The sequence below is a fragment of the Cervus canadensis genome, chromosome 28 (assembly GCF_019320065.1).
Source record: "Cervus canadensis isolate Bull #8, Minnesota chromosome 28, ASM1932006v1, whole genome shotgun sequence".
NCBI classification, from domain to species: Eukaryota; Metazoa; Chordata; class Mammalia; order Artiodactyla; family Cervidae; genus Cervus; species Cervus canadensis.
The window spans coordinates 16,784,801-16,856,889 of record NC_057413.1 but is presented as its reverse complement, the minus strand read 5'-3'; the positions used below and the strand labels follow the sequence as shown (position 1 = coordinate 16,856,889).

The window sequence follows — 72,089 nt, the reverse complement described above, 5'->3', positions numbered from 1 at the left end:
GCACTCGTCACTGCTTCGGCATGCCAGGATCTTGGTGTACATGTCAAGTTTATGGGAATCCCTGCTCAGGCACTTGAACAGGATATAAAATGCAAAATGACGTATATCTTCATCGCTGGACACAAGGGATGGGAGTCCTTGCCAATATATGAGATCCTTGGCCAACTTCATCCTGACTGGAACAACAACCTGAATAACCAAAAGAAAATGACTTATTATGTGTTTTCTTAATATTTACTTATCTTTGTCCTTTGTAATTATCAAATTAAGATTTAGGGAACACATAGGAATATAAAACTCTCTAGGTATGGATTTTGGAGCCAGCCTATGAGAAAACATTCAGGAATCTAAAAAGTAGAAACATAACTCAAGTTGTTTTAACTTTCTCTTCTCTTCCTTCCCACTCTCATCCTTTGTTTGAGGAGATCAGAGAAAGAAGACAAAGGGAACTTCAATAGCAGATATCCTGGGATACTTTGAGGAAAATGATGAGCTTGGAAATTCTGTTCTGTTATTCTCTTGCTGTTGAAAATATTTCAACCACCTGTGCCCAGGAAGAGGCAAGCTTTTGGTGGAATTATGTGCAATGCAGGGAAGGCAGCACATGACAAAAATTAGAGTGAAAAAAAAATTGCAGTGAAATTCTGATTCCTTTACAGTTGAATCTATCGCTATGAATGAGCAGGCTCCTGCTTTATTTAGGAGCAGTCTAGCATATAAAAGTCATGAATCTTTTTCTTACAAAATGAGATATTTCAAAACTCCTTATGCATTACAGAGTCATCAACAAAGCAAGAAAGCCCTCTGCAGGATGCTCACCTGGCTGAATTGCCTCTCTAAGATTGTTTGAAGTTTGTGTAATTTTTTAAAATTCTCTCTGGCACTTGATAGGATAGTATCTGAGAGATATATCCCAAACCGCAGGTCATGGACTAGGGCATACAGAGGATCTCCCCAAAGGTACTGTAACATGAGTATCCACTTAGTAAGGTCTTCATTCTAAGCAAACAGAAGAAAAAGTCTCATTAAAATAATCATAATTCAGTAGTTTTGGTAACATGTGATCTTTGCTCAGAGCAGCTGACCTACAAGACTTTTGGTTATTCCTATGTATATGGAGAGATTTTTGAAGGTAGTAAAAGTTGCAAAATTATAAAATTAAGCTATTAGTTCACACTTCACTGGATTATTAAAAATCTGGGTTAATTTAGGAATTATTCTTCTGATGATTTCTAATTTATAACATGAATTTCTTTTTTCTTCTGAAATTCTACTACCCACTCACTGAGTTCTATTATGTTTGTCTATTTGCATGAGAGAAATCTAAGTATATTATGACAAGTCAGTATGTGCCTGCAGTACCTGACCCAGGAAAGAAGCGTTTTGCCTGTGCCCACATCATTGTCACCCAGCAGTGATCTTTCATATCAATGGATCAGATGAGTCATTCATATTGATTTTTGATTCATGGTTTGTTTTATGATATTAAAACAAAGAGACAATGAAGAACAGAAGACATTCCTAAACAGGCTTTCTTTCCTCAGTTGATCCCAACACCAGCCCCCATGCTGGTATCAGAAGAGTCTGTCTTGTTGACTTGTGTCCGGGCAGAAAATGGCACAGCGTTGTCTTTAGTAACAGCATCAGTGGGATTCACAATGGAGGGTTTTCCCCCCAGTTCACTACTAGTATTAGAATTGAGCATGAAAATCCTGGGGGCTGAAGATCTCTAGTTAATATGCTTGATTTCTTTACAGCCATGAACTGTTTTAGTGGAAAAGAACAGAGAACTGAGTAGGATTAAATATAGTAATGCACATAAAGTGCTTAGTAAAACGTATGGACATGTAGTAACTCTCAATAAACTTTAAATTCAAGCTTATTGAAAAATCCCTCCTCCTTCCCTTCTTTGACCTTTCCCTTTACTTGATCATCCTCATTATTAATGAGCTTAACAGAGGAAAAGAATGCTGATATCATTAAGAAAGTTGTAGAGAGAAAAGATAGTATGTTAAGGAGGGATGCATGTGAAGATCTTTTGAATAATGTTAGGATGAAGGAAAATGCAGGAAATCAGAAAAGAGAGATTATAATGGTGAAAATTTGAAGCTGCCATAAATGATTGAGGCTTGATACATAAACTGTGTTGTCCTCAAAACAGAGACAATATTTGCGGCCATGAGACGCAAAGCAACGTTATATAGGCCATTTTGGCAGAGACTTACAAATTAAAAATAAAAGGTGACAGAGGAGTCGTTGAGACTGATGAATGAGGAGGTGTTAGAGAAGTAGAGCAGATTCAGGAGAGCTTTGAAAGGCAGACGCGCTGGCTCGAGTGCTGCAGTATAGGACTCCCAAATAGGAGTCACTAGTAACAGGGAGTACTCAAAACTGGGGTGTGTTTCTTACACATTCATCAATTTTGCAATCTTATATTTTACACATGGAAGTTCCCATTCTTTTCCTGTTCTTGTACAGAATAACAGCTGCAATCCTGTGTTTAATGCATTCCTTGAACTAATCTTGTCTGCATGGACAATTTATTGATCTGTTATTTCCTTTGCTACTACAGATCTTTAGTCATCCCTTGATTTCGCTCATGCATCATCAAGTGCATAATATAATTTCTCTTCAACTGCTTACAGTTCCTCCACTGTTTTTTGCATGTACAGTTACCATTACCTCTAATATTCTGAAGCCTGGTAAGCTACATACTGTCTCATTCGATCTGGTGAAAAACCCAGGTGAAAGACTCACATTCACCAGTTGGGCTTTTTCTGTTTCTTCAGGAGCATGGATGGGATTGGTGTGGCAGTCATTGGTGGCATTGATATACTCCGGTATACTCTGGGAATACTTTGCATCCTGAAAGTGATCAGGCAATTAGTTAGGGTTGTTGGGCATTCAGTAGATGAACCCTATACTAGAACATTAACATGTTTGATAGACGTGTAATTTTTTAACTGTGGGGGGGGGGGCATCACAAAATTTGAAAGTCATTCTTTTCCTACTTTTTCTATATATTGTCTCTATAAAAATGATTTTACATCTAACTTTTCTAAGCTCAAATTTTCCCTTCTCTATTTTATCACTTTTTAAAATTTTTTTAGTATTTAAACCAAATATAGTACTTTTGTACCAATACTTGGTGCTTCCCAGGTGACAGTAGTGGTAAAGAACATTCCTGCCAATGCAGGAGATATAAGAAGACTCAGGTTTGATCCCTTGGTGAGGAGCATCCCTTGCAAGAGGGTACAGCAGCACACTCCTGGACTCTCGCCTGGCGAATCCTATGGACAGAGGAGCCTGTTGAGCTACAGTCAGTAGGGTTGCAAAGAGTTGGACACAAATGATGTGACTTAGAATGCATGCATGCACCTCTATTTAACCATTTAATCTCTTGTTTACTGTGGGTTAGAGCCAATATACTCCCCTATAAGGAGTAATACAGTAATGACTCTGACTTATCTTTGAACCCACTCACCAAAATGATTAGTGTTCATCCCAGGTGCAGAACACAATACTGTTTTTGGTGACAAAATGGTACGTCAGGAAAACACGGCATAAAGTTATAGGAAATACTAAGCAATGGACTGAGAATAATAAGAGTAGAAAAATGTTAACTAACACTTTGATAGAGAAAAACTAATCTTTTGCGGAAGTTATGAACATTTGAAGACTTTACTTGGAAGAGTTTGGAAAAAATGGAAAGTCAAAAATGGAGGATGAAACAAAAACTAGTGAGTACAAAAAACTATGTAAATTTAATAGAAACCTTTAGTACCGCCTTTTATTAGCTGTCTGCTCTACTGTGTGCTCCTTGAGTGACCTAAAAGAATTAACATACAACTTTCATATACCTGCATCAGAAAGAGAATAATTGTTTCCAATTGTAAACTCTGCTTCTATAGTAGCTCGAAAACTATTCACTACAAATCATAAAACAATAATTTGTAGCATTAAAAAAGCTACCAGTATTCGTTTTTGTGACCGGGATGCAGCTTTGTTTAACATGTTCCATCCACCCAGTTCACTGCAGAGCAGTTCTCATTTATTGGCTATTTACTCTGAGCCTGGAGAAGAAAGCCCAGAGAGACCCTGAAGGACGAGAAAATCAACATGCTTTGTTTTCCACAATCCCACCTAAAACTGCTTTCTGTCGGGTTATTATGGACTGAATGTGTGTTCTTCAAATTCATGTGTTAGAGCCCGAACTGCCAAAAAACTGTGTTTTGAAAAGGGTTCTGACTTTTTGGTACGCCATGGTCTATAGCCCACCAGAATCCCCTGTCCATGGTATTTCTCAGGCAAAAATACTGGAGTGGCTTGCCGTTCCCTTCTCCAGGGAATCTTACAGACCCTGGGATAGAACCCAGATCTCTCCCATTGAAGGCAGATTCTTTAACATCTGAGCCACCAGCAAAGCCCATTAAGGTTAAATGAGCTCTCAGGGTGGAAAACTCATCCAATAATTTAGGTGTCTCCATGAAGCAAAACACCAGAGAATTTTCTCTTCTGTCTCTGTGTCTGTGTGTCCTTTCCTCTGTCTCTCTTCCCCACCCCACACCCTGTGTGAGGACGCACGGAGAAGCCATCCTGGGAAGAAAGAGTTCTTACCAGAACCTCACCTTGCTGGTGCCTGATCGGGGACTTCTAGCCCCCAGAGCTGTGAGGAAACAAATTTCTGGTGTTTATTCCACTGAGTCTATTGTAATCTTTTATGTATTCTTAGCTGACAAATACAAAATCATTTATTTTGGAAATTTTAAAAAGAAAATGAAAAAGGAAATTGACACAGTTGTTGCACTTCTTTGGAAACTTTGAGATTTCACAAAACTAGTCCTTTCTTCAATTTCCATATCTTATGAGCTGACGGCGCCTTTAACCTAGAGAGTGTGTTATTTGAATTTAGGCTGATGTAGCCCTCTTGTTGAAAGGACAGTATGACCCAGTCACTTACACAAAGGTCCTTCTGGGAGCCTGGCGGTCAACAGTCCATGGGGTCACAAGAGTCGGACACGACTTAGCAACTAAACCACCACCACAGTACTTACAAACTCATTGAACATTATTGTGGAAAGGTTATGCATGTCGTGGGACAGCCTAGAGACACGGCTAAACGTTTTTCTAAGGAACTTCAGGGGGATGCCAAACACATCAGGACCGCAGGATGGGCATACGTTGCCTTGGCACAGGAGCAGATTTGACAGGACCAGCAACAGGAGCAGGCAGGACCCTGCTAAAATAAAAACATGAGCCATTCTGAGATGATCTAGTCACTTGAGGTTATTAAATCCATCCTGTGGAGGGAAGCCCTCTCTTTCCCTGTTGCTCTGAGCAGGAATTGGATCTGTAGTAGCTGTGGTGAGGAAGAAGGAGTTCCTTCTGTGTAAATTTAGGAGGATGATGATATTTGCACAGATACATATTTGGAGACGTAGGATACTCCTTGCATTTTCATATTGCTCCCAGAAGTACTTCTGTGGTCTGCAGACATTTGGAACTTAATTCTGAGCAGGAGTCTTTAGGCCATTATTTTAAGACACTTTAATGTCGGGACTCTGCAGACTCTGACCAGAGAGGCCCTCTAGGAGTTTATAATTTTTTCACTCTACATTGACTAATGATTGAATTTTAGACACAGAAATGACAAGAAGTATACAGTTGATCTGTGTGGTTTACATCATGCTGGGGTAAGAGTAAACACATGACTGACTGATCGCTACTATTGAGTACAGAGAGAATACTAAGAGAAAAAGGTACTGTACCTTGGATCTGCTAACTCACCTTCATAACCCCATGCATGTCTTTGATACTTTCCCCAAAGCTTTAAAACATCTTAAAATTTGTGTTTCACAGTAGCCCTGTGAGATAGCCTTCATCTTCACTGTGATCATTAAGTTATGTTAATGAAGATGCAATGCCTTGGAGAGGGCAAGTAATTTTCCCCAGGTCCCATTATTAGCAGATGGAGGTGACTGGGCACCAATGCAGTCATCTGCTCACTTCCTGATGTCACATCACATATGCCTGTGGGCTCTCGGTCTGCATGTGTGTAACCAGGACCACATCAGGAGCTGTGATGACTCTCTGCTTAAAGCGAAAAATATCTTGTCTTTTACTGCTGAACAAAAGTGACCCTAGATCATTGGTTTCATCCACTTGTTCTGCTCTGTCTATAAAACACTCACTGTTAAAGTCTTTGACAATTATCAGTGTTGGGGCTTGGTTCTCCTGGCTAGACTTTCTTCTACTGATATTTCTTCTACTTTTATTCATCTTTAGTCTTCTCACTACGTTTGTTTCTTTGAGACAATGGCAGGTAAATCTCCAGATGGTCATCCAAGAATCTTACCTCTCAGCACCCAGGCCCCCATCACTGACTCTGCGGACATGCCTGGCCTTTCCTGACTGTGACGTTTCAGGGAGAAAATCCATCTGTCCGATCGGGAGCACATCCTGACAACCATGGGGCTGAGTTTTCAAACTATCTCCAAACATCTCCTCTTTGATAGGAGAACTAGACCTTCAGGCTTCCATGATGTATTGTAATATTTCAGAAATTATTCCTTGCCCTACCTTTGGCCAACAGAAGCATGAAATCATAGACTCTTGCAAGCGTGATTTTAATATTACTTTTCCTGTCTGTCCTTTGTAAGTAAGCAGAATTTAAGACTAAAGTGAGCAAGAATTGAGTTTCGACATAAGAACTGATAACATAGGGATTTTATCCTACTGAATGAGATTCAACATGATTCTTTCTACAACTTAACAGAAGAGTGGTAATTAAGGATAAGATATCAGCATTTACTAGGTTTTCTCTGCTCTTAGTTTAAAGGGGCATGGTATCTAAGAATAAAAAGGTTATTTAAAATTAAGTGATGAAAATCAACGAAGTGATTCTTAAAAGGAAGACGTATAAGTTGGAAAAATTTGGGACTATGTCTTTCATCAACTAAAGACCTTATGTGACAGGCAAGGAGAATATAGCTTGTATAACATAGATGTACTTGTGTGCATGTATTTCTGTGCATGTATACATGTGTTATGAATCAATATATGCTTAATTACTACGTGGGACTTTGGACCTTATAAAATTCAATTTTATAAGTGGCAGTAAATATAGCAGAATATTCTAATTCCTAGTGTAATTGATATTTTGTTGGTAGATGACTAACTATATGATTTTTTATTCTGTTAAAGTGTTACTTGTGTGTTTGCTTTGGTAGCACATATGTTAGAAAATTGGAATAATACTGACAAGATTAGCATGGCCCCTGCCCAATGATGACACACAAATGTGTGAAGCCTTCCATATTTTTCTAACAACTTCGAGGGTTGCGATGGGAAGGAAGGTGGGAAGGAGGTTCAAGATCGAGGGGTATAGGTAAACCTATGACTGATTCATGTTGATGTTTGGCCGAAAGCAGTACAGTATTGTAAAGTAATTAGCCTTCAATTAAACATCAATAAATTTAATGATTAAAACTGTAGTTGGGGATCATATAACAGGTTCAGATATCCATTGTATGACTAAAGAGGATCTGACTGGAAACTGATGGTGTCAATTATCATTGGTTAGTGATTCACTAACTTTATAGTTGAATGAGAAAAGTAAACTAACAGACACTATTGTCTGTGACTCAGTGTCATAGCAAGCTATAGTCCTGGTCTGCGTTCACTTTAGGCGGTATAGCGCCCAAACTTTGAAACTGAGACTGTTCCCGGAGCGCACAGTCATGAGTCCTGTTCAGGGTTTCTGTTCCTGATGCTGGAGGCTTCTGTTCGCTGGTCCACTAGGTCCGAAACTTTCTCTCCTGAGCTTTCTCTGTTTCTATCATGTGCACAAGTCTTTCTATTTTGGTGTCTAATTTGATCCTCTTATTTTTTTGATCAGACTACCAAGTCTCTTTATGATTTACTTTTTAGACCCTTTTGAGCTTTGTTTTTTCTGATGCTCATTAGTGTATTTGCTTCCATGTCCACCTCTCTGAGTAGTTCTCAGTATCTACATATACCCTACCCTATTCGCTTACTGTCTGGATTTTGGCGTTCAGCATCAGCATATTTTTATTAACTTTATTTTCCTTATGGTGAAGTTTCTGATATATAGCTTAAGCTAGTTGGCTCCCATCTGGCTTGTTCGTGTTGTTTCCAAAAAATTGGAGAACTCTGATTTCTTTCTAGGCAATACTGTCCCTTCATTTGATACCATTGCTAATTTTCAGTGATTTCAGTTCTTGCTTCATAAGCTTTGTCTTTCTCAATCTACTGTAACTTGAGTGCTATGTGTCTCTATGTTGGTATTACTATTTTATTTTATTTTTTTTTATTTCAATTGGAGGCCAACTACTTTACAATATTGTGTTGGTTTTGCCATGCATTGACAGGAATCCGCCATGGGTGTACATGTGTTCCCCATCCTGAACCCCCTTCCTACCTCCTCCCTATCCCATCCTTCTGGGTCATCCCTGTGCACCATCCCAAGCACCATGGATCATGCATAGAACCCGGAATGGTGATTCGTGTCACATGTGATAATATACATACATGTTTCAATGTCTTTCTCCCAAGTCATCCCACCCCCGTCTCTGCCACAGAGTCCAAAACGCTTCTATACATCTGTGTGTCTTTTGCTGTCTCGCATACAGGGTTATCGATACCATCTTTCTAAAGTCCATATATATATATATATATATATATATATATATATATATATATATTAGTATACTATATTGGTGTTTTTCTTTCTGGTTTACTTTCTGGTTTCTTTCTTTCTGGTTTACTAGGCTCCAGTTTCATCCACCTTATTAGAACTAATTCAAATCTATTTTTTAATGGCTGAGTAATATTCCATTGTGTATATGACCACAGTTTTCTCATCTATTCATCTGCTAATGGGCATCTAGATTACTTCCATGTCCTGCCCTTTAAAAACAGTGCGGCAATGAACATTGGGTACATGTGTCTCTTTCATTTCTGGTGTCCTCATTGTGTATGCCCAGTAGTGGGATTGCTTGGTAATCTGGCAGTGCTCTTTCCAGTGTTTTAAGGAATCTCCACCCTGTTCTCCATAGTGGCTGTATTACTATTTTAAATAAATATCAAACTAGTATACCAGAGAATTAAAGGGAATAAAATTACAATAGTATTCGTAATAATACAGTCCCCCAAATTATACTCCAGTAATGCTCCCAGTTTTAAATGACTTTCTACCCATGTATTATTGAGGTCCCCTACTCACTCCTTACTAGGTGTTTCAATTTTGAAATAGAATGTAGAAAACAATGGAGTCGAAAATTCTGAAAATCACCTTGGATTTTAGATGCCTCAAGATTAAACATGTAATGATTAGTTTTTTGTAGTTAGTAGGGCTAGTCTGAGCACACATAGCTCAGTGTAGGGTGATTGCTATTGAGTGAAGGATGTATGCTGTGAACTGCAATCACCAAACAGGTGATCCGAAATAAAGAAAGCAATGCCAGAAACACACAGGCTTCTGTTTTGTAAGGAAAAACTTACAGTGTCTGTAATCTACAGTCTGATCTTCAGATTCTTCAATACATTTACTCTTCCTTCAATACATTTACATCAATTACTCTTCAATACATTTACTTTTGATGACTGACTTATTTGAGCTGCTTGTATTTTGGAAAGTGATCCTTTATCAGTTGTTTTATTTGCTATTATATTCTCCTATTCTTACCAAAAGTCACAGACTGGATGAATGGATAGAAAACCAAAACCCATATATATGCGGTCTAAAAGAGACCCACTTCAGTCCTAGAGACACATAGAGACTGAAAGTGAGTGGATGAAAAAAGATATTCCATGGAAATGGAAATCAGAAGAAAGCTGGATTGGCAATTCTCGTATCAGAAAAAATAGACCTTAAAGTAAAAACTATTATAAGAGATAAAGAAGAACACTACCAAATGATCAAGGGTCAGTCCAAGAAAAAGACAAAACAATTTTAAATATTTATGTAGCCAACATAGGAGCACCTCAATACATGAGGAAAACACTAACTGACACAAAAGGGGAAATTGGCAGTAACACAATAATAGTAGGCCATGTCAACACTGCACCTGTACCAATGGGCAGATCAACAAAACAGAAAATTAATAAGGAAACATAAGCCTACAAGGAAATATTAGAGCAAACAGACCTAATTGATATCTTCAGCACATTCCATCACATGTAGAAAACACTTCCTTGTCAAGTGCACATGGAACATTTTCCTCATTGTGGGTCACAAATCAAACCTCAGTAAATTTAAGGAAATTGAAATTGTATCAAGCATTTTCTGTGATCACAACACTCTGAGATTAGATATAGATTATAGGGGAAAAAACACCTTTAAAGAACAGAAACAGATGGAGATTCAACAACACATTTCTAAATAATAAACAGGTTACTAACGAAATAAGGGAAATCAAAATATTCCTAGAAACAAAGCACAATGAAAACATGATGATCTAAAACCGATAGGATGCAACAAAAGCAGTTCTAAGAGGGAAGGTTATAGTAATACAAATCCTACCTCAAGAAACACACTGAACAGACAACCTAACTTTACATATCTTCAGCTCTTTTTAAATTTCTCTTATCAATGTCTTAAAGGTTTTGTATAAAATCTTTCATCATCTTGCTTAAGTCTATTTCTGTGTTTTATCTTTTTGTGATGCAATAGTAAATGGGCGTTTTTACTCTATTCAACTGCTGGTTCATTGTTGATATATAGTTAGGAAACAGAGTTTTGTATATTTGAATATAGTAAACATAATGTATGCTACATCTTTAAAGAATAGACATTTTCCCACAAATAAGACATATAGATGGTCAAGAGGTATATGACAAGATGCTCAGCATTGCTAATAATCAAAGGAAATGCAGATCAAAAGCACAAGAGATATCACCTCGTACCTGTTTGAATGGCAGGTACCAAAAATGCAAGAAATTACAAATCTTGTCGAGGATATGGAGAAAAAGAAGTGCTTATGCACTGTTGGTAGGGATGCATACCGGTGCAACTCCCATGGAAAAATACTGTAGAGATTCCCCAAGAAATTTAAAAGAGAACTGTTATGTGATCCATTATCCCCCTTCTGGATATATAGTCAAAGGAAATGAAATCATTTTCTCAAACAGAGATCTGTATTCCCATGTTCATTGCAGCATCATTCACAGTAGCCTTGGTATAGGAACAACCTGAGTATCTTTCAACAGATGAATGGATTAAGACAATGTAATTTGACATATATAGGTAAATATTATTTAGCCATTAGAAAAAGAAAGAAATCCTTCCATATATGGCAACATGGATGAAACTGGAGGACATTACACTAGGTAAATTAAGTTAGACAAAGAAAAATAAAATCCGATCTCAATTATAAGGAATCTCAAAGAAAAAAAATCTCTGAGAGAGTGGACATCATCAAGTGGCATACCTACTCAACAAACATGAGTTTGAGTAAGCTCTGGTATTGGGGATGGACAGGGAAGCCTGGCGTGCCACAGTCCATGGGGTCACAAATAATCGGACATGACTGAAAAACTGACTCAACTGAAGAGAGTGGAACTAACCTGTGTTCTCCTCAAAAAGCAAAAGTTAAACCTGTGTGGTGATGGCAATGATCTTAATATAAAGGGAAACTTGTTTCTAATACATGCACAAATGGGGGTGGACAAGATGACGGAGGGGTAGGTGGAAGTGGGGTACACCTCTCTCTACCAATGTATCAAGAACGTCTAAAGACTCAGCAGTTCTCACAGAAGACCAGTGAATACTGGCAGGATGCCCTGAATACTGAGAAGGAATATCCGGATCCACACAGAACTCAGTAGGACAAAGGAAAGAAGGGATGAGGAAGAAGGGGAAAGAAGGAGGAGAGCACGTGGGAGCAGCCTGCAACTGGAGGTGAGGGAGCTGAAGCACAGGGGAGAGATCCCGCGTCCATGGCCGTCCACTGGAATGGGGGAGTCATTTGAAGCTGCTGGGGACTGAACGAACTAAGCTGTAACCATCTGAATGGAGTAAGAAACACATAGACAAGCCATGCTGCTGCCTTTCATACCTCGGACAGAGTTGTAAGTCCACTGGTGTCCACGGAAGCTGGATGCTGGAGCCATGGGGACTGCAGAATGAACCTGGGATGAGGACTCCTGTTGACCGTGGGGAGTCAGCTGGATGGGATGGGATGGAGGAAATCTGCTGCATCGAATGCTTCTTAAGGAAAGCCACGAGGCCATAAAAGTAGGGTTCAACTGCCTGTGGGGTAGAGCTATCTCTTTCTGCATGGTGGTACCTGTAGGTTGAGCAATAGAGAAAGACTTCGGTGAGGGTGGTCTTTGAGTGCCTGATGCACTAAGCAATGGAGAGTTTTGAATGTCTATATACACTACCCTACCCTATTCTCTGTCTAAATTGTGGGTTTTAGCATCGTAATATTTTTATGAACTTAAATTTCTTCTGGTAGAGTTCCTGGTTTACAAATTAAGCTAATTCCTCACATCTGTTCCATGTTTCACATTTCCTTTGACTCTGCCCTATATGCCTTTTCCTGGGCAGGTTTTTATCTGTATCTTTTAAAAAGCTGTAATCCGCTGGATATATACCAAGAGAAAATCATACTTTGTAAAGATACATGCACCTCAGTGTTCCTTGCTTCAACAGGACTTCCCTGGGGGCTCAGATGATAAAGAATTGACCTGTAGTGCGAGACAGAGAAGGCAATGGCACCCTACTTCAGTACTCTTGCCTGAAGAATCCCAGGGTCGGTGGAGCCTGGTGGGCTACTGTCTATGTGGTCACACAGAGTCGGACATGACTGAAGCAACTGAGCAGCAGCAATGCGAGAGACCTGGATTCGATCCCTGGGTTGGGAAGATCCCCTGGAGGAGGGGATGGCAACCCACTCCAATCTTCTTGCCTATTATTGTCCACGGGGACTACACCCATGGACAGATGTGTCTGGCAGGCTACAATCCATCGGGTCGCAAAGAGTCGGGGACGACTAAGTGATTAAGCATAGCAGTGTTCATTGCAGCACCGTTTACAATAGCCAGAACATAGAAGCAACCTAAATGTCCATCAACAGAGAAATGGGCAAAGAAGATGCAGTGCAGATATACAATATAATGTTACTCAGTCATAAGAAGGAACAAAATAATGCTATCAGAAGCAATATGGATGGACCTGGATATTGTCATACAAAGTGAGGTAAGTCAGAAAGAGAAAGACAAATGCATATGATATCACTGATATGTGGAATATTGCAAAAGGGTAGAAATGAACTTATTTACAAACAGGAAGAGAGTCACAATGTAGAAAAGTATCTTATGGTTCCAGGGGGAAGTAGGGAGGGATGAATTGTGACATTGGGATTGATGTGTACACACTTATATAAGATAGATAACTAATAAGGACCTGTTGCATAGAACAGGAAACGCTACTCAACTCTGTAATGAACTACTTGAGTTTAGTTCAGTTCAGTCACTCAGTCGTGTCCTACTCTTTGCGATCCCATGAACCGAGCATGCCAGGCCTCCCTGTCCATCACCAACTCCCAGGATCTACCCAAACTCATGTCCATTGACTCGGTTATGCCACCACACAATTTCATCCTCTGTCATCCCCTTCTTCTCGTGCCTTCAATCTTTCCCAACATTGCGGTCTTTTCAAATGGGTCAGCTCTTTGCATCAGGTAGCCAAGATATTGTAGCTTCAGCTTCAACATCAGTCCTTCCAATGAACACTCAGGACTGATCTCCTTTAGGATAGACTGGTTGCATCTCCTTGCAGTCCAAGGGACTCTCTAGAGTCTGCTCCACACCACAGTTCAAAAGCTTCAATTCTATCGTTCTCAGCTTTCTTTATAGTCCAACTTTCACATCCACACCGGACTACTGGAAAAAACATAACCTTGACTAGACGGAACTTTGTTGACAAAGTAATGTCTCTGCTTCTTAATATGCTGTCTAGGTTGGTCATAACTTTCCTTCCAACGAGGAAGTATCTTTTAATTTCATGGCTGCAGTGACCATCTGCAGTGATTTTGGAGCCCATAATAACAAAGTCAGCCACTGTCCAGTTTCCCCGTCTACTTGCCATGAAGCGATGGAACGGGACGCCAAGAACTTACTTTTCTGATGTTGAGCTTTAAGCCAAGATTTTCGCTCTCCTATTTCACTTTCATCAATAGGCTCTTTAGTTCTTCTTCACTTTCTGCCATAAGGGTGGTGTCATCTGCATATCTGAGGTTATTGATATTTCTCCCGGCTATCTTGATTCCAGCTTGTGCTTCATCCAGCCCAGCGTTTCTCATGGTGTACTATGTATATGAGTTAAATAAGAAGGGCAACAATATACAAACTTGACATACTCTTTTTCCTTTTTGGAACCTGTTTGTTGCTATATGAGAAAAGAATCTAAACAAAAGCGGATATACATATGTATATACAAGTTATTCACTGTTCAACAAAAACTGACATTTATAGCATTGTAAATGATTATACTTCAGTAAAAATTAAAAATGAATTAAAAATAAATTAAAGAACTGGAACAAAATATAACCACATCTATAACAGCTTTCAGTGAGCTCTTGGAGTCCTAGCTGATTATGGAACCCAAGAATGGGCCTGGGAGATCCCCAAACTTATAATTGCTATCTGAAGTGAATAAAGTCTTGAGGACTTTCCACTCTGAAATTTGTATCTGTCAAAGGCCTTTTTATTAATATGCATATATTATCATGTTGGTCAAATGGTACTTTGTCTAAGAACTCAGTAATTAACTCATATTTCAAATAGGAACATGTATAGGAGGGGGAGATTCCTCAATGACTGATAACCAAGGAAGACACTGGAGACACTCACATATCATTGTGAAGTCCATCAAGGAGTTTGCCATCTCAGACCCTCCACCTGGGGCTGCTGGTCCTTATTCAACTTCCTTAGTCCTTGGCTTCCTATCAGCACCACAGAGCATTCAGTATGCATGAGGCACTGGGTTACCTTAGACAAGTCAGTCTCCTCGTTGGGTGCCATGGTCTAAATGCTTGTGTTCTTCCAAAATTCATATGTTGAAAACCTAATCCCCAAAGTGATGATTATAGGAGGTGGGACCATTGGAAAATGGTGAGGCCATCAGGGCAGAGCCCACATGAATGGGTTAGGGCTCTTGTGAAAGAGGCCTGAAATACTTGCTCATCCCTTTTATTCAGAGATATATCCTGGAAGAGGCCCTCACTCACTCAACCATGCTGGCACCCCGATCTTGGACTTCTAGCCTCCAGAACGGTGACAAATAACATGGTTTATAAACCGCCCAGCCTCTGAAATTTTGGAACAGCCACCAGCATGCACTAAAACACTGGACATGATTAAATGGGGGAAAAAAAAAAAAGTCAATCTTGTTTTCCGTTCAAGGTCTTGAATGTGGAATAGGTAGCATAGATATTCAATTCCAAATAAAGTGTCACATGATAACATATTCCATAGAATTGCACATTTCTTTAAAATTGTAGTTCTTTGACATGCTCACCTTGGAACATATTTTCTTTGAGGTAATTAACATTTAAACCTATAGATTGTGGATTATATGCGATCAGTTGAGGGCCTAAGAGCAGAGAAAGACGTTTCTCAAAATAAACGCAATTCAGCCTGAAGATGGCACCATTACTGGGTACCCCAATCTCCAGCCTGTCAGCCTAAAAATGAAGCAACTGGACCCTAAGGCCTGTCACCGGGCTCTCATCAGAATCCTAACATAACTACTCTTTGACTTGGAAAACCTATCTTTGCTTCTCTATGGGTTGGTTTTTTCAACTGGAAAAGGAAAATTATAGTAGAAAATCCTTTACCTGTCCAAAGATTATGCAAATCTCTATATAAAACATGATTCCAAACTGAGTTTTTTTTCTTTTTTCCTAAAAGAATATTATCGATTGGTTGAACAGCTTCCCTGTTTGGATCTCTTATACTTCTCATTATATGCTCTATCTCACAATGTATTTCTCTAGCTTAGTTTTAAGAACAAATCATTGATAGAAATAATTACTTGCCTGTTATGGAATATTACTTTTTTCTTTGATCTTCCATTGAAAAGCAGGAGTTGTAGTTAGGCACACTAGTGAGAGAAACTGTTTCTAAATGTCAGTATGTCAACTAGAGAAGTTTGCTGTGTGTAGTTGCTCTGTCCTGTCCAACACTTTATGGCCCCATGAACTGACGACCCCTTGAACTGTGGCCCGCCAGGCTCCTCTGTCCATGGGGATTCTCTAAGTAAGAATACTGGAGTGGTTTGACATGCCCTCTTTCAGGGATCCTCCTGACCATGGATGGAGCCCAGGTCTCCTGTACTACAGGCGGACTCTTTACTGCCTGAGCTGCCAGCTCCTAATAAAATGAGTTTTGAAGTATACAGAAGATGAGTGATTTGTCTACTTTTGTTTCCTGCAACAGTGGGTTTTTTTTCCAGCTAACATATAAGTCCCGTCTCTGTTTACCTGAACGCTATCTAGAATGCAAGTTCTCTCTAAAAGAAAGACATTAACACAAAGGGAACTTTTATCTGGAATAGCAGTTAAGATTTTGTCCCGTCATCTGTTTATCCAAAATATCAGAGGCTGGCTATTTGTTTTTAATTATAGGAATAGCAGTTAAGATTTTGTCCAGTTGTCAGATTATCCAAAATGCCAGAGGCTGGCTATTTGTTTTTAATTATAAGATTTACCTCAGAAAGGACAAATGGCTGGCCAGTTTCTGCCATGTTTGATACTCAACTACAAGTAACTTCAGGAGAGTTGGCATACCCATGTAGCCCCATGGGAAGTGAATTAAAGGATTTGGGATTAGTGTTGTTCAGATAATTAACTATAAGTCAGAATGTGGTCAGGGAAATAAAAATGGTGAGAATGAAGTTAGGAAGCCATAAGGAAGAAGATGGTACTTTCATCTAGGAAAAGTAGGTAACAATTCATCAAGGAGGTGAATTTCCTTTGTACCTTTGAAGAGAGATAATGTGTCTGTGTACAATGTAAGAATATTTGATTTGTAGGCTGTATCTGTCATGTATCCTTAAAGTATTTTTATCTGTCATGATCAGAGGGTATAGCTAAGAAACTGAACTTCTCTAGCCAAGTTAAGAATCCTATGGTAAAAATTAGATTCAACTGGCAGGTTCAGAGGACTGTCTCTCAGTTAGGTTCATTTCAGTTGCTCAGTCGTGTCCGACTCTTTGCGACTCCATGAATCGCAGCATGCCAGGCCTCCCTGTCCATCACCATCTCCCGGAGTTTACTCAAACTCGTGCCCATCCAGTCGTTGATGCCATCAAGCCATCTCAGCTGTCGTACCCTTCTGCTCCTGCCCCAATCCCTCCCAGAATCAGGGTCTTTTTCCAATGAATCAACTCTTTGCATGAGGTGGCCAAAGTACTGGAGTTTCAGCCTCAGCATCAGTCCTTCCAATGAACACCCAGGCCTGATCTCCTTTAGGATGGACTGGTTGGATCTCCTTGCAGTCCAAGGGACTCTCAAGAGTCTTCTCCAACACCACAGTTCAAAAGCTTCAATTCTTTCGTGCTCAGCTTTCTTCACAGTCCAACTCTCACATCTATACATGACCACAGGAAAAACCATAGCCTTGACCTGATGGAACTTTCTTGGCAAAGTAATATCTCTGCTTTTTAATATGCTATCTAGGTTGGTCATAACTTTCCTTCCAAGGAGTAAGCATATTTTAATTTCATGGCTGCAGTCACCATCTGCAGTGTTTTTGGACCCTCTTTCCACTGTCTCCCCATCTATTTCCCTTGAGGTGATGGGACCAGATGCGATGATCTTAGTTTTCTAAATGTTAAGCTTTAAGCTAACTGTTTTACTCTCCTCTTTCACTTTCATCAAGAGATTCTTTAGTTCCTCTTCACTCTCTGCCATAAGGGTGGTGTCATCTGCATATCTGAGGTTATTGATATTTCTCCCAGCAATCTTGATTCCAGCTTGTGCTTCTTCCATCCCAGTGTTTCTCATGATGTATTCTGCATATAAGTTAAATAAGCAGGGTGACAATATACAGCCTTGACGTACTCCTTTTCCTATTTGGAACCAGTCTGTTGTTCCATGTCCAGTTCTAACTGTTGCTTCCTGGCCTGCATACAGGTTTCTCAAGAGGCAGGTCAGGTGGTCTGGTATTCCCATCTGTTTCAGAATTTTCCACAGTTCATTGTAATCCACACAGTCAATAAAGCAGAAATAGATGTTTTTCTGGAACTCTCTTGCTTTTTCGATGATCCAGCAGATGTTGGCAATTTGATCTTTTGTTCCTCTGCCTTTTCTAAAACCAGCTTGAACATCTGGAAGTTCACGGTTCACATATTGCTGAAGCTTGACTTGGAGAATTTTGAGCATTACTTTACTAGCGTGTGAGATGAGTGCAATTGTGAGGTAGTTTGAGCTTTCTTTCCGATTGCCTTTCTTAGGGATTGGAATGAAAACTGACCTTTTCCAGTCCTGTGGCCACTGCTGAGTTTTCTAAATTTGCTGCCATAATGAATGCAGCACTTTCACAGCATCATCTTTCAGGATTTGAAATAGCTCAAATGCAATTCCATCACATCCACTAGCTTTGTATGTAGTGATGCTTTCTAAGGCCCACTTGACTTCTGGCTCTAGGTGATTGATCACACCATTGTGGTTATCTGAGTCGTGAAGATCTTTTTTTGTACAGTTCTTCTGTGTATTCTTCCCACCTCTTCTTAATATCTTCTGCTTCTGTTAGGTCCATACCATTTCTGTCCTTCATCGAACCCATCTTTGCCTGAAATATTCCCTTGATATCTCTAATTTTATTGAAGAGATCTCTAGTCTTTCCCATTCTGTTGTTTTCCTCTTTTTCTTTGCATTGATCACTGAGGAAGGCTTTCTTATCTCTCCTGGCTATTCTTTGGAACTCTGCATTCAAATGGGAATATCTTTCTTTTTCTCCTTTGCTTTTCATTTCCCTTCTTTCACAGCTATTTGGAAGTCCTCCTCAGACAACCATTTTGCCTTTTTGCATTTCTTTTCCATGGGGATGGTCTTGATCCCTGTATTCCTATACAATGTCACAAATCTCCATCCATAGTTCATCAGGTTCTCTGTCTATCAGATCTAGTCCCTTAAATCTATTTCTCACTTCCACTGTATAATCAAAAGGGATTTGATTTAGGTCATATCTGAATGGTCTAGTGGTTTTCCCTACTTTCTTCAGTTTAAGTCTTAATTTGGCAGTAAGGGCTTCATGATCTGAGCCACAGTCAGCTCCTGGTCTTGCTTTTGCTGACAGTATAGAGCTTCTCCCTCTTTGGCTGGAAAGAATGTAATCAATCTGATTTCAGTGTTGACCATCTGGTCCATGTGTAGAGTCTTCTCTTGTGTTGTTGGAAGAGGGTGTTTGCTATGACCAGTGCGTTCTCTTGGCAAAACTTTATTAGTCTTTGCCATGCTTCATTCCATACTCCAAGGCCAAATTTGCCTGTTACTCCAGGTGTTTCTTGACTTCCTAGTTTTGCTTTCCAGTCCCCTAGAATGAAAAGGACATCTTTTTTGGGTGTTAGTTCTAAAAGGTCTTGTAGGTCTTCATAGAACCATTCAAGTTCAGCATTACTGGTTGGGACATAGGCTAGGATTACCATGATATTGAATGGTTTGCCTTGGAAATGAACAGAGGTCATTCTGGTGTTTTTGTGATTGCATCCAAGTACTGCATTTCAGACTCTTTTGTTGACCATGATGGCTACTCCATTTCTTCTAAAGGATTCCTGCCCACAGTAGTAGATATAATGGTCATCTGAGTTAAATTCACCCATTCCAGTCCATTTTAGTTCACTGATTCCTAGAATGTCGACATTCACTCTTGCCATCTCCTGTTTGACCACTTCCAATTTGCCTTGATTCATGGACATAACATTCCAGGTCCCTATGCGATATTGCTCTTTACAGCATCAGATCTTGCTTCTATCACCAGTCACATCCACAACTGGATTTTTTTGCTTTGGCTCCATCCCTTCGTTCTTTCTGGAGTTATTTCTCCACTGATCTCCAGTAGCATATTTGGCACCTACTGACCTGGGGAGTTCCTCTTTCAATATCCTATCATGTTGCCTTCTCATACTGTTCATGGGGTACTCAAGGCAAGAATACTGAAGTGGTTTGCCATTCTCTTCTACAGTGGACCTCATTCTGCCAGAACTTTCCACCATGACCCGATCATCTTGGATGGCCCCACACTACATGGCTTAGGTTCATTGAGTTAGAAAAGGCTGTTGTCCTGTGATCAGATTGTCTAGTTTTCTGTGATTATGGTTTTAGTGTGTCTGCCTTCTGATGCTCTCTTGCAACACCTACCATCTTATTTGGGTTTCTCTTAACTCGGACATGGGGTATCTCTTCACGGCTGCTCCAGCAAAGTGCAGCCTCTGCTCCTTACCTCGGACGAGGGATATCTTCTCACTGCCACCCCTCCTGACCTTGACACCTTGAACATGGAGTAGCTCCTCTCAGCCCTCCTGCGCCCCACAGCAGCTGCTCCTTGGAGGTGGGATTGCTCCTGTTTGCCACCGCCCCTGACCTCGGGCATGTGGTAGGTCTTCTCGGCTGCCATTCCTGACCTCTGGTGTAGGTTAGCTCCTCTCTGCCGATGCCCCTGACCTCAGACTTGGTGTAGCTCCTCTCGGCCGCTGCCACTGACCTCGGATGTCGGGAAGCTCCTCCCGGCCATCGCTCTCACGGTGTCACAGCCTGGCTGTCTAGGTCGCTACCCCTGACCTTGGATGAGGGGTAGCTCCTCACGGCCATGCTACTGCATGGACTGTCTCTAGTTCTGTCCTATTCACCTTTTAGTCAGTGACTCAATTATCACATTATCTTAGGACAGGAAACTGTGAGGGCTAGTGTATGTGGAATAAAAGACCAAATATCCAGTGCTTTCCATCTAATAGGGTAACAATTAAAACAAATGCATCCACAGTTCTGTGAAAGAAAGTGACTCAGTCATGTCAAACTTGTGACCCGATGGACTCTACAGTCCATGGAATTCTCCAGGCCAGAATACTGGAATGGGTAGCCTTTCCCTTCTCCAGGTAATCTCCCCAACCCGGGGATCAAACCCAGACCTCCCACATTGCAGGCAGATATTTTACCAGCTGAGCCACAAGGGAAGCCTCCACAGTTCTAGTTCTGTAATTTTGTCCAAATAATCAGGGTATGAGGGTTTAGGTGGGAAGAAAATCCCTCAATGGTATTAGTTCACTGTGTGCTGTGAGAGCAGCATCAAAAATCCATTGGAATTTAACTCTGCACAAATAAATGTGTTTAATTGCACCAACACCTAACAAAGACCTGCTGGATGCAAATAATGGACAGTAGTCAAGAGCACACATGTGGACTTTCTAAATTTAAACTTAAATTTTAATAGAAAAGGAGAAATGAGATAAATTTCAAAGCTAAGTGTTGCACCATAATTGGACATGTGTCAACAGGGAAAAGCACAGAATGCCATATGTCCAAATAATAAGGAGATTTGAGCTGTCTCAGAATCATGAAAGGCAGCTTTGTGGAAGTGGTTTTTACTTAGATCTGAAAATGTCGGGAAAGTCATGAGGTGAAAGAGCGAGGGTGTTCCAGGGAGAAGAAATGGCATTGATAAAGAGCTTTAGCCATAAGTGAGAATATAGAGTGAGAAGAACAGACATGCCAGGATTGAACCTTCAAGGAATTTATTTCAGTTGGTAAAACTTACGCTAACTGTACACTGAATACAAGGCAGAATATGATCACTTCTGTGAAAGAGATAAGAATCAAGTTTTGCAGAGCATAGGAGATAGTTCCATTTCCCGGTAATTCGGTAATGATTCCCTTAAAACTAGGAAACTTGGTTTCTATTGCTACTTTTGCATCAAGTTTTATAACTTTAGATAAGTGACTTAATCATTCTTTGATTTACTTATATATCATTAATATGGGAGAATTGTCTAGATAATCTCCAAGGGTTCTTCCATTTTTTAATATCCAGTGAATCCCACTGGTTATTATCTGGAATAAAAAAAAAACACTTTTACATACCAAGAGTAATGGCTGAAATATCTACAATATTATATAAAAAGCATTGAAATTCTTGTTTTTTTTCCTTTGTCCTGTCTTTTAAAATATAATTTCCATATAAAATGGCAAGATGTTTAAAGTATACATGACAATTTAAATAGGCATACACAATTAATGGATTCCCTCATTGATTTAATTAACATATCTGTTCATATCACCTCACATATTTACCTTTAAAGATCTTTTTGGTGAGAACTTTTAAGTTTTCCTCTCTTACATGTGTGCTAAGTGACTTCAGTCATGTCCAACTCTTTGTGACCCCATGGACTATAGCCTGCAAGGGTCCTCTGTCCTTGGGGATTCTACAGGAAAGAATACTAGAGTGGGTCGCCATGCCTTCCTCCAGGGGATCTTCCCGAACCAGGGATTCACCCTACGTCTCTTAGGCATCCTGCACTTGCAGGAGGGTTCTTTACCACTAACATCACCTGGGAAACCCCACAAATCTCAATAACACATTACAAACCATAGTCACCATGTTACACATTAGATTCTCAAATCTTATTCATCATCTCACAGCTTAAATTTTGTGCATTTTTACCAAATTCATTCTTAAATCATTGATTTCTCAGCACTTATTTTTACATGACCTGAGACATGTTCTTGTATTTATGATTCTGGAGTCAGAAAAAAGATGTACCCTTCCTGTTGTAAGCAGTTTAGCATTAGCTCTTTGAGGGACCATCTTTATCTAGCAGCTCCATAGCCACCCCTATCATTGTCAGAAATCAAGACAGTTTACACAGATAAGGAAAATAAAGAAAACTGGTTTCCCTGGTGGCACAGAAGATAGAGAATCTCCCTGCAATGTGGGAGCCCTGGGTTGCTCCCCTGGGTCAGGGAAGATCCATTCAGTAGGGAATGGTTACCCACTCCACTATTCTTGTCTGAAGAGTCCTTTGAACAGAGAAGCCCTGTAGGCTACAGTCCATGGGGATCACAAAATGTCAGACATGCCTGAGCGACTAACACACAATGGGCTTTAAGGCTTTGGAAGCTGTAGGAGCTAAGGAAAGCTTAAAAGGAAAAGCAAAACTCTTTGAGACATGCAAGAACAGGGGTGCATGAGCAATTTTAGGGCCACGGGGCAAAGAAGAGAATGGATATTGCAGTCTCTAAAGAGTCTTGTACATAGCTGCACCTAAAGCGAGGGCCTCAGACAGACCAGAGCTCTGGGCTTCAGTGGAGAGATCTGGCCACTTCCCAGCAAGAAAGCAGTCAGAGGAAAGAATCAATCCACGAATCTCTTTCTCCACTGACTCACCAATTTCTTTTGTCCACCACTGGCCAAACTCAAGTAGAAGTCAGAGGCCAGGAGAGCTAGAGGGATAAAGTCTGGTCTTCTCAGCCTCCAAAGGTTCACAACATAATAGAAAATGATCAACAGGGTGCGTGAGGGGCAAATAAGAATATCAAACACACTCACCATTTCTATGTAGTAGATATGTTTTCTTTATCTTATGAATCTAGTTGCAGTGATTTTTGCTAGACATTTAAAATGACTGGGTAGGATTAACTTTAATCAGTTTCTGATTTGTCCTAGACACAAGGATTTGTCACTGTATTTCTGGTATGATAATATTCTCACTGGGACCCTAACTGTGATGCTGGGAGGGACTGGCGGCAGGAGGAGAAGCGGATGACAGAGGATGAAATGACTGGAATGCGTCACCGGCTCAGTGGACATGATTTTGAGTAAACTCCAGGGGTTTGTGATGGACAGGGTGGCCTGGTGTGCATCGATTCATGGGATCACAAAGAGTTGGACACGACTGAGCAAATGAACTGAAGTGAACTGAACTGTCTGTACACTTGATTAAATTAAATGCTATGAAGAGATAGGTAATGTGACCAGACTTAGAAAGGGAAGAGAAACTATTAAGAGATGTTTTTTTACAGAGTTGGATTCATTTGGTTAATTTGTATGTATGAGAGTGAAAACTTTTAATTCCAAATTTGTGAGAAACGTTAGTCTAAAATTTCCTTTTTGTTCTGCTTTGTCTGATTTTGATATAGAGTAATACTGTCCCCATCTAATTAGTTGGGAATGGTTTCTTACTCTTTCATTTTCTTGAAGAGATTATGTCAAATTGATCTTAATTTTTTTTTTAATTTATTTATTTATTTATTTTTTCAGTGGGTTTTGTCATGCATTGACACGAACCAGCAATAGATTTACACGTATTCCCCATCCCTATCCCCCTCCCACCCCCCTCTCCACCCAGTTCCTCTGGGTCTTCCCAGTGTACCAGGCTCGAGCACTTGTCTCATGCATCCCACCTGGGCTGGTGACCTGTTTCACCATAGATAATATACATGCTGTTCTTTCGCAACATCCCACCCTCATCTTCTCCCACAGAGTTCAAAAGTCTGTTCTGTACTTCTGTGTCTCTTTTTCTGTTTTGCATATAGGGTTGTCGTTACCATCTTTCTAAATTCCATATATATGTGTTAGTATGCTGTAATGTTCTTTATCTTTCTGGCTTACTTCACTCTGTATAATGGGCTCCAGTTTCATCCATCTCATTAGAACTGGTTCAAATGAATTCTTTTTAACGGCTGAGTAATATTCCATGGTGTATATGTACCACAGCTTCCTTATCCATTCATCTGCTGATGGGCATCTAGGTTGCTTCCATGTCCTGGCTATTATAAACAGTGCTGCGATGAACATTGGGGTGCACGTGTCTCTTTCAGTTCTGGTTTCCTCAGTGTGTATGCCCAGAAGTGGGATTGCTGGGTCATATGGCAGTTCTATTTCCAGTTTTTTAAGAAATCTCCACACTGTTTTCCATAGTGGCTGTACTAGTTTGCATTCCCACCAACAGTGTAAGAGGGTTCCCTTTTCTCCACACCCTCTCCAGCATTTATTGCTTGTAGACTTTTGGATAGCAGCCATCCTGACTGGTGTGTAATGGTACCTCATTGTGGTTTTGATTTGCATTTCTCTGATAATGAGTGATGTTGAGCATCTTTTCATGTGTTTGTTAGCCATCTGTATGTCTTCTTTGGAGAAATGTCTGTTTAGTTCTTTGGCCCATTTTTTGATTGGGTCATTTATTTTCTGGAATTGAGCTTCAGGAGTTGCTTGTATATTTTGAGATTAATCCTTTGTCTGTTTCTTCATTTGCTATTATTTTCTCCCAATCTGAGGGCTGTCTTTTCACCTTGCTTATAGTTTCCTTTGTTGTGCAAAAGCTTTTAAGTTTCATTAGGTCCCATTTGTTTAGTTTTTGCTTTTATTTCCAATATTCTGGGAGGTGGGTCATAGAGGATCTTGCTGTGATTTATGTCGGAGAGTGTTTTGCCTATGTTCTCCTCTAGGAGTTTTATAGTTTCTGGTCTTACATTTAGATCTTTAATCCATTTTGAGTTTATTTTTGTGTATGGTGTTAGAAAGTGTTCTAGTTTCATTCTTTTACAAGTGGTTGACCAGCTTTCCCAGCACCACTTGTTAAAGAGGTTGTCTTTTTTCCATTGTATATCCTTGCCTCCTTTGTCAAAGATAAGGTGTCCATAGGTTTGTGGATTTATCTCTGGGCTTTCTATTCTGTTCCATTGATCTATATTTCTGTCTTTGTGCCAGTACCATACTGTCTTGATGACTGTGGCTTTGTAGTAGAGTCTGAAGTCAGGCAGGTTGATTCCTCCAGTTCCATTCTTCTTTCTCAAGATTACTTTGGCTATTCGAGGTTTTTTGTATTTCCATACAAATTGTGGAATTATTTGTTCTAGTTCTGTGAAAAATACCGTTGGTAGCTTGATAGGGATTGCATTGAATCTATAGATTGCTTTGGGTAGAATAGCCATTTTGACAATATTGATTCTTCCAATCCATGAACACGGTATGTTTCTCCATCTGTTTGTGTCCTCTTTGATTTCTTTCATCAGTGTTTTATAGTTTTCTATGTATAGGTCTTTTGTTTCTTTAGGTAGATATACTCCTAAGTATTTTATTCTTTTTGTTGCAATGGTGAATGGTATTGTTTCCTTAATTTCTCTTTCTGTTTTTTCATTGTTAGTATATAGGAATGCAAGGGATTTCTGTGTGTTAATTTTATATCCTGCAACTTTACTATATTCGTTGATTAGCTCTAGCAATTTTCTGGTGGTGTCTTTAGTGTTTTCTATGTAGAGGATCATGTCATCTGCAAACAGTGAGAGTTTCACCTCTTCTTTTCCTATCTGGATTCCTTTTACTTCTTTTTCTGCTCTGATTGCTGTGGCCAAAACTTCCAACACTATGTTGAATAGTAGTGGTGAGAGTGGGAACCCTTGTCTTGTTCCTGATTTCAGGGGAAATGCTTTCAATTTTTCACCATTGAGGGTGATACTTGCTGTGGGTTTGTCATATATAGCTTTTATTATGTTGAGGTATGTTCCTTCTATTCCTGCTTTCTGGAGAGTTTTAATCATGAATGGGTGTTGAATTTTGTCAAAGGCTTTCTTTGCATCTATTGAGATAATCATATGCTTTTATCTTTCAATTTGTTAATGTGGTGTATTACATTGATTGATTTGCAGATATTAAAGAATCCTTGCATTCCTGGGATAAAGCCCACTTGGTCATGGTGTATGATTTTTTTAATATGTTGTTGGATTCTGTTTGCTAGAATTTTGTTAAGGATTTTTGCATCTATGTTCATCAGTGATATTGGCCTGTAGTTTTCTTTTTTTGTGGCATCTTTGTCTGGTTTTGGAATTAGGGTGATGGTGGCCTCATAGAATGAGTTTGGAAGTTTACCTTCTCTGCAATTTTCTGGAAGAGTTTGAGTAAGATAGGTGTTAGCTCTTCTCTAAATTTTTGGTAGAATTCAGCTGTGAAGCCATCTGGTCCGGGGCTTTTGTTTGCTGGAAGATTTTTGATTACAGTTTCGATTTCCTTGCTTGTGATGGGTCTGTTAAGATCTTCTATTTCTTCCTGGTTCAGTTTTGGAAGGTTATACTTTTCTAAGAATTTGTCCATTTCATCCAAGTTGTCCTTTTTATTGGCATAGGGCTGCTGGTAGTAGTCTCTTATGATCCTTTGTATATCAGTGTTGTCTGTTGTGATCTCTCCATTTTCATTTCTAATTTTGTTAATTTGGTTCTTCTCTCTTTGCTTCTTAATGAGTTTTGCTAATGGTTTGTCAATTTCGTTTATTTTTTCAAAAAAACAGCTTTTAGCTTTGTTGATTTTTGCTATGGTCTCTTTAGTTTCTTTTGCATTTATTTCTGCCCTAATTTTTAAGATTTCTTTCCTTCTGCTAACCCTGGGGTTCTTCATTTCTTCCTTCTCTAATTGCTTTAGGTGTAGAGTTAGGTTATTTATGATCTTAATTTTTAAAATATTTGTTAGAATTCTCTGGTCAAACTACCTTGAATTGATGATTTCTTTTTCAAAAGTTTTACGTCACAGTTTCAAACTCAGTAAAGTGTATAGGAGTATTCATATGATGTATCTAATTTGGCTTCAATAGTTTGAGATTATGTTGTTTCATGTATACATATTTAGGATTATTATGTGTTCCTGCTCGATTGACTCTTTTTTCCTTATGTAATGTGTTTGTAGTCCTTTGTCCTTAGATATTTTCTTTGCTCTAAAGTCTACTTTATCTAATATTCACATATGTTTTTATCCTTTTAATTTCCAAATATCCATGCCATTATTAAATTATTCAGTATTTCCTGGTGGCTCAGACAGTAAGGAATCCACTTGCCTTGTGAAGACCTGGGCTCAATCCCTGGGTTGGGAAGATCCCCTGGAGGAGGACATGGGAATCTGTATTCTTGCCTGGAGAATTCCATGGACAGAGGAACATAGTGGGCTACAGTTCATGGGGTCACAATGAATCAGACACAGTCTAGCAACTAAACCACCACCTGGTATTTCTTCACATTTATTCCTTGGGAAGAACAGCCCCACTCAGGCTGCCTTCTGATGCTAGGTTGGAGGTCAGGAATGCTGGGCCTGGGTTGTCTTCTGTCATGTGCTGCTGTGTTTCTCTTCCATTCTTCAGGCCCTAAACTAGTTCACCTTCTTCTGGCCAACTATAATAGGTCTCCTTTAGTGGTCTCTTCTTATTTCCAGAATAAACAGAGGAGTGGGCACAAAGAGATCAAGGTCATCGTGTCTGAACCAGAAGCCCAAAGTGTGTTTTATAACCTAGGGAAGATAGTTCATGGAGGTAACTTGAGGAAGGAAGTAAAAAGGAGTCCATAATAGACTGAAGATGAAAGTCAGGGAGTCCCTTTCTTTAGAAGTCATCAGAAGCTGAGAAAGTATTTTTCTAGATTACATGTATATTCCGCTCTGAGTGAGTACACATTCTGTTTCAGCAAACTGTAAGTCTTCTGTATTTTTTCATTAATTTTCTTTACAAATGCACATATAAATAATGATCTCTCTACGACATTTTGTTTATTCTTCTAGGCCATTTCTGTTCAGTTCGTTTCAGTCACCCAGTTGTGTCCACTTTTTTCCGACCCCATGAACTGCAGCATGCCAAGCCTCCGTGTCTATCACAAACTCTCAGAAGGCACTGAAACCCAGGTCCATTGAGTCAGTGATGCCATCCAAGAGTCTCATCCTCGGTCTTCCCCTTCTCCTCCTGCTCTCAATCTTTCCCAGCATCAGGGTCTTTTCAATTCATCAGCTCTTCGCATCACGTGGACAAATATTGGAGTTTCAGTTTCAACATCAGTTCCTCCAATGAACACCCAGCACTGATCTCCTTTAGGAGCGATTGCTTGGATCTCCTTGCATTCCAAGGGACTCTCAAGAATCTGTTCCAATACTCCAGTTCAAAAGCATGAATTCTCGGTGCTCAACTTTCTTTATAGCCCACTCTCACATCCATACATGACCACTGGAAAAACCATAGCCTTGACTAGATGGACATTTTTGATAAAGTGATGTCTCTGCTTTTTAATATGCTGTCTAGGTTGGTCATAACTTTCCTTCCAAGGAGTAAGCGTCTTTTAATTTTTGGCTGCAGTCACCATCTGCAGTGATTTTGGAGACCAGAAAAATAAAGTCAGCCACTCTTTCCACTGTTTGCCCATCTATTTGCCATGAGGTGATAGGACCGGATGCTGTGATTTTTAGTTTTCTGAATGCTGAGCTTTAAGCCAACTTTTTCACTAGGCCATTTTTTTTTAAGCCAATTACTCTGCTTTTATTTTATTTGAGATTTAAACCCTGAAAAAAAGAAATCTATTGTAGTGTTTGGATTATTTACCAGTAGATAAGTTGATGGAATAACAAAATAACTAAAAATGATTAATTAATTGAGCTCAAAATGATATATATGCATATGAAAAGAGTTAGTCACATATAAGTTTTATTCTTGGCCCCTTGTGGTATTCTGAGAATGTTGATTGAAACTATATATAAAAGAAATTCCTTTATTATTATAGTTAAACAACTGTTATGATTATGTGTGTACATTCAGAATCCATTAATCTAGCGGCCATAAAAATGAGTGCCCTCATCCTCTGGAGAAGAAAATATTAGCATTTCCATTTCTTGCTATTTTTATCTTCCTGTCATTTAGGTTATATTTTGTGTATATTTTTTAAATGTCATAATATATTAGAATAGCATTACATATATAATATTTTTACATAGTATAATTAGGTCAATGACTGTGTGTTGTAAAATGGAAAATAATTTGGAGTTTAGCTCTTCAGGAAACAGAAAAGTATCAAAATTTGCTGCATAAAATATTACTTAATTTTGGGGAGTTACCAAAAATTTTTTTATGAAACCAGTTCAACTGAAGAGAGGAAGAATATTCAGAATATCCATGTTTACATGAGATTGCATAGAGCCTCAGAGACGGAAACATTTTGAAGTTGGATAGAAGACCAAGGGCCTGACTGGACAAGAGAAAAGTGAAATCTTGAATGCAAGAAAGGGTGTTTGCTCCCCTCAGTGTGGTCTACGTTGTATTTCTTTAAATCACTTCCCTTTCTTCACATACAGTGTACAGTGTAATTATTCGATATATATTGCAAAATGATCACGGCAAGAAGTCTGGTGAACATCAGTCACTAGAAATAGTTACAATTTTCTTCTTGTGAAGAGAACTTCTAAGATCTCTTAGCAGTGTTCAAATAGGCAATAAGTATATTCCCGTTTTGACTTACCGCTAAGGAACTTCAGTTGTGTCCAACCTGTGTGACCCCATCCCTGGGATTTTTAGGGCAAGAACACTGGAGTGAGTTGCCATTTAAATGAGACAAGTGGCTTTGAGTCTTAGAATCAAAGAATCAGGTTGAAACAGTTTAGTTGAATCTAACTTCTCAGTGCCAACTCATATGAGCTTTCTTGAAAAATCCATCCCTGATGAGGCCCACTTGGCTCCCATCACATGGTATGGTGTGCAAGCATAGATCGGCGTTTAAGGCTTCTGCTATCTTTTCCACTTGTCCATGCAGTTCGTTCTCAACATCTTTCAGTGTTTCATCCATCTCCTGTCTTCATTATCCTCAGGTTATTATTACAGCAGAAGACGTCTAAGTAGCTACACTCACAGTTGCTGCCCACTGGGCATTTTGGAAAGAGGCTGGGGAGGAATCCTTCCAGTATTAGAGTTTTACTTTCAGGGGATTAGAAACCTTTTCAGTTTGAAGAGTCCATCAATACAACTATATCTCAGGAATGAACACTGTTTAATTATTTATTGTTTTAGTGATTAGCTGACCATCTGCTGAGAGTAAGGCAATGAAGGGTTAGTAAACAAGGGAGGATTCAGCAAAAGGAATGAGGAACTCTTGGAGAAAGGGGACACATGACTAAGGAGACCATTACTTCTATTTTGTTTAGGTTTTAAGTTTTCTTTAGGCTGGCTCTGTAAATTTGTAAGGGATGATTCCATTCTATTTCCATTCATCCTTTATTCTTTACAATGTATGTCTTACTTAAGTGTTGAAAGTGACTAGAGACTTACTGTTTGTTATCACTGGGTAGCCGTGCTTTGCTTCTGGTATTCCAGAGGGTCTAGCAGAGGCTCCACAGAGTACTTCTTTCTATCATTTGCTGCAGAACCTTAACGTTTTTTGGTGATTTCTGGTACTAAGTTGATGAAATACAGGAAAATAGAGCTCAGATGCTTTTGGATAAAACCTTAATTTATCTCCTCCCTTCTCTCTATTTCATTGATTGATTCAACTAGTCCCATATGGATGCCTCTTCTGACTCATATGTCTGCCTCATTCCTTGCATGTGGTCAAAGTCTATTTCATTTCCTGTATCTCTCACAACCTTTCTGTCTTTTCACTTGGCAGAGCCCTCTTTGATTTTTAGTGTCATAATATTCCCAGCTCTTTCTGCTCTCTTTCTTATTCTCAAAGAATTTCATAGCCACAACTCCTCAATGCACATTAAAATTTCTCTTTTCTAGTTTTGGAGATTCTGCTCTCTTGAACCTAATATTCTTGGTTTCCTGTTGTTTTGTAGAATAAAGACAAACTCTCCAAATTGGCATATATGATTCTCCCAAATGCATAAAAATCCGTACAAGTATTTCTCAATTTTAACCCTACAATAATATATACAGTATATCATGGGAGCATAAGCATGAGAGATACAACATGAATGGTAAAAGATGAACAATACTTGTGTTTGTGTCAGACTTGATTATTCACTGATACCTTATAATGCTATACATAGTAATGTCTCAGGTGCCCTGATCTTGGATGTTGGAGATTCTTACTTCATGCTGCTGCTGCTGCTGCTAAGTGGCTTCAGTCGTGTCTGAATCTGTGCGACCCCATACACGGCAGCCCACCAGGCTCCCCGTCCTTGAGATTCTCCAGGCAAGGACACTGGAATGGGTTGCCATTTCCTTCCTAATGCATGTAAGTGAAAAGTGAAAGTGAAGTCACTCAGTCGTGTCCGACTGTTAGCCACCCCATGGATGCAGCCTACCAGGCTCCTCCGTCCATGGGATATTCAGGCAAGAGTACTGGAGTGGGTTGCCGTTGCCTTCTTCCTCCTTACTGCATAAGATGATCCTAAATTAATTGACAGATATACTGTTTTCCTATTTTGGCACATCAGTATCCCATCAACCTTTCAAAGGCTCCATCATAAAGCCATCCCATTTGCATCACTCTTATGACACACTCAGATGGCTCCTAGATTTACCTCAATCTACTGTAGCACCGTGTTGGCATCACGTCTTATTCTTCTTCACTCTACCATGCAACATAGTAATTTGTGTGTTTATATCACCCTCTCCTACTCCACAAGTGGAGGGCCTGCTTCTGGAAAATAGAGACTTTTTCAAACTTCAGTTTAAGTCCTCACTGTATCCATGACATGTGACTTACTAATCTATAAGGTCAGTGAACTTCAAAGATTCTTCATTTATTTGTTTCCTTTTGGTAACCACTGCTACTATTCCTGATATAGCAGGACCATTTCTTCACATGTAATCTTACATGGAAATCTGTAAAAGAGGGGAAAATCAACACTTTCTGGATGGCAAGGGAGTGATTGTTAAATCCTGTCTAACTATCCCCTCCTTGGGTATTCCTGACTGACTCTAAGAATATCTATGGCTCTGTTCAATATTGTCTGAAATCTACAGAATTCACTTTATATGTCACTGTCAAGCAAGGACAGCACTCTCAATGTCACCACCGCTGTTCTTGATGTAACGTCCTCAATTCATGCTTGAAATAAATTTTGTGAGACAAATACAATGAAGATGTGTGTGGTCTATTGGTGAGTGTATGTTTCTTCCAATTCCATTGGCCCCTTATTGCCAAATTTTCCCTCTAATAAATACCATCCTCCCTGCTGGAAATATCTAGACATTGAAGGAAAGAAACTTAAGCAAGTAACACAAAAGAATTAGATGTTTTGGGCTGTAAATGACTTAGAAAGTACTTACAGGGTTTTTTCATGGTCTTTTAACTTTTGGAAGAAGAAAGTGAAAATACAAGAAAGCTAACACTTTACATGCATGAAGGAGGAAAAGGAGGATTTGATAGATTGCTTTGGGGTAGAGTATTCTGTCATGTTCTGAAAGGCTTGGGTCATCCCACAGAGACAGGGGTAGGAGAATATTCAGACAGTTCAGTAAATCTCATGCCATTTGTACAAAGGTGAGAAGCACTGATCCTGTCTGGTGTAACACTGTGACAGTGGGCTGACAGTTTGTGGCTGGCTTTCATAAAGACTCCTGAGGATTCAGTCTTCTTGGTAGCATGGCCAGAACCATGAACAATTGTCTAGTACTTTGATTCTCATAACTTGACCCAGAATAATTGGCTGTGATTCTTACATAATCTCTTAATGGTCTTCTTTGTAATGCCAGCTTCTGCTATTTGTGACTAATTTAAATAGGAGCTTCATTCTGTCAATTGTAGGGGTGGATTTTCTTTTGATTTTCAATTAAATGAAAATAAGAAATGTTAACAAATTACCCTCTTAGATTTTGACATCTCTACAGAGAATGTGTTTTGTTTTTTTTTTAAGAGAAGACCCATTTCATGGAGTATGCATGAAAAAGCTGTAAATTTCAAAGAAGCTTGCTATGGGATAGATCATTAGCACCATCTCAGAGCTGGATGGGATGGATGTGGATTTAGCACTTGTCACTGATTCGGCATGCCAGGATCTTGGTATACATGTCAACTTTACATGAATCCCTGGTCAGGCACTTGAACAGGTTATAAAATGCAGAATGATGCATATCTTCATCGCTGGACAGCAGGGATGGGAGTCCTTGCCAGTATACGTGATCGTAGGCCAACTTCAACCTGAGTGGAACAACAATCTGAATACCCAAAAGAAAGTGACTTCTTATGTGTTTTCTTAGTACTTGCTTCTCTTTGTCCCTTGTAATTATTAAATTAAGATTTGGGGAACACATACGAATATAAAACTCTCTAGATATGGATTTTGGAGCCAGCCTATTAGGAAACAATCAGGAATCTAACAAGTAGAAACATAACTCTAGTTTAGTTTTAACTTTCTCTTTTCTTCCTTCCCACGTTCATCCTTTGATTTGAGGAGAACAGAGAAAGAAGACAAGTGGACTTTAAGAGCAGATGTCCTGGGATACTTTGAGGAAATGCTGAGCTTGGAAATTCTGTTCTCTAGTTCTCTTACTCTTGAAAATATTTCAACCACCTGTGCCCAGGAAGAGGCAAGCTTTTGGTGGAATTGTGTGCAATGCAGGGAAGGCAGCACATGACAAAAATTGCAGTGAAATTCTGATTCCTTCACAGTTAAATCTATCGCTTTGAATGACTAAGCTCCTGCTTTATGTAGTAGCAGTTTAGCATATAGAAGTCATGAAACTGTTTCTTACAAAATGAGGTATTTCAAAACTCCTTATGCATTACAGAGTCATCAACAAAGCAAGAAAGCCCTCTGCAGGATGCTCACCTGGCTGAATCGCCTCTCTACGAATGTTTGAAGTTTGTATAATTTTTTAAAATTCTTTCTGGCACTTGATAGGAGAGTATCTGAGAGGTCTTTCTCAAACCACAGGTCATGGACTAGATCATACAGAACATCTCTCCAGAGGTACTGTAACATGAGTATCCACTTAGTAAGGTCTTCATTCTAAGCAAATATAAGAAACAGTCTCATTGAAATAATCATAATTCAGTGGTTTTGGTTACATGTGATGTTTGCTCAGAGCAGCTGACCTGAAAGACTTTTGGTTATTCCTATGTGTATGCAGAGATTTTTGAAGGTAGTAAAAGTTGCAAAATTATAAAATGTAACCTATTAGTTCACACTTCACTGAATTATTAAAAATCTGGGTTATTTTAGGAATTAATTCTTCTGATGAGTTCTAATTTATAACATGAATTTTCTTTTTCCTCTGAAATTCTACCACCCAATCACTTTGATGTTTGTATGTTTGTCTATTTGCATGAGAGAAATCTAAGTATATTATGACAAGTCAGTATGTGCCTGCAGTACCTGACCCAGGAAAGAGGCATTCTACCTGTGCCCACATCATTGTCACACAGTGATTCGTTTGTATTAATGGATCAGATGAGTCATTCATATTGATTTTTATTGGTAATTTGCTTTATGATATTACAACAAAGAGACAATGAAGAAGACATGACATTCCTAAACAGGCTTTTTTTCCTCAGTTGATCCCAACACCAGCCCCCATGCTGGTATCAGAAGAGTCTGTCTTGTTGACATGTGTCCAGGCAGAAAATGGCACAGCATTGTCTGTAGTAACAGCATCGGTGGGATTCACAATGAAGGGTTTTCTCCCCTAGTTAACTACTACTAGTAGAATTGAGCATGAAAATCCTGGGGGCTGAAGATCTCTAGTTAATATACTTGATTTCTTTACAGCCATGAACTGTTTTAGTGGTAAAGAACAGAGAACTGAGTAGGATTAAATATAGTAACGCACATAAAGCGCTTAGTAAAATGTTTGGCCACGTAGTAACTCTCAAAAAACTTTAAATTCAAGCTTATTGAAAAATCCCTCCTTCTCCTCCTTTTTGAACTTTTCCTTTACTTGATCATCCTTATTATTAATGAGCTTAACAGAAGAAAAGAATTCTGGTATCATTAAGAAAGTTGTAGAGAGAAAGGTTAGAATTTTAAGGGGGGGATGCACATGAAAATATTTGAAATAATGTTAGGACGAGGATAATGCAGGAAATCAGAAAGGAGAGATTATCACAGTGAAAATTTGGGGCTGCCATTAATCATTGAGGCTTGATATGTAAACTGTGTTGTCCTCAGAACAGAGGCAATAGTTATGTCCATGAGAAGCAAAGCAATGTGATATAGGCCATTGTGGGGGAAACTTACAAACTGAAAATATAAAGTGACAGAAGAGTCATTGAGAATGACGAATGAAAGAGGTGTCAGAGAAATAGAAGCAGAATCAGGAGAGCTTTGAAAGGCAGTTGTGCTGGCTTGAGAGGTGCAGTATAGGACTCCCACATACGAATCACTAGTAACAATGAGTACTCAAAACTGGGGTGTGTTTCTTACATATTCATGAATTTTGCACTCTTATATTTTACACATGGAGGTTCCCATTCATTTCCTGTTTTTGTACAGAATAATAGCTGCAATTCTGTGTCTAATGCATTGCTTGAACTAAACTTGTCTGCATGGACAATTTGTAGATCTGTTATTTATTTTGCTACTAGAGATCTTTAGTCATCCCTTGATTTCGCTCATGCTTCATCAAGTGCATAATATAATTTCTCTTCAACTATTTAGAGTTCCTCCATCGTTTTCTGCATGTACAATTACCATTACCTCTAATAATCTGAAGACTAGTAATCTACATAGTGTCTCATTTGAACTGGTGAAAAACCCAGGTGAAAGACTCACGTTCATCTGTTGGGCCTTTTCTATTTCTTCAGGAGCATGGAGGGGATTGGTATGGCAGTCATTGGTGGCATTCATGTACTCAGGTCTTACCTGGAAATACTTTTCATCCTGAAAGTGATCAGGCAATTAGTTAGGGTTGTTGGGCATTCAGTAGATGAACCCATTACCAGAACATTAACATGTCTGATAAATGTGTAATTTTTTAATGGTGGGGCATCACAAAATTTGAAAGTCATTATTTTCCTACTTTTTCTATATATTCTCTCTATAAAAATGATTTTACATCTAACTTTTCTAAGCTCAAACTTTTCCTTCTCTAATTATCATTATCTTTTTTTTAATTTTTAGTATTTGAACCAAATATAATACTTTTGTACCGATACTTGGTGCCTCCCAGGTGACGGTAGTGGTAAAGAACATTCCTGCCAATGCAGGAGATATAAGAAGTCTCAGGTTTGATCCCTAGGTGAGGAGCATCCCTTGCGAGAGGGTACAGCAGCACACTCCTGGACTCTTGCCTGGCGAATCCTATGGAGAGAGAAGCCTGTTGGGCTACAGTCAGTAGGGTTGCAAAGAGTTGGACACAACTGATGTGACTTAGAATGCATGCATGCACCTATATTTAACCATTTAATCTCTTGTTTACTGTGGGTTAGAGCCAATATATTCCCTTATAAGGAGTAACGCAGTAATGACTCTGACTTATCTCTGAACCCGCTCACTAAAAAGCTTAGTGTTCATCCCAGGTGCAGAATACAATGTTGTTTATGGTGACAAAATGATACATCAGAAAAACATAGCATAAAGTTATAGGAAATACTAAGCAATGGACTGAGAATAATAAGAGTAGAAAAATCTAACTAACACTTTGATAGAGAAAAACTAATCTTTAGCGGAACTTATGACTAAATGAAGAGATTACTTGGAAGAGTTGGGAAAAAATGGAAATTCAAAAATGGAGGATGAAACAAAAGCTAGTGAGTACAAGAACTATATGACTTTAATAGAAACCTTTAGCAGCACCTTTTATTAGCTATCTGCTCTACTGCGTGCTCCTTGATTGACCTAAAAGAATTAACACACAACTTTCAAATACCTTCATCAGAAAGAGAATAATTGCTTCCAATTGTAAACTCCCCTTCTATTGTAGCTCAAAACCTATTCACTGCAAATCTTAAAACAATAATTTGTAGCATTAAAAAAACTACCAGTATTCATTTTTGTGACCAGGATTCAGCTTTGTTTAACATGTTCCATCCACGCAGTTCACTGCACAGCAGTTCTCATTTATTGGCTATTTACTCTGAGCCTGGAGAAGAAAGCCCAAAGAGACACTGAAAGACCAGAAAACCAACATGCTTCTTTTTCCCCATTCCCACCTAAAAGTGCTTTAGTCAGGTAGTATTATGGACTGAATGTGTGTTCTTCAAATTCATGTGTTAGAGCCCGAACTGCCAAAGTACTGTATTTTGAAAAGGGTTCTGACTTTTTTGCAAGCCATGGTCTATAGCCCACCAGAATCCTCTGTCCAAGGGATTTCTCAGGCAAGAATACCAGAGTGGCTTGCCGTTTTCTCCTCCAGGGAATCTTAGAGACCCAGTGATAGAACCCAGGTCCCTCCCATTGCGGGCAGATTCTTTACCATCTGAGCCACGAGCAAAGTCCATTAAGGTTAAATGAGCTATTAGGGTGGAACACTCATCTAATAGGTTAGGTGTCTCCATGAAGTGAAACACCAGAGAATTTTCTCCTCTGTCTCTGTGTCTGTGTGTCCTTTCCTCTGTCTGTCTTCTCCACCCCACACCCTCTGTGAGGTTCTTAACAGAACCTCACTTTGCTGGTGTCCTGATCTGGGACTTCTAGCCCCCAGAGCTGTGAGGAAATAAATTTCTGGTGTTTATTCCACTGAATCTATTGTATTCTTTTATGTAATCCTAGCTGAGAGATACAAAATCATTTATTTTGGAAATTTAAAGAAATAAAATGAATGAAAGGAAATTGAAAAAGTTGTTGCACTTCTTAGGAAACTTTGAGATTTAACAAAACTGGTCCTTTCTTCATTTCCACAATTTATGAGCTGATGGCATCTTTAACCTAGAGAGTGTGTTATTTGAAGTTTGACTGATTCAGCTCTCTTTTTTAAAGGACAGTATGGCCCAGTCACTTACACGAAGGTACTTTCTGAGAGCCAGGTGGGCTACAGTCCATGGGGTTGCAAGACTTCGCAACTAAACCACCACTACCATTGTACTTACAAACTCATTGAACATTATTGTGGAAAGGTTATGCATGTCGTGGGACAGCCTGGAGGCACGGCTAAACGTTTTTCTAAGGAACTTCAGGGGAACGCCAAACACATCAGGACCGCAGGACGGGCATAAGTTGCCTTGGCACAGGAGCAGGTTTGACAGGACCAGCAACAGGAGCAGGCAGGACCCTGCTAAAATAAAAACATGAAACATTCTGAGATGATCTAGTCACCTGAGGTTATCAAATCCATCCTGTGCAGGGAAGCCTTCTCTTTCCCTGTTGCTCTGAACAGGAATTGGAACTGTAGTAGTGGGGTGGGGAAGAAGAATCGCCTTCTGTGTAAATTTAGATGGATGATGATATTTGCACAGATAGATAGTTGGAGAAGTAAGTTAGTCCTTGTAATTTTGTATTGTCACTGAAGTACTTCTGTGCTCTGCAAACATTTGGAACTTATTCTGAGCCAGAGTGTTTAGGCCATTCTTTTAAGACAGTTTAATGTCGGGACTCTGCAACTCTGAGCAGCGAAGCCCTCTAGGAGTTTGTATTTTTTCACTCTACACTGACTAATGCTTGAATTTTAGATACTGAAATGACAAGAAGTGTACAGTTGATCTGTGTGGTTTACCATCACGCTGGGGTAAGAATAAACACATGATTGACTGATCGCTACTATTGAGTACAGAGAGAATACTAAGAGAAAAAGTACTGTACCTTGGGTCTGCTAACTCAGCTTCGTAACCCCATACATGTCTTTGATACTTTCCCAAAAGCTTTAAACATCTTAAAAGTTGTGTTTCACAGTAGCACTGTGAGATGGCCTTCATCTTCACTATGTTCATCAAGTTATGTTAATGAAGATGCAATGACTTGGAGAGGGCACATAATATTCCCCAGGTCCCATTATTAGCAGATGGAGGTGACTGGGCACCAATGCAGTCATCTGGTCACTTCATGACGTCACATCACACATGCCTGTGGGCTCTCGTCTGCATGTGTGTAACCAGGACCATAGCATGAGCTGTGATGAATCTGCTTAAAGCGAAAAATATTTTGTCTTTGACTGCAAAGCAGGTGTGACCCTAGAACACTGGTTTTATCCACTTGTTCTGCTCTGTCTATAAAACACTCCCTGTTAGTCTTTGACAATTATCAGTGTGGGCGTTTGGTTCTCCTGCTAGACTTTCTTCTAGGCACCTTGACAGCTCTTCTACTTTTGTGCATCTTTAATCTTCTCATTACGTTTGTTTCTTTGAGACAATGGCAGGTAAATCTCTGTGCATATATTTCTGTGCATGTATACATGTGTTATGAATAAATATATGCTTAATTCCTACATGAAACTTTGGACCTTATAAAATTCAATTTTAAAGAGGCAGTTAAGACAGCAGAATACCCTAATTCCTAATGTAATTGATCATTTGTTGGTAGATGACTAACTATATCATTTTTTTTTTCTGTTAAAGTGTTATTTGTGTGTTTGCCTTGGTAGTACATATATTAAAAAGCTGGAATAATACTAGAAGATTTGCATGGCCCCTGCCAAAGGATGACACACAAATTTGTGAAGCCTTCATGTTTTTCTCTAACAACTTCGAGGGGTGCGATGGGAAGGAAGGTGGGAAATTGGTTCAAATCAAGGAACTTAGGTATCCCTATGGCTGATTCATGTTGATGTTTGGCCAAAAGCAATAGTAATGTAAAGAATTACCCTTCAATTAAACATCAATAAATTTAATGATTAAAGCTGTAGTTGGGGACCATATAACAGGTTCAGATGTCCATTCTATGACTAAAGAGGATCTGACTGGAAACTGACGGTGTCAATTATCATTGGTTAGTGATTCATTAACTTTATACTTGAATGAGAAAAGTAAACTAACAAACACTATTGTCTGTGATTCAGTGTTGTAGGAAGCTATAAGCCTTGTCTGCGTTTGCTTTTAGGTGGTATAGCTCCCAGAACTGTTCCCAGAAGCAAAGTCAGGAGTCCTGCCCAGGGTTTCTGTTCCTGATGCTGGAGGCTTCTGTTCGCTGGTCCACTAGGTCCGAAACTTTCTCTCCTGAGCATTCTCTGGTTCTATCATGTGCACAAGTCTTTCTATTTTGGTGTCTAATTTGATCCTCTTATTCTTTTGATCAGACTACCAAGTCTCTTTATGATTTGCTTTTCAGACCCTTTTGGGTCTCATTTTTTTCATGCTCATTAGTGTATTTGCTTCCATGTCTACATCTCACAGTAGTTTTCAGTATCTACATATACTCTACCCTATTCGCTTACTGTCTGGATTTTGGCATTCAGCATCAGCATATTTTTATTAACTTTATTTTCCTTATGGTGAAGTTTCTGATATATAGCTTAAGCTGGTTAGCTCCCATCTGGCTTGTTCGTGTTGTCTCCAAAAATTTGGAGAACTTTGCTTTCTTTCTAGGCAATACTGTCCCTTCATTTGACACCATTGCTAATTTTCAGTGATTTCACTTCCTGCCTCATGAGCTTTGTCTTTCTCAATCTACTGTAACTTGAGTGCTCTGTGTCTCCTTGTTGGTATTACTCTTTTATTTTATTTTGTTAATTTTAATTGGAGGCTAATTACTTTACAATATTGTATTGGTTTTGCCATACATTGACAGGAATCCACCGTGAGTATACATGTGTTCCCCATCCTGAACCCCCTTTCTAACACCCTCCCCATCTCATCCTTCTCGGTCATCCAAGTGCACCAGCCCCGGGCACACTGGATCATGCATAGAACCTGGACTGGCGATTTGTGTCACATGCGATAATATACATGTTTCAATGCCTTTCTCCCAAGTCATCCCACCCAGCCTCTCCCACAGAGCCCAAGAGACTTCTATACATCTGTGTGTCTTTTGCCATCTCACATACAGGGTTATCGTTACCAATTTTCTAAAATCCATATATATGTGTTAGTATACTGTATTGGTGTTTTTCTTTCTGGCTTACTTCACTCGTATAATAGGCTCCAGTTTAATCCACCTTATTAGAACTGATTCAAATGTATTCTTTTAATGGCTGAGTAATATTCCATTGTGTATAAGTACCACAGCTTTCTCATCCATTCATCTTCTGATGGGCATCTAGGTAGCTTCCATATCCTGGCTATTATTAACAGTTCTGCAATGAACATTGGGGTACACGTGTCTCTTTCAATTCAGGTTTCCTTGGTGTGTATGCCCAGTAGTGGGATTGCTCGGTCATAAGTAGTTATATTTAAGTGTTTTAAGGAATCTCCACCCTGTTCTCTATAGTGACTGTATTACTATTTTAAGTAAATATCAACCTAGTATACCAGAGAATTAAAGGGAATAAAATTTCAATAGTATTAGTAATAATACAATCCCCCAAATTATAATCCAGTAATGCTCCCAGTTTTAAATGAATTTCTACCCATGCATTATTGAGGTCACCTACTCACTCCTTACTAGGTGTTTCAATTATGAAATAGAATGTAGAAAACAATGGAGTGGAAAATTCTGAAAATCACCTTGGATTTTAGATGCCTCAAGATTAAACATGTAAGGATTAGTTTTTTATAGTTAGTAGGGCTAGTCTGAGCACACATAGCTCAGTGTAGGGTGATTGCTATAGAGTGAAGGATGTATACTGTGAACTGCAATCACCAAACAGGTGATCCGAAATAAAGAAAGCAATGCCAGGAAGACACAGGCTTTTGTTCCGGAAAGAAAAACTTACAGTGTCTCTCAACTACAGTCTAATCTTCAGATTTTTCAAAATACTTACTCTTTCTTTGGTCATTTAATGTTTTTTGTTGTTTCATTGTTTTCCTTCTGAGTTGCATGAGTCTCATATAAACTTGTTATGAAGCACTTACCAAATATGTGATTTGAAAATATTTTTTACATTCCATAGGTTGCCATTTAATTTCATTGATGGCTTCTTTTACTATGCAGAAGGTTTTGAGTTTGATATGGTCTCACTAGTTTATTTTTGCAGCTCTTGCCTTTGCTTTTGATGACTGACTTGTTTGAGCTACTTGTATTTTGGAAAGCGATCCTTTATCAATTGTTTATTTCCTATTATCTTCTCCGATTCTTACCAAAAGACACAGACTGGATGAATGGATACAAAAATAAGACCCATATATATGTGGTCTACAAGAGACCCACTTTAGTCCTAGAGACACATAGAGACTGAAAGTGAGGGGATGAATAAAGATATTCCATGCAAATGGAAATCAAAAGAAAGGCAGATTGGCAATTCTCGTATGAGAAAAAATAGACCTTAAAATAAACACTGTTATAAGAGATAAAGAAGGCCACTACCAAATGATCAAGGGTCAGTCCAAGAAAACGACAAAACAATTTTAAATATTTATGTAGCCAACATAGGAGCAACTCAATAGATGAGGTAAACACTAACTGACACAAAATCGGAAAATAACAGTAACACAGTAATAGTAGGGCATGTCAACACCGCACCTATACCAATGGGCAGATAAACAAAACAGAATATTAATAAGGAAACATAAGCCTACAAGGAAATATTAGAGCAAACAGACCTAATTGATATCTTCAGCACATTCCATCCAAATGCAAAATACACTTTCTTCTCAAGTGCACATGGAACATTTTCCTCATCTTGGGTCACATATCAAACCTCAGTAAATTTAAGGAAATTGAAATTATATCAAGCATTTTCTCCGACCATAACATTATGAGACTAGATATAGATTATAGGGGAAAAAAAAACTTTAAAGAACACAAACACATGGAGATTCAACAACACATTTCTAAATAATAAATAGGTTACTAAAGAAATAAGGCAAATCAAAACATTCCTAGAAACAAAGAACAATGAAAACATGATGATCTAAACCTATCGGATGCATCAAAAGCAGTTCTAAGAGGGAAGGTCATAGTAATACAAATCCTACCTCAAGAAACATATTGAATAGACAACCTAACTTTACATATCTTTAGCTCTTTTTAAATTTCTCTTATCAATGTCGTGAAGGTTTTGTATAAAATCTTTCAACACCTTGCTTAAGTTTATTTCTAAGTGTTTTATCTTTCTGTGATATAATAGTAAATTGTCTTGTTTTCTTTATTCAACTTTCTGATAGTTCTTGTATATATACAGGTAGGCAACAGAGTTTCATATATTGGAATATAGTAAACATAATGTATGCTACATCTTTAAAGAATAGACATTTTCCCACAAATAAGACATATAGATGGTCATGGGGTATATGACAAGATGCTCTGAATCACTAATAATCAAAAGAAACGCAGATCAAAAGCACAAGAGATATCACCTCGTGCCTGTTTGGCTAGTACCAAAAACGTAAGAAATGACAAATCTTGTTGAGGATGTGGAGAAAAAGGAGTGCTTATGCACTATTTGTAGGGATGTACACCAGTGCAAATCCCATGGAAAAATACTGTGGAGGTGCCTCAAGAAATTTAAAAGAGAACTGTTATGTGATCCATTATCCCCCTTCTGGATATATAGTCAAAGGAAATGAAATCATTGTCTCAAAGAGAGATCTGTATTCCCACATTCATTGCAGCATTATTCACAGTAGCCTTGGCATAGGAACAAGCTGAGTATCTTTCAACAGGTGGATTAAAACAACATGATGTGATATATATAAGTAAATAATATTTAGCCATTAGAAAAAGAAAGAAATCCTTCCAATTATTGCAACATGGATGAAACTGGAGGGCATAACACTTGGTAAATTAAGTCACACAAAGTAAATACAATAAAATTTCAATTATAAGAAATCTCAAAAAAAAATAATCTCTGAGAGAGTGGACATCATCGATTAGCATACCGACTCAATGGACATGAGTTTGAGTAAACTCTGGGTGTCAGGATTGGACAGTAAAGCCTGGTGTGCCGCAGTCCATGGGGTCACAAACAGTCGGACACTACTGAATGACTGACTCAACAGAAAAGAATGAAACTTACCTGTGTTCTCCTCAAGAAGCAAAAGTTAAACAGGTGTGGTGATGGCAATGTTACTTAATAGAAAGGGAAACTCGTTTATAATACATGCACAAATGGGAGTGGACAAGATGATGAAGGGGCAGTTGTAAGTGGGGTACACCTCTCTCCACCGATGCATCAAGAACGTCTAAAGACACAACAGTTCTCACAGACTATCAGGTGAATACTGGCAGGACGCCCTGACTACCGAGAAGGAATATTCAGATCCAAACATATAACGGTAGGACAAAGGAAAGCAGGGATGAGGAAGAAAGGGGAAAGAAGGAGGAGAGCACGTGGGATCAGCCTGAGGCTGAGGGAGCTGAAGAGCAGGGGAGACATCCCTGCCTCCATGGCCGTCCACTGGAATGGGAAAGTCATTTATTTGAAGCTGTTGGGGAGTGAACTAACTAACCTGTGACCGTCTGAACAGAGTGAGAACCTCATAGACAAGCCATGCTGCTGCCTTTCATGCCTCGGACAGGGTTGTAAATCCACTGGTGTCCACGGAAGCTGGGAGCTGGAGCCATGGGGATTGCAGAATGATCCCTGGGTGAGGACTCCTGTTGACCGTGGGGAGTCAGCCGGATGGGATGGGATGGAGGAAATCTGCTGCATCGAATGCTTCTTAAGGAAAGCCATGAGGCCATAAAAGCAGGGTTCAACTGCCTGTGGAGTAAAGCTATCTCTTTCTGCATGGTGGTACCTGTAGGTTGAGCAATAGAGAAAGACTTCAGTGAGAGTGTTCCTTGAGTGCCTGATGCACTAAGCAATGGAGAATTTTGAATGTCTATATGCCCTACCCTACCCTATTCTCTGTCTAAATTGTGGAATTTAGCATCATAATATTTTTATGAACTGAAATTTCTTCTGGCAGAGTTTCTGGTTTACAAATTAAGCTAATTCCTCACATCTGACTGGTTCTTGGTGTTTCAAAAACCTTGAGAACCTTCCTTCCTCTCAAGGCAATACTGCCCTTTACTTTACTACCATTGCTGACTTCCCATACTTTCACTTCTTGCCTACTATATTCTATGTCTTTCTCTATTCACTATAACTTTAGTACTATGTGTCACTATGTTGCTCTTAATATTTATAATAAATTATTAACCCGATGCAGTAGAGTATCAAAAGGACTCCAGTTTCAACACTAGTAATAAATTACCTCCAAATTATAATCCATTAATGCTCCCATTTGAAACTGATTTTCTATCGATGTATTAGTGAGGTCTCTTAAGTCTTTTTCCTTACTAGGTGGCTCAATTTTGAAATGAAATATAGCAAACAATGGAGTGGTCAGCTCTGGAAATTACCTTCCTTTTGATATGCCTCATTAGTAAGTATGCAAATATTAGTCTCTCCCCACCCTCAGTGAGGCTGTTCTGAGTACCTATTATAGCTCACTGTGTGGTGATTTCTATTGACTGAGGATTGTACACTGTGAACTGTAATTGCAAACAAGTGAGTGAAGATGAAGAAAGTAATGCCAGGAAGACATAGGCTTTTGTTGTTCTAGAAGGAAAACATTGCTGTGTCTACATCTACAGTCTAATCTTCAGATTTATTGAAACTCTTATTTTTCTTATGCTCCATTAAAAATCTGGATTATTTGGGGGGTTTTGCCCTTGAGTTGTATATCTCATGTATTTTGGATATTAAGCCCTTATAAAATATATGATTTGGAAATATCTTCTTTCGATCTGTAAATTGCCATTTGATTTTGTCGATGTTCCTTTCTTTGGAGTTTGATGTGGTCCCACTGGTTTGTTTTTGTAGTTGTTGCCTTTCTCTCAGTGTGAAACCCAAAAACTCATTGCAAAGGCTGATGGCAAGAAGATTACCTCAATGTTTTCTTCTAGGGGTTTAATAACTTAAAGTCTTAGATTCAACTTTTTAATCCCTTTTTAGTTGATTTCTGTGTATGGTAAAAGATAGGGGCACAGTTTCATTTTTTCATAGCACTATCCAGTTTGCCCAGTGCCATTTTTTAAAAGCTTGTCCTTTCCCCACTGGATATTCTTGGCTCCTTTTTCATAAGCTAACCAACAATATATGGATGTGCGGTTCTTTCTGGCTTTTTCGTTCCGCTCTGTTGATCTGTGTGTCTGTTTTCTTGCCAGTCAATAAATATGAAACATGTTTTCTTTTGTGTCTTTTAAACATTTCTTTCATGAGTGTCTTGAATATTTTCGTACCTAGATCCTTCAACACCTTGCTTAAATTTATTTCTAAGTATTTTATTTTGATGCAATTATAAGTGAAATTGTTCATATTTCTGTAATTTCTTTTGGTGAATGGATAGGTACCTGAGTTTTATATATTCAAATACAATATACAAAATGCATGCTATTTTTTACAGAGTAGACAATTTCCCCCCCAAATAAGACATACAGAATGCCCAAGAAGTTTATGACAAGATGCTCAACATCACTATCAGGGAAGTGCAAATCAAAAGTACAACACATACCACCTCACTCCTGTTTAAATAGCTTTTACCAAAAAGTAAGAAATAAGTGTGATTGAGGATGTGTAGAAAATGGAGATCTTAATGGATTATTGGTTGGAATGTATATTGGTGCAACTCCCATGGAATACCTTCGGGAAGTTTCTCATGAAATTTCACACTTCTGGATATATATTCATTTCTGAATATATATTCAAAGGAAATGAAATAATTATCTCAAAGAGAAATCTGTACTCCCATATTCACTGCATCAATATTGACAGTAGCCTGCTGCTGCTGCTGCTAAGTCGCTTCAGTCGTGTCCGACTCTGTGAGACATCACAGACGGCAGACCACCAGGCTCCCCAGTCCCTGGGATTCTCCAGGCAAATTCACTAGAGTGGGTTACCATTTCCTTCTCTGATGCATGAAAGTGAAAAATGAAATGATGTCATGTCCGACTTTTAACAACCCCATGAACTTCAGCCTACCAGGCTCCTCAATCCATGTATTTTCCAGGCAAGAGTACTGGAGTGGGTTGCCATTTCCTTCTCCATCACAGTAGCCTAGAAACAACTTGTTATAGGAACAATCTAAGTTTCTGTCAGCAGGTGAAGAGATTAAAACAATGCAATGTGATATATATATATCATATTTTATATATACTTTATATAAATATAAATTTTATATATATATAAAATATATATATTATATAAATATATAAAATATATATATTATATAAATATATAAAAATTTTATTTAGCCACTAAAAAAGAAACAAATTTTCCCATTAGTGGCAGCATGGAGTGCCTAATGCCAAGTGAAATAAGTTAGAGAAAGACAGATACTGTATGATCTCAATTGTAAGAAATCTAAAAAAGAAAAAAAAAGGTGGAACTCAGAAACGGCATAGGAAAGTGGTTGTCAGGGCTTGGAGAGTGAAGGAAATAGGAACGGGTTTGTAAAACGTTATACATTTTAACATATGAAAATTATAAGGTCTGAGGATATAATGTGTAGCATAATGACTATAACTGATAACATTGTGTTGTATAATTTGTGCTGTCTGAGAGAGTGGAACTTACCTGTGTTCTCGTCAAAAAATAAAAGGTAAACATGTCAGATGATAGCTATGTTACTTAAGTTAATAGAAAGGGAAAATGTTTTCTAATACATGTGTAAATGAGGGTCAGCACTATGGCAGAGGGGTAGGTGGAAATGGCAAGTATACTGGAGTGGGTTACCATTTCCTCCTCCAGAGATGGTTCCCGACCCACGGATTGAACCATCTCCTGTGTCTCCTGCATTTCAGGCAGATTCTTCACCTGCTGAGCCATCAGGGAAGTCCTAACAAAACTACCATATGACCTAGAAATTCTACTATTGGGCATATACCGTGAGAAAATCATAATTCAAAAAGACACGTGTACCCCAAAATTAATCGCAACAGTTTTAAAATAGCCAGGACATGGAAGCAATCTAGACATGCACTGAGAGAGGAATGGATAAAGAAGTTGTGGTACATCTATACAAGGGAATTGTAATTAACCTTACAAAGAAGCAAATTTGGGTCACTTAAGCTGAGGTGTATGAACCTACAGCCTGTTATGTAGAGTGAAGTAAGTCACAAAGAGAAAACCAAATATTGTATATTAATGTATATATGGAATCTAGAAAAATGGCACTGGTTAACCTATTTTCAGGGCAGGAAGAGAGACTCAGAGAACAGGTTTGTGGATACAACAGGGGGAGGAGAGGGCAAGTGATTTGAGAGACCAGCATTGAAACACAGTATATTACCATCTGTAAAATGTTAACAGATAGCTAGTGGGAAGTTTCTGCATGACACAGGAAGCTCACCCCATGCTGTGTGACCACCTAGAGTAGTGGGATGGGGTGTGTCATGGGGCGATTCAAGTGGGAGGGAATATATGTATACTTCTGACTGATTCACATCGTTGTACAACACATTTTAAAGAAATTAAAAGTAAATTTAAAAAATAATATATACATATTTCAAAATTTCATGTTATATACTTTAAATATCTTACAGTTTTATTTGCCAATTCTGTCTCAAACAATAGTCTGCTTCCTAGTCACTATTCATGATATTTGATTTATATATGTTGTTGTCTACATAGGAAAAATAAAACTTTGCAGTATCTACTGAAAAAGGCAAAATGTAGACTTTTTTGATCCTTAAATATCATTTAAGCAAAAGGATTCATAATTAAGTAGTTATCAGTAGATGAATAGCCTCTCAGCCTCGCAACCAAAAAAATAAAACTGCTAAAAAAAGAATTGTTGGAATTTTTCAAACATAGTGGCTTTAAGTATGAACTTTGGAGTCATGTATCCCTTGTACATACTCCCACTCCACCACTCACTAGCCCTGAATGTTTAGGCAAGCCTTATTTTACTTCTCTCCATAATGCCATTGAAACTACCTCATGGAGTTGCATAAGAATTAATGAAGATAATGCAAAAAAAAAAAAAAAAAAATTTCAGAGAAAGACCAGAAAAAGTGAAATGCTTGACCAATGTTTGTCACTTCCCATTTTCTTATTGTGAAGTTACAACAAGGGAGTCTTGTCAAGCAAAACCAGCCACTCAGCTGTGTAGTGACGGGCTCATCCTCATCCAAAGGGAAGTCTGGACTTTGCCCTTGTTTCCTGGAAGCTCCTCCCTAAACCTTTAGGTTGATTCATCTGACAAAGGGTGACTCTTTCCATTCTGGTTTCCTTGATGTGTATGCCCAGGAGTGGGATTGCTGGGTCATATGGCAGAAGACATGTGTACCCCAATGTTCATCGTAGCACTGTTTATAATAGCCAGGACATGGAAGCAACCAAGATGCCCTTCAGCAAACGAATGGATAAGAAAGCTATGCCACTATGGAAAACAGTGTGGAGTTTTCTTAAAAAACTGGAAATAGAACTGCCATATGACCCAGCAATCCCACTTCTGGGCATACACACTGAGGAAACCAGATCTGAAAGAGACACGTGCACCCCAATGTTCATCGCAGCACTGTTTATAATAGCCAGGACATGGAAGCAACCTAGATGCCCATCAGCAGATGAATGGATAAGGAAGCTGTGGTACATATACACCATGGAATATTACTCAGCCATTAAAAAGAATTCATTTGAATCAGTCCTAATGAGATGGATGAAACTGGAGCCCATTATACAGAGTGAAGTAAGCCAGAAAGATAAAGAACATTACAGCATACTAACACATATATATGGAATTTAGAAAGATGGTAACGATAACCCTATATGCAAAACAGAAAAAGAGACACAGAAATACAGAACAGAGTTTTGAACTCTGTGGGAGAAGATGAGGGTGGGATGTTTCAAAAGAACAGCATGTATATTGTCTATGGTGAAACAGATCACCAGCCCAGGTGGGATGCATGAGACAAGTGCTCGGGCCTGGTGCACTGGGAAGACCCAGAGGAATCGGGTGGAGAGGGAGGTGGGAGGGGGGATCGGGATGGGGAATATGTGTAACTCTATGGCTGATTCATATCAATGTATGGCAAAACCCACTGAAATGTTGTGAAGTAATTAGCCTCCAACTAATAAAAAAAATAAAATAAAATAAAAAAAAGAAAGCTATGGTACATATACACAATGGAATATTACTCAGCTATTAAAAAGAATACATTTGAATCAGTTCTAATGAGATGGATAAAACAGGGGCCCACTATATAGAGTGAAGTAAGCCAGAAAGATAAACAACAATACAGTATACTAACACATATATATGGAATTTAGAAATATGATAATGATAACACTATATGCAAGACAGAAAAAGAGACACAGATGTATATAACAGATTCTTGGACTCTATGAGAGAAGGCAAAGGTGGGATGATCTGAGAGAACAGCATCAAAACATGTATATTATCAAGTGTGAAACAGATCACCAGTCCAGGTTGGATGCATGAGACAAGTGCTCGGGGATGGTGTACTAGGAAGACCCAGAGGGATGGGATGGGGAGGGAGGTGGGACGGGGGTTCAGATTGGGGAACACATGTAAATCCATGGCTGATTCATGTCAATGTATGGCAAAAACCACTACAATATTGTAAAGTAATTAGCCTCCAACTAATAAAAATAAATGAAAAGAAAAAAAGGGGTGACTAAAAGTGTCAAAGATGACACTGAGAAAAGTGCTTTTCTTTATGTGAGGGTCTTGGGCCAGCCTGATAAGATGTCAACAGTGTGATTTAGAGTGAACACTTTAGGCCACAAGAATGATGTGATTCAGGATGGGGGTTTTGGTCATGAAGTATCAGCTACACCTCTAGAGAAGTTTGAGCCTGAGATCAGCTGTAAGGACCATCAATCATTCCTTGGCGATGGAGCCCCAGTAAAAACTCTGGACATGGAGCCTGGAGTGAGCTCCCCTGTCTGCAAGTGCTCACTGCTGGCACATAGGTGCTGGGAACACAGAGCTGCCCATGACATCCTGGGAAGAAGAAACCAAAGTTCCATGTTTCACATTTCCTTTGACTCTGCCCTATATGCCTTTTTCTGGGCAGTTTTTTATCTGTATCTTTTAAAAAGCTGCAATCCCCTGGATATCTACCAAGAGAAAATCATACTTTGTAATGATACATGCATCTCAGTGTTCCTTGCTTCCTCAGGGCTTCCCTGGTGGCTTAGGAGAATCCGCCTGCAGTGCGGGAGACCTGGGTTCGATCCCTGGGTTGGGAAGATCCCCTGGAGGAGGGGATAGCAACCGACTCCAATCTTCTTGCCTATTATTGTCCACCGGGACTATCCCCATAGACAGAGGTGCCAGCAGGCTACAATCCATTGGGTTGCAAAGATTCAGGCATGATTAAGTGACTAAGCATACCGGTGTTCATTGCAGAACCATTTACAATAGCCAAAACATGAAGCAACCTAAATGTCCATCAACAGAGAAATGGGCAAAGAAGATGTAGTGCAGATATAGAATGTAATGTTACTCAGCCATAAGAAGGAACAAAATAATGCTATCAGAAGCAATATGGATGGACCTGGTGAAGTAAGTCAGACAGAGAAAGACAAATGCATATGATATCACTTATATGTGGAATATTAAAAAATGATACAAATGAGCATATTTACAAACAGGAAGAGAGTCACAATGTAGAAAATTATCTTATGGTTCCAGGGGGAAGAAGGGAGGGATGAATTGTGACATTGGGATTGACGTGTACATACTAATATATAAAGGTAGATAACTAATAAGGACCTACTGTATAAAACAGGAAAGTCTACTCAACTCTGTAATGACCTACTTGAGTTCAATTCAGTTCAGTTGCCAGTCGAGCCCGACACTTTGCGACCCCATGAACCAAAGCACGCCAGGCCTCCCTGTCAATCACCAACTCCCGGAGTCTGCCCAAACTCATGTACATTGAGTTGGTTATGCCACCTAACCATTTCACCCTCTGTCATCCCTTTCTTCTCCTGCCTTGAATCTTTCCAAACATCAGGGTCTCTTCAAATGAGTCAGTTCTTCTCATCAGGTGGCCAAAATACTGGAGTTTCAGCTTCAACATCAGTCCTTCCAAGAAACACCCAGGACTGATCTCCTGTAGGATGGACTGGTTGCATCTCCTTGCAGTCCAACAGACTCAAGAGTCTGCTCCAACACCACAGTTCAAAAGCATCAATTCTTCGGTGCTCAGCTTTCTTTATAGTGCAACTTTCACATCCACACATGACTGCTAGAAAAAACATAACCTTGACTAGACGGATCTTTGTTGACAAAGTAATGTCTCTGCTTCTTAATATGCTGTCTAGGTTCATCGTAACTTTCCTACCAAGGAGTAAGTGTCTTTTAATTTCATGCTTTCAATCACCATCTAGTGATTTTGGAGCCCAAAACAATAAAGTCAGCCACTGTCCAATTTCCCCATCTACTTGCCATGAAGTGATGGGACGGGATGCTATGACCCTCCTTTTCTGAATGTTGAGCTTTAAGCCAAGTTTTTCTCTCTCCTCTTTCACTTTCCTCAAGAGGCTCTTTAATTCTTCTTCATGTTCTGCCATAAGGATGGTGTCGTCTGCTTATCTGAGGTTATTGATATTTCTCCCGGCAATCTTGATTCCATCTTGTGCTTCATCCAACCCAGTGTTTCTCATGATGTACTCTGTATATAAGTTAAATAAGCAGTGTGACAATATACAACCTTGACATGCTCCTTTTCCTTTTTGGAACCTGTCTGTTGCTCCATGAGAAAAGAATCTAAACAAGAGTGGATATATGTATATATATACAAGTTATTCACTGTTCAAGAAAAACTGACATTTATAGCATTGTAAAATAATTATACTTCACTAAAAATAAAAAAATGAATAAAAATAAATCAAATATCTGGGATAAACCATAACCACATATATAACAGCTTTCAGTGAGCTCTTGGAGTCCTAGCTGATTATGGAACCCAAGAATCATCTTGGGAGATCCCCAAACTTGTAATTGCTATCTGAAGTTAGTAACATCTTAAGGACTATCCACTCTGAAATTTGTATCTGTCAAAGGCCCTTTTCTTCATATGCATAGTTGTCATATTATCATGTGGGTCAAATGGTACTTTGTCTAAGAACTCAGTAATTAACTCTTATTTCATATAGGAACATATTTGGGGGGAGGATTCCTCAGTGACTGACAACCAAGGAAGACACTGGAGATACACATATACTATTGTCAAATCCATCAAGGAGTTTGCCATCTCAGACCCTCCACCTGGGGCTGCTGGTCCTTATTCAACTTCCTTAGTCCTTGGCATCCTATCAGCACCACAGAGCATTCAGTATGCATGAGGCATTGGGTTACCTTAGACAAGTCAGTCTCCTCGTTGGGTGCCATGGTCTAAATACTTGTGTTCTTCCAAAATTCATATGTTGAAAACCTAATCCCCAAAGTGATGATTATAGGAGGTGGGACCATTGGAAAATGATTAGGTCACGAGGGCAGAGCCCACATGAATGGGATTAGGGCTCTTGTGAATGAGGCCTGAAATATTGCTCATCCCTTCTATTCTGGGATATGTCCTGGAAGAGGCCCGCACTCCCTCAACCATGCTGGCACCCTGATCTTGGACTTCTAGCCTCCAGAACAGTGACAAATAACGTGGTTTATAAACCACCCAGCCCCTGGCATTTTGTAACAGCAGCCTGCATGCACTAAAACACTGGACATGATTAATGGGGGAAAAAAAAACTGTCAATCTTGTTTATCCCTTCTAAGGTCATGCATGTGGAACAGGTAGCATAGATATTCAATTCCAAGTAATGTGGCACATGGTAACATATTCCACAGAATTACACATTTCTTTCAAATTGTAGTTCTTTGACATGCTCACCTGGGAACATATTTTCTTAGAGGTAATTAACATTTAAACCTATAGGTTGTGGATTTTATGCGATCAGTTGAGGGCCTTAAGAGCGAAGAAAGAAACGTCTCAAAATAAAAGTAGTTCAGTCTGAAGATGGCACCTTTATTGGGCACCTCAATCTCCAGCCTGTCAGCCTAAAGATGAAGCAACTGAACTCTAAGGCCTGTCACCGGTCTCTCATCAGAATCCTAACATAACTACTCTTTGACTTGGAAAACCTATCTTCACTTCTCTAAAGGTTGGTTTTCTCAACTGAAAAAGGAAAATTAAAGTAGAAAATCCTTTACATTTCCAAAGATTGTGAAAATCTCTGTATAAATCATGATTCCAAACTGAGGTTTGTTCTTCTTTCCTAAAAGAAAATTATCCATTGGTTGAGCAGCTTCCCTGTTTGGATCTCTCATCCTTCTCATTATCTGCTCTATATCACAATATATTTCTCTAGCTTAGCTTTAAGAAGAAATCATTGAAAAAAAAATTGCTTGACTGTTATGGAATATTACTTTTATCTTTGATCTTCCATTGAAAAGCAGGATTTGTAGTTAAGCACACTAGTGAGAAAAACTGTTTCTAAATGTCACTATGTCAACTTAAGAAGTTTGCTGTGTGTAGTTTCTCCGTCATGTCCAACACATTACGATCCCATGGACTGATGACCCCTTGTACTACAGCCAGCCAGGTTCCTCTGTCCATGGGGACTCTCTAAGTAAGAATACTGGAGTGGTTTGAAATGCCCTCTTCCAGGGATCTTCCTGACCATGGATGGAGCCCAGGTCTCCTATACTGCAGGCGGACTCTTCACTGTCTGAGCTGCCAGCTCCTAATAATATGGGTCTTGAAGTATAGAGAGGATGAGTGATTTGTGTACTTTTGTTTCCTGCAACAGTGGGTTTATTTTCCAGATAACATATAAGTCCCATTTTTATTTACCTGAACACTATGTGGAATGGAAGTTCTCTCTAAAAGAAAGATATTAACACAAAGGGAACTTTTATCTGGAATAGCAGTAAGATTTTGTCCATTTGTCAGTTTATCCAAACTGTCAGAGGCTGGCTATTTGTTTTTAATTATAATATTTACCTCAGAAAGAACAAATGGCTGGGAAGTTTCTGCTATGTTTCTTAATCAATTAAAAGTAACTTCAGGGCAGTTGGTAAGTACCCATGTAGCCCCAGGGGAACAGAATTAAAGGAGTGGGGATTGGTGTTCAGATAATTAACCATAATATAAATCAGAGTGTGAAAAGGGAGATAAAAATGATGAGAATGAAATTAGGAAGCCATAAGGAGGAAGATGGTACTTTCATCTAGGAAAAGTAGGTAACAATTCATCAAGGCGGTGAATTTCTTTTGTACCTTAGAAGAGAGATTAGGTGTTTGTGTACAATGTAAGAATATTTGATTTGTAGGCTCTCCTTAAAGTATTTTAACTGTCATGATCAGAGAGTACAGCTGAGAAACCGAACTCCTCTAGTGACGTTAAGAATCCTATGGTAATAAGTAGACTCAAGTGGCAGGTTCAGAGCACTGTCTCTAGTTCTGTCTTATTCAGCTTTTTAGTCAATGACTCAATTATCACATTATCTTAGGACAGGAAACTGTGAGGGCTAGTGTATGTGGAATAAAAGACCGAACATCCAGTCCTTTCCATCTAATAGGGTAAGTATTAAAACCAAATGTACCCACAGTTCTGTGAAAGAAACTCATTCAGTTATGTCTGACTTGAGAACCAATGGACTCTAGAGTCCATGGAATTCTCCAGGCCAGAATACTGGAGTGGGTAGGCTTTCCCTTCTCCAGGGAATCTTCCCAACCCAGGGATCAAACCCAGACCTCCCACATTGCAGGCAGATATTTTACCAGCTGAGTCACAAGGGAAGGCCCCACAGTTCTAGTTCTGAAATGATGTTCAAATATTCAGGGTATGAGTTTGTGGGTGGAAGAAAAGACCTCAATGGTTTTAGTTCACTGTATGCTGTGAGAGCAACATCAAAAATTCATTGGAATTTAACTCTGCACAAATAAATGTGTTTCATTGACCAAACACCAACGAAGGCCTGCTGGATGCAAAGAATGGACAATAGTGAAGAGCACACATGTGGACTTTGTAAAGTAGGACTTAAATTTTAATAGAAAAACAGAAATGAGGTAAATTTCAAAGTGAAATGTTGCACCATAATTGGGACAAGTGTCAAGAGGGAAAAGCACAGAATGCCATATGTCCTCATAACAAGGAGACCTGAGCTGTCTCAGAATCACGAAAGGCTGCTTTGCGGAGGTGGTTATTACTGAGAACTGAAAGATGTCATGGGAATCATGAGTTAAGAGAGCGAGGGTCTTCCAGGGAGAAGAAACAGAATTTATAAAGAGCTTTAGCCATAAGTGAGAATATAGAGTGAGATGATCAGCCATGCCAGGATTGAACCTTCAAGGAATTTAATTTACTTGGTAAAACTTATGCTAACTGGACAATGAATACAAGGCAGAATATGATCACTTCTGTGAAAGAGATAAGAATCAAGTTTTGCAGAGCATAGGAGATTGTTCCATTTGCCGGGTAATTCAGTAAAGAGGCCCCTAAAGCTAGGAAACCTGGTTTCTATTGCTATTTTTGCATCGAGTTTTATAAGTTTAGATAAGTGAATTAATAATTTTTTGATTTCCTAACATATCCTCAATGTGGGAGGAATGTCTAGATAATTTCCAACGTTTCTTCCATTTCTGAATATCCGGTGAATCCCACAGGTTATTATCTGGAATAAAGAAAACCCTTTTACATACCAAGAGTAGTGGCTGAAATATCTATAATATTATATAAAAAGCATTGAAATTCTTGTTTTTCTTTTTTGTTCAGTTTTTTAAGATATAATTTCCAGATAAAATGGCAAGATGTTTAAAGTATACATGACAATTTAAATAGGTATACATGACTAATGGATTCCCTCATTGATTTAATTAACATATCTATTAATATCACCTCACATATTTACCTTTAAAGATCTTTTAGGTGAGAACTTTTAAGTTTTCCTTTCTTACATGTGTGCTAAGTGACTTCAGTCATGTCCAACTCCTTGTGACCCCATGGACTTTATAGCCTGCAAGGGTCCTCTGTCCATGGGGATTCTCCAGGAAAGAATACTAGAGTGGGTCGCCATGCCCTCCTCCAGGGGATCTTCCTGACCCAGGGATTCACCCCACGTCTCTTAGGCATCCTGCACTCACAGGAGGGTTCTTTACCACTAACATCACCTGGGAAACCCCACAAATCTCAATAACACATTACAAACCATAGTCACCATGTTACACATTAGATCCTCAGATTTTATTCATCATCTTACAGCTTAAAGTTTGTGCACTTTTACCAAATTCATTCTTAAATCATTGATTTCTCAGCACTTATTTTTACACGACCTGTGACATGTTCTTGTATTTATGATTTTGGAGTCAAGAAAAAAGATGCCGCCCTCCTGTTGTAAGCAGTTTAGAATTAATTCTTTGAGGGACCATCTTTATCTAGCAACTCCATAGCCACCCCTATCATTGTCAGAAATCAAGATGATTTACACAGATAAGGAAAATAAAGAAAACTGGCTTCCCTTGTGGTGCAGATGATAGAGAATCTCCCTGCAATCTGCGAGACCTGAGTTGCTCCCCGGGCTCAGGGAAGATCCATTCAGTAGGGAATTGTTACCCACTCCACTATTCTTGTCTGAAGAATCCTTTGGACAGAGAAGCCTTGTAGGCTACAGTCCATGGGGATTACAAAATGTCAGACATGCCTGAGCGACTAACACAAAATGGGCTTTAAGGATTTGGAAGCTGTAGCAGGGCTAAGGAAACCTTAAAAGGAAAAGCAAATCTCGTTGAAACATGCAAGAACAGGAGTGCTTGAACACTTTAAGGCTACAGGGCAAAGAAGAGAATGGATATTGCAGTCTCTAAAGAGTCTTGTACATAGCTGCAACTAGAAGTGAGGGCCTCTGACCAGAGCTCTGGGCTTCAGTGGAGAGATTTGGCAGCTCCCCGAAAGAAAGGAGTCAGAGGAAATAATAAACCCACGAATCTCTTTCTCCACTGACTCAACAATTTCTTTTGTCCACCACTGGCCAAACTCAAGTAGAAGTCAGAGGCCAGGAGAACTAGAGGGATAAAGTCTGGTCTTTTCAGCCTCCAAAGGTTCATAACATAATAGAAAATGATCAAGAGGGCTCCTCAGGGGCAAATAAAGAATATCAAACACATCCACCATATCTATGTAGTAGATATGTTTTCTTTATCTTATGAATCTAGTTGCAGTGATTTTTCCTAGACACTGAAAATGACTGGGTAGGATTAACTTGAATGAGAGAAGTCAGTTTCTGATTTGACCTAGACTCGAGGATTTGTCACTGTATTTCTGGTATGATAATATTCTTACTGGGACCCTAACTGTGATGCTGGGAGGGATTGGGGCAGGAGGAGAAGGGGACGACAGAGGATGAGATTGATGAATGGCATCACCAGCTCGATGGACGTGAGTTTGAGTAAACTCTGGGAGTTTGTGATGGACACGGAGGCCTGGAGTGCTGCGATTCATGGGGTCGCAAAGAGTGGGACACGACTGATTGACTGAACTGAACTGAACTGAACTGTCTGTACACTTGATTCACTTAAACCCTTTGAAGAGATAGGTAATGTGACCAGACTTAGGAAGGGACCAGAAACTATCAAGAGATGTTTTTATATATAGTTGAATTCATTTGGCTGATTTGTATGTGTGAGAGTGAAAACTTTTAATTCCAAATTTGTGAGAGACATTAGTCTGAAATTTCATTTTTGTACTGCCTTTGTGTGAGTTTGATATAGAGCAATACTGGCCCCATCTAATTAGTTGGGAATGGTTTCTTACTCTTTCATTTTCTTGAATAGATTATGTCAAATTGATCTTAATTTTTAACATTTTAGTTAGAATTCTCATAGATGTCAGGCGAGTGTATGCTCCTCAGTTTTTGTCTCGTCACAACAAAGATTTGGAGTGACGGACATTAAAGCCCCCTCGGCGGGTCACAGCTCTCGGGCCTTGAACAGACTGTGTTCTAGCTCTCAGGTCTTGAATGGACCATGTTATAGCTCTTAAATAAATCAGTGTTACAGCTCAATGTTACAGCTCTATTTTATTTAGATAATAGCAGGAAAATCCATCTTCAAAGTGTGAGGGCACGTTGATCCAAAGATGCGAAGAGAAGAGTGCCCCATCACGCAGGAGAGAGAGAGAGAGAAGAGAGCTTTGTCTCCTCTTATTATATGCTTCTGTCTCTGGGCCTGTCCTATGTAAATTGGACCAGCCAAGAGTGTTGTTTGTTTTACCTGAGGTTCTCACTCTGGTCCTCGGACCTTCCTTGGTTCTATTTTTGCAGGCTTTTCCCTTCTAGGTCTTTTAGCCACCGTCATTCTGGACTCCTTTTCCCTATTTTAACTACCTAACATTCCCCCCTCAAGAGATGGGAGGCCTGATTCTTTGGGAATAGGGGTGTCGAGGTCTTTCTGGCTACTTCCTGCTGAACTGGGATGGTGAGGCGTATGGGGCCTCCCCCTCTTGTTAGTCTCCAGCCTCAGAGTCCTCATAGTGGTGTCCATCTAAGGGTAAGTGATATTTGCCGTGGTCAGCTGTAGTTTTATATCTCTGTTGAACTGGCGCTGCATGTTGCAGCTTGACCTGGGCAGAGACAAGACAGGTTAGACAATTGGCAGTACATGGGACAATCAGAAACAGCATCAACATGGCATAACAAGGACTAGCAGGGGCATTAGCCAATTTCAAATTCACATCGCCAGCATGGCTCAAGTCTCTCCTTGTTCAGGGATCAGAAGATCTATCTCCTGTCTGTTTTGGAGTATTATCCCTGCCAAGCTGTGTTGGCTCTTTAGAGCTGTCTTGAGAAATCTTACCCCCAGAGACCAAATTTTGGGGTTGTTTATTAGAATGGCACTCATTTGTAGTTCTGAATAGGTATCTGAGATTTCCCAGGGGCTCACAGGTGTATTGAGTGTCCTCTTCTGTTTTCTTCCACGGCTTGACTCGTGAGTAGTGAATCCAGGAGTCATGTCCCGGCACCTTGACTGCTGTGGGAGTAGAAAGTATTACAGGGTAGGGGCCCTTCCATGTGGGCTGGAGTCGAGCCTTTGGGGACCCAACTTTCAAGACTTTAATTCGGACTTGAATCCCTGGAGCATATAGTGGTGACTCCTTAGAGTCTTTTGGGTCCTGGTTCATACCCCACAAGCGTGTATCCTGTTGGAATTGCCCAATGGCCATGGCATAAGACTGGAGGGTCTGAACCTCTGGATCTAGGAAGAGGTCATTAACATAAATGAAAGGTCTCCCATATAGCATCTCATAAGGACTAAAACCAACCTGTTCCTTAGGGGCAATATGGATACGGAGGAGAGCTATTGGTAAAGCCTCCTTCCATCCCAAGGAGGTCTCCTGGGTTATCTTTTTTATCGCTGATTTTCTGAATCGGTTGGCTCTTTCTACTTTTTCTGAAGACTGAGGCTTCCAGGCACAATGGAGATAATAAGTAATGCCCAGTGCTTTAGAGACTCCTTGGGTGATCTTAGAAGTAAATGATGGCCCATTGTCACTTTGTAATGACCAGGGCAGACCAAACCTTGGAATGATTTCATGGAGCAGTTTTTTTTGTTTTGTTTTGTTTTGTTTTTACCACCTCCTCAGCCTTCTCAGCCCGGGGGGAAAAGCCTTCAATCCATCCTGTGAATGTATCTATCATGACTAATAGGTATTTATACCTTTGAGAAACTGGCATCTGGGTGAAGTCCATCTGCCAGTCTTCTCCTGGGTAGGCCCCATGTCTTTGGATGGGCTGGGCCAGCTGCGGTCTTCGAGCTCCTTGGGGGTTGTTTAATGGGCAAGTGGGACAAGAGGAGACCACTTGTCTTATAGTTGTTTGGAAGCCTATTACTCTGAAGGACCTTTCTAGTCATCGTTGGAGGGCCTTTTCTCTTACATGAGTGGTGGCATGTAAGGAGTTAACCAACTTCCATTGGAGGTTCCCAGGCGAAAAAGGAGCCCCTCCTTTTGGAACCACCCCATATAATCTTCTTGAAAGCCCTCTCTCTTAGCTTTAAGAGTCTCGACTTCAGTATATGAAGGAGTTTCTGGCAAATTGTGGAACTAAAGTGGCAATCCCTATTAGGTCATGGTTGTGCAACGCTGCTCTCTTAGCTGCCTGATCAGCTGCTTGGTTCCCTTGTGCCACATCTGTGCTCCCTTTTTGGTGTCCTTTACAGTGGGAGACTGAGACCTCAGTGGGCAGATGGACTGCCTCCAAGAGTCTAAAAATTTAATCACCATATTTGATGGGGGACCCTTGGGTGGTCAAGTGGCCCCTTTCTTTCCAAATAGCTGCATGTGCATGTAGCACCAGAAAGGCATACTTGGAGTCGGTATAAATGGCTATTCTTTTTCCTTTTCCCAGCTCTAAAGCTCGAGTCAGGGCTATAAGCTCAGCTAATTGGGCTGAAGTACCTGGTGGCAGTGGCTTAGCCTCTATGATCTCAAAATTGGAGACTACTGCTTATCCGGCTCTTATTTCTCCATTTAAGACAAAGCTGCTTCTGTCAGTGTACCCGATTTCCTCAGGATAGGTCAGAGGATCTTCTGACAATCCCTCTTGGGGTTGTATATAGTGGTCCAAGGTTTCTAGACAGGAGTGAAAGGGGAGAGAGCCCTTGGGGGTAGGCAGGAGGGTGGATGGGTTAAGAACCTCACAAGGGGATATAGTGAGGCCTAGATTTTCCATCAGCATTACTTGATATCTGAAGATTCTTTGATCGACATCCATAAATGGCCTCTCCCATTTAGGTGTTGTTTTACTTGGTGACTGGTAAAATTAGTTATTTTGCCCCCAAAGGAGGGTTTTAAAGCATCTTCTATTATGATTACAATAGCTGCAAGATTTTGAAGGCAGGGGGGCCAACTTTGTGCAGTTGGATCGAGTCTCTTGGATAAGTAAGCTACAGGCTGGGATTCAGATTCCAACTTTTGAGTTAACACTCCCAAGGCTATTCTCTGGTCAAACTATCTTGGATTGATGATTTTTTTTTTTTAATTTTATGTCACAGTTTCAATCTCAGTAAAGTGTATAGGAGTATTCATATGATGTATCTAATTTTGTTTCAAGTATTTTGAAATTATCTTGTTTGATGTATACATATTTAGGACTATAATGTGTTTCTGCTTGATTGACTCTTTTTTCCTTATGTAATGTCCTTGTAGTCCTTTGTCCTTAGATATTTTCTTTGCTCTAAAATCTACTTTATCTAATATTTACATATGTTTTTATCCTTTCAATTTCCAAATATCCATGCCATTATTAAATTTTTCAGTATTTCCTGGTGGCTCAGATAGTAAGGAATCCACTTGCCTTGTGAAGACCTGGCTTCAATCCCTGGGATGGGAAGATCCCCTGGAGGAGGACATGGGAATCTGTATTCTTGCCTGGAGAATTCCATGGACAGAGGAACCTGGTGGGCTACAGACCATGGGGTCCCAGTGAATCAGACACAACTTAGCAACTAAACCACCACCTGGTGTTCCTTCACATTTATTCCTTGGGAGGAACAGCCCCACTCAGGCTGCCTTCTGATGCTAGGTTGGAGGTCAGGAATGCTGGGCCTGGGCTGTCTTCTGTTAGGTGCTGCTGTATTCTCTTCCATTCTTCAGGCCCTAAACTAGTTCCCCTTCTTCTTGCCAACTATAAAATGTCTCCTTTAGTGGTCTCTTCTTATTTCCAGAATAAACAGAGGAGTGAGCACAAAGAGATCAAGGTCATCTTGTCTGAACCAGAAGCCCAAAGTGTGTTTTATAACCTGGGGAAGAGATTTCATGGAGGGAAGTTGAGGAGGGAAGTGGAAAGGAGTCCACAGTGGGCTAGGGATGAAAGTCATGGAGTCCCTTTCTTTAGAAGTCATCAGAAGCTGAGAAAGTATTTTTTCTAGATTACATGTATATTCAGCTCTAAGTGAGTACACTTTCTGTTTCAGCAAATTGTAAGTCTTCTGTATTTTTTCATTAATTTTCTTTACACAAGCATATAGATATAATGATCTCTATACGACATTTTATTTATTCTTCTAGGCCATTTCAGTTAGGTTCAGTGCAGTCACTCAGTCATGTCTGACTCTTTGAGACCCCATGAATTGTAGCACGCCAGGCCTCCCTGTCCATCACCAAATCTCAGAGGCCAGCAAAACCCATGTCCATTGAGTCAGTGATGCCATCCAACCATCTCATTGTCTGTCGTCCCCTACTCTTCCTGCCCTCAATCTTTCCCAGCATCACGGTCTTTTCAAATGAGTCAGCTCTTCACATCCTGTGGCCAAAGTATTGGAGTTTCAGCTTCAACATCAGTCCTTCCAATGAACACCCAGGACTAATCTCCTTTAGGATGGACTGATTGCCATCTCCTTGCAGTCCAAGGGACTCTCAAGAGTCTGCTCCAACACCAAAGTTCAAAAGAATCAATTCTTCAGTGCTCAGCTTTCTTTATAGTCCAACTCTCACATCCATACATAACCACTGGAAAAACCATAGCCTTGACTACAGAGACCTTTTTTCACAAAGTAATGTCCCTACTTTTTAATTTGCTGTCTAGGTTGGTTATAACTTTCCGTCCAAGGAGTAAGTGTCTTTTAAATATTGCCTTCAATAACCATCTGCAGTGATTTTGGAGACCAGAAAAATAAAGTCAGCCACTGTTTCCACCATTTCCCCACCTATTTGCCATGAGGTAATAGGACCGGATGTTGTGATTTTAGTTTTCTGAATGTTGAGCTTTAACCCAACTTTACCACTAGGCCGTTTTTGTAAAGCCCATGGCTCTGCTTTTATTATGATTTGAGATTTAAACCCTGAAAAAAAGAAATCTATTGTAGAGTTTGGATTACTAACCAGTAAATAAGTTGACGGAATAACAAAAGAACTAAAGATGATTACTTAATTGAGCTCAAAATTTTATATATGAATATTCATATGAATATGAAGAGAGTTATTCACAAATAATTTTATTCTTGGCCCTTATGGTATTCTGAAGACTTTGACTGAAGTTATATATAAAAGAAATTCCTTTACTATTATAGTTAAACAACTGGCATAATTATGCATGCACATTCAGAATCCATTAGTCCAGTGGCCAAAAAAATGAGTGTCCTCAACCCTTGGGGAAGAAAATGTTAGCATTTCCATTTCTAGTTGTTTTTATCTCACTGTCATTTAGGTTATATTTTGTGTATATTTTTAAAATTTCATAATATATTAGACTAGAAATGCATACAAAATATTTTTACATAATATAATTAGGTCACTGACAGTGTGTTGTAAACTAGAAAATAATTTGGTGATTAGTTCTTCAGGGAACAGAAAATTATCAAAATTTGCTGCATAAAATGTTACTTAATTTGGGGCAGTTTACCAAAAATTTGTTTATGAAACCAGTTCAACTGAAGAGAGGCAGAATATTCAGAATATCCATGTTTGCATGAGATTGTACAGAGCCTCAGAGATGGAAACATTTTGAAGTCGGGTAGAAGACCAAGAGACCTGACTGGACAAGAGAAAAGTGAAATCTTGAATGCAAGAAAGGGTGTTTGCTCCCCTCAGTGTGGTCTAAGTTGTTTTTCTTTAAATCGCCTCCCTTTCTTCACATTCATTCCCTAAACCCCATCCTCTGCTTTACTATTTCTTTCCCCATAGTACAGGTCACCTGTTAACATACCATATAATGTACTTGGATTCATGTTTATGGCAGATTATCTGTCTTCCCCCAGCTGGAATATCTGTTCCATGAGGGTAAGTGTCTGCCTGCTTTGTTTATTGATGTAAAATAAGCACCTATAAGAGTTTTTGAGTCAAGGAAGAATTAAGTCAATGATCATTGGTTAAACGACCAATAGCAGAGTACTGAGCAGGCATATAGGTTTCAAAATTTTGTGGTTTCGATTAGCTATTGTAAATAAGCTGTTCTGCAGTTAATGTTACAAGCTTAAGACACGTTTCTGTTTCTTTTATCATCAAGAACAAAAACTACATATGAAGATAAAGTTTTAGACCCAACATGATAGCTAAAATGCACATTTGAAAAATATATATATACTAGTTGATTTGATTTCTTTATCCAAAATAGAATTATATTCCTTTTCAAAACTTTTCCTTACATAGGTGTGTGTCCATATATGTTTATATATATAAATACAATTCCATCTAGTCAAAGCTATGGTTTTTCCAGTAGTCAGGATGGATGTGAGAGCTGGACCATAAGCAAACTGAGCACCGAGGAATTGATGCTTTTGAACTGTGTGGTTGGAGGAGACTCTTGAGAGTCCACTGGACTGAAAGGAGATCAGCCCTGAATATTCACTGAAAGGACTGACCCCAAAGCTGAGGCTCCAATAATTTTTCCACCTGATGCAAAGAACTGACTCATTGGAAAAGACCCTGATGCTGGGAAAGATGAATGTCAGGAGGAGAAGGAGATGGCAGAGGATGAGATGATTGGATGGCATCACCAACACGATGGAAATGAGTTTGAGTAAGCTCCAGAAGAAGGCAGAGGACAGGGGAGCCTGATGTGCTATAGTTCACGGGGTATCAAAGAGTTGGATATCACTGAGTGACAGAAGTTAACTGAAGGTATGCATATGTGTTATGTATGTAACATAATAATTATATGATCATTATACATAGGTCACATTGACAAATAATGCTATTTTAGTTTCAGGTATCATTATATATAAATCATATTGACATATAATGTTATTTTGGTTTCAGGGATACAGTGTAAATATTTGATATATATTGCAAAATGATCACCACAATAAGTCTGGTGAACATCTGTCACTCGATATAGTTACAATTTTCTTCTTGCGATGAGAACTTCTAAGAACTCTTAGCAGTGTTCAAATAGGCAATGAGTATATTCCAGTTTTGACTTAGTTCAGTTGAATGAGACAAGTGGCTTTGAGTCTTAGAATCAAAGAATCAGGTTGAAACAGTTGAGTTGAATCAAACTTCTCAGTGCCAACTCATATAGAGCTTTCTTGAAAAATCCATCCCTGATTAGGCCCCATCACACATGGTATGGTGTGCAGGCATAGATCGGTGTTTAAGGCTTCTGCTCTCTTTTCCACTTGTCCATGCGATTCTTTCCCAACATCTTTCAGTGCTTCATTCATCTCGTGTCTTCACTATCCAAACAGGTTATAATTATGGCAGAACATGTCTAAGTAGCTACACTCACAGTTGCTGCCCACTGGGCAATTTGGAAAGAGGCTGGGAAGGAGTCCTTCCAGTATTAGAATTTTACTTTCAGGGGATTAGAAACCTTTTCAGTTTGAAGAGTCCATCCATACAAATATATTTCAGGAGTGAACACTGTGTAATTATTTATTTGATTAGTGACTAGCTGACCGTCTGCTGAGAGTAAGGCAATGAAGGGTTAGTAAACAAGGGAGGATTCAGGCAAAAGGAATGAGGAACTCTTGGAGAAAGGGGACACATGATTAAGGAGACCATTACCTCTATTTTGGTTAGGTTTTAGCTTTTGTTTAGGCTGGCTCTGTAAAGGTATGGGTTGTTTCCATTTTATTTCCATCCATCCTCTATTCTTTATAATGTATGTCTTATTTAAGTGTTGAAAGTGACTAGAGACTTACTGCTTGTTATCACTGGGTAGTGTGCTTTGCTTCTGGTATTCCAGAGGGTCTAGCAGAGGCTCCATAGAGCACTTATTTCTATCAATTGCTGCAGAACCTTAACATTTTTTGTTGATTTCTGGTACTAAGTTGATGAAATAACAGGAAAATAGAGCTCAGATGCTTTTAGATAAAACCTTAATTTATCTCCTCCCTTCTCTCTGACTTTTCACTGACTGACTCAACTAGTCCCATATTGTTGGATGCCTTTTTGGCTCTTATGTCTGCCTCATTCCTTGCATGTGGTCAAGGTCTATTTCATTTCCTGTATCTCTGACATCCTCTGTGTCTTTTCACTTGGCAGAGCTCTCCTTGATTTTTACTGGCCTAATATTGCCAGCTCTTTCTGCTCTCTTTCTTATTCTCTACGAGTCCCAACAGCCACAACTCCTCAATGCACATTGAAGTTTCTCTTTTCTAATTCTGGACATTTTGCTCTCTTGGACTAAATGTTCTTGGTTTCCTGTTGTTTTGTAGAATAAAGACACACTCTGCAAATTGGCATATATGATTCTCCCTCATGAAAATTGGCATATGTGATTCTCCCAAAGGAGGTTTTGATAGCTTGCTTTGGGGAAAAGTATTCTGTCATGTTCTGGAATGTTTGGTTCATCCCAGGTAGAGACAGGGGCAGGACTCAGGCAAGAATAACCCTAGATATGAGGGAAGATGTTGACTTTGCTGGACAGTGTTCCTGTATGTGCCTAAAAGAAGATAGTTTGGCTGGATTCTGCCCTGAAGACTTGCCAGGCTTTGTTAATCTCAAGAAATATGGCCTTTAGTAACAATAAAAGAATATTCCTAATATAAAAGACAATTTAAGAAAAAGAGAGGAGAGAAGAGAAAATGGAAATAAAAGGGAATATGAGATATTTGCTCTTACAATATTATAATATATATATATGTATGTATGTATTTGGGTCCTTAAAAATACATTTTTCTAACATCTTTTCATCTTTCACTACCTAAGTCCTGGACTCACTTTCCTTTTGCTGTTTTTCCTTCCTTCTGTCTTTATCTTCCTTCTCTCTAATTTATCCCCCTTTCCCATCTACCTTTTGATTTCCCATTTTCTGTTTACTAGGAATTATGGCTAAAGCCCTAAAGATGTTGCACAACCAGCGCAGCAACATCACTGACTTCTTAGGAGAGCCAGTCAAGAGATTGGCCCTCATCCCCGGTTGTCTGGAGGCTGTTGAACAAGCTGAGCAACCCTAATCCAGTCACACTGCTCCAGTCTCAGTAGAGACTCAGTCTATTGAGAGGATTTTTAATTCAGGGACCTACTAGGGCTTGTGTGGAAGGCCAAATAATTACTGACTAGGATAGTTACTCTAAAAGGAAGAGAGAATGGTATCTCACTTCTCAGATAAATGTGTTTTTAAATCCAGCGCTCTGATCGACTCAGTGTCTATGTGACCAGTTGGACAATTGTCCTCAGAGGACTCAGGCGGGTACAGAGGCACACGTGTATTTCTGTCATTCAGTTGTTCAGAGTGTTTATGATACATGGGTTTCCTGTGGGTCAGCTAGTAGGCAGCTGACGGTGGGCTATTTAATTTTCTCCAGATGGTGCTTGCAGAGTGAGGGAAACAGAGAGGCTATGGTGACTACTGGAGGTGGTGAGCCACGGGTAACAGAATAATTCCCTGGTTAAATAGGAAACTATGGCGTTGGGGATACCCAACTAGTGAAAGCTCGGGATAATCACAAGGATCCCCCACAAGAGAAACACTTGTCAGTCAGGGAGAATTTCAGATCAGTCCGTCTGGACCAAGAGAAGGCTACAAGAGCACCATGTAAGTCAGTGATGTCAGAACTTTACCATCTCGTTTCCATCTACCCTGTTCCAACATGGCCCAAGGAATGAAGATCCAGAGAAGGAGAGACAAGGAACCTTGCAGAAATGGACACATCAATGCTTCCTGGTAGGTCCCCTGGGCCTCAGCAGGGGACAGGGAAACAACGAATAGGCTGAATATGAGATGGAGTTGACACTTGACTGACCTGGCCTTGTGAAACCCAGAGTGACAGAATGTATGGAATGGTTGCAAGGTGATGCAGAAAATGAGGATGCAGTGGGGTGTGGGTGAAGACAGCCACTGGAGGAGGATGGAGCCAGTTCACCTTTGTATCTGCTATGGTCTCAACCTTTGTGTCCCCCAGAAATTTCATATGATGAAATCCTGATTCCCATCATTATGGTATCCATAGGTGGTGCCTTTCTGAGGTGACAGAATTATAAGGATGGAGCCTCCTCAATGAGATGAGTGCTTTTATATATAAGAGACACACAGAGGTCCCAAGCCCTTCTCCCCATTTGAGGATACAATAAGAAGTGTGTAGCCAGAAAGGACCCTGCATGACCACGCTGTGGAAATCCATTTCCATTGTTTATAAGTCTGTGATATTTTTTAGAAAAACCCAGAAGGTCTAAGACAGCATCCTAACAATCGTCACACAGTTCAGTAAACCTCATGCTATTTGTACAAAGGGGCGAAGCACTGATCCTGTCTGGTGTAACACTGTGACAGTGGGCTGACAGTTTGCAGCTGGCTTTCATAAGAATCCTGAGTATTCAGTCTTCTTGGTAGCATGACCAGAACCATGAACAGCTGTCTAATTCTTCGATTCTCATAACTTGACCCAGAGTAATTTTCTGTGATTCTTACGTAATCTCTTAATGGTCTTTGTAATGTCAGTTTCTGCTATATGTGACTAATTTTAATAGGAGCTTCATTCTCTCAATTGTAGGGGTGGATTTTCTTTTTATTTTGAATTCAATGAAAATAGAAATGTTAACAAATTTTCCTCTTAGTTTCCAAATCTCTACAGAGTCTGTGTTTATTTTTTTAAGAGGAGACCCATTTCACAGAGCATGCATGAAAAAGCTGTAAATTTCAAAGAAGCTTGCTATGGGATAGATCATTAGGACCATCTCCGAGCTGGATGCCATAGATGCGGATTTAGCACTGGTCGCTGATTCGGCACGCCAGGATCTTGCTGTACATGTCAACTTTACGTGAATCGCTGCGTAGGCACTTGAACAGGTTATAAAGTGCAGAATGACGTACATCTTCATCCCTGGACACCAGGAATCGGTATCCTGCCCAGTACATGCGATCCTCGGTCAACTTCTGCCTGATTGGTCGAATCATCTGAATACCCAAAAGATAATGATTTCTTACGTGTTTTATTAGTATTTCCTTTTATTTGTCCCTTGTAATTCTCAAATTATAATTTGGGGAACACATACAAATGTAAAACTCTCTAGATATGGAATATGGAGCCAGCCTATGAGAAAACAATTAGGAATCTAAAAAGTAGAAACATAACTCAAGTTTAGTTTTAACTTTCTCTTTTCTTCCTTCCCAATCTCATCCTTTGATTTGAGGAGAACAGAGAAAGAAGACAAGTGGAACTTCAAGCAGATGTCCTGGGATACTTTGAGGAAAATGCTGAGCTTGGAAATTCTGTTCTCTAGTTCTCTTACTCTTGAAAATATTTCAACCACCTGTACCCAGGAAGAGGCAAGCTTTTGGTGGAATCATGTGCAATGTAGGGAAGGCTGCACATGTCAAAAATTGCAGTGAAATTCTGATTTGCTTACAATGGAATCTATCACTTTAAACGACTAGTCTCCTGCTTTATGCAGTAGCAGTCTAGCATATAGAATTCATGAATCTTTTTCTTACAAAATGAGATATTTCAAAACTCCTTATGCATTACAGAGGTCAACTCTTTCATTCATGAACAAAGCAAGAAAGCCCTCTGCAGGATGCTCACCTGTCTGAAACGCCTCTCTAAGATTCTTCGAAGTCTGGATGATTTTTCAATATTCTCTAAGACACTTGATATGATAGTATCTGAGAGGTCTTTCTTAATCTGATGGTCAGTGCCTAGATCAAACATAGGAGTAGTCCAGACGTACTGTAACATGAGTATCCACTTAGTAAGGTCTTCATTCTAAGCAAACATAAGAAACAGTCTCATTGAAATAATCATAATTCAATGGTTTTGGTTACATGTGATCTTTGCTCAGAGCAGCTGAACTGAAAGACTTTTGGTTATTCCTATGTGTATGCAGAGATTTTTGAAGGTAGTAAAAGTTGCAAAACTATAAAAGGTAGGCTATTAGATCACACTTCACTGAATTATTAATAATCAGGGTTATTTTATGAATTAATTCTTCTGATGAGTTCTAACTTATAACATGAATTTTCTTTTTCCTCTGAAATTCTACCACCCACTCAGTGAGTTCTTTGATGTTTGTCTATTTGCATTATAGAAATTTAAGTATTTTATGACAAGTCAGTATGTGCCTGCAGTACCTGACCCAGGAAAGAGGCATTCTACCTGTGCCCACATCATTATCACCCAGTGATTCTTTCGTATTAATGAATCAGATAAGTCATTCGTATTGATTTTCGATTGGCAATTTGTTTTGTAATGTTACAACAAAGAGACAATCAAGAAGACATGCCATTCCTAAGCAGGCTTTCTTTCCTCATTTGATCCCAACACCAGCCCCCATGCTGGTATCAGAAGAGTCTGTCTTATTGACATGTGTCCAGGCAGAAAACGGCACAGCGTTGTCTTTGGTAACAGCATCCGTGGGATTCACAATGGAGGGTTTTCCCCCAGGTTCACTACTAGTATTAGAATTCAGCATGAAAATCCTGGGGGCTGAAGATCTCTAGTTAATAATCTTGATTTCTTTACAGCCAAGAACTCTTTTAGTGGTAAAGAACAGAGAACTGAGTAGGATGAAATATAGTAACGCACATAAAGTACTTA

At 39.4% G+C, this 72,089-nt stretch overlaps 3 protein-coding genes and 2 non-coding genes across 5 annotated transcripts in view; 2 read left to right on the top strand and 3 right to left on the bottom strand.

Moving 5' to 3' along the window:
• LOC122429568 (placental prolactin-related protein 3-like) overlaps window positions 1-12,132 on the bottom strand; it is a 12,135-nt gene extending 3 nt beyond the window's left edge. The window contains exons 1-5 of the mRNA XM_043449997.1: window positions 12,078-12,132; window positions 5,055-5,236; window positions 2,758-2,865; window positions 820-999; window positions 1-189 (exon numbers count right to left, since the gene is read on the bottom strand). The exon at window positions 1-189 is cut by the window's left edge and continues 3 nt beyond it. Of these exons, the coding sequence (XP_043305932.1) occupies window positions 1-189; window positions 820-999; window positions 2,758-2,865; window positions 5,055-5,236; window positions 12,078-12,132 (714 nt within the window). The remainder of the gene's footprint in view (window positions 190-819; window positions 1,000-2,757; window positions 2,866-5,054; window positions 5,237-12,077) is intronic.
• Window positions 7,214-7,322, top strand: LOC122430183. Its single transcript, XR_006266263.1, has one exon. It is a non-coding gene; the product is annotated as a U6 spliceosomal RNA (small nuclear RNA).
• A 21,589-nt stretch (window positions 12,133-33,721) lies between the features above and the next one.
• LOC122429748 (placental prolactin-related protein 3-like) lies at window positions 33,722-45,225 on the bottom strand. The gene is made up of 5 exons (XM_043450359.1): window positions 45,171-45,225; window positions 38,724-38,905; window positions 36,469-36,576; window positions 34,528-34,707; window positions 33,722-33,913 (listed from the first exon to the last, which is right to left on the bottom strand). The coding sequence occupies exons 1-5, from the start codon at window positions 45,223-45,225 to the stop codon at window positions 33,722-33,724; spliced, it is 717 nt and encodes a 238-aa protein (XP_043306294.1).
• LOC122430197 lies at window positions 40,195-40,302 on the top strand. The gene has a single exon (XR_006266277.1). It is a non-coding gene; the product is annotated as a U6 spliceosomal RNA (small nuclear RNA).
• A 25,033-nt stretch (window positions 45,226-70,258) lies between the features above and the next one.
• Window positions 70,259-72,089, bottom strand: part of LOC122429221 (placental prolactin-related protein 3-like) — a 10,535-nt gene continuing 8,704 nt past the window's right edge. The window contains exons 4-5 of the mRNA XM_043449469.1: window positions 71,079-71,258; window positions 70,259-70,450 (exon numbers count right to left, since the gene is read on the bottom strand). Of these exons, the coding sequence (XP_043305404.1) occupies window positions 70,259-70,450; window positions 71,079-71,258 (372 nt within the window). The remainder of the gene's footprint in view (window positions 70,451-71,078; window positions 71,259-72,089) is intronic.

What these genes read in the sequence shown, in the direction of transcription:
- LOC122429748 (XM_043450359.1), bottom strand. Translation starts at nt 45,225, where the DNA reads ATGGCTCCAGCTCCCAGCTTCCGTGGACACCAGTGGATTTACAACCCT. An exon ending in CAATAATGTTCAATGAGTTT is followed by an intron (nt 36,577 to 38,723) that starts GTAAGTACAATG and finishes GATCACTTTCAG; the next exon opens with GATGAAAAGTATTTCCAGGT. An exon ending in TAGAGAGGCGATTCAGCCAG is followed by an intron (nt 33,914 to 34,527) that starts GTGAGCATCCTG and finishes TTGGGTATTCAG; the next exon opens with ATTGTTGTTCCACTCAGGTT.